Here is a 67,580-nt window from a genome sequence, read left to right as displayed (position 1 = left end):
CACTGAGACACTCTAGGCTTTGTTAGGAATCCTGTCAGTTGGGAATTAGCCCTCGGAGTGCTCGCTACAGGAAAGGCAAATCCATTCCCTCTCTAGCTTGTAGATTAATTAAAAGCTGGCCATTCCCTGGTTTTCTTTGACCAAATTCAGTAAAGCTGATTAGGTCGTGGGGAAGCAGTGGCATCATTAGAAGAGCCCTATTTTGAAGAGGAAAGGTGTCAAGTGCACTCCCTGGTGGCAAAGGTCTAAATGACCTTGTGGATTTGACCTCTAGCCATCCTCTTAGCCTAGTGGCAATGCTGCCAGTAACTGGCCTTGCCTTCACCCCAGGCTGCTGGGCATTTACTAAGTTTTTACAGTCAAGATAGCACAGTATTTCATGGAGGAAACACATATAGCAGATATTTGAAAAACAAAACTGCACTGACTTAAAAGAGATTGAAGAATTCTGAATGGAAAACTTCTTCCAGGATGTCAAAGAAACTGATAATAACCTTAGACCTTCTTGCCAGGTAGTGCATGCGACCAGCTTGAGTTTAAAATGGTACTATGGGGCACCTGGGTGGCTCAGTTGGTTAAGCGACTGCCTTCGGCTCAGGTCATGATCCTGGAGTCCTGGGATCGAGTCCCGCATCGGGCTCCCTGCTCGGCAGGGGGTCTGCTTCTCCCTCTGCCCCCTTCCCTCTCGTCCTCTCTGTCTCTCATTCTCTCTGTCTCAAATAAAATCTTTAAAAAAAAAATAAAATAAAATGGTACTATGAACTTAAAATCTACATTTTAGTTAGATCAGAAAAATAGAATTTTTCACATATGTGATCCTAATAAGTGTGATCACATACACACAGAGACCAAGAGCTGTTTCTCAGGACCTTTATTTTTAAAGCAACCCTGAGGATTCTCTTACCAACCGGAGGAATTTGGGGTGTAAACGATATCTTATGACTTATCCACTAAGATACGTATTCATGAGGGGCCCCTGGGTGGTCGTGGCTCAGTCAGTTGAGCAACCGACTCTTGGTTTCGGCTCAGGTCATGATCTCAGGGTCGTGAGATCGAGCCCCACGTGGGGCTCCGTGCTCAATGCGGAGTCGGCTTGGGATTCTCTCCTTCTGCCCCTTCCCCCCCCAATAAATAAATAAAATCTTTAAAAAAAAGATACTTATTAATGATGGGAAAGATGAGATGGCAAGAGCTAAACGCCTGGTAAATCAAGGCCAACTGCAGAATGACTTTCATTTTCTAGGTTTGTAACTTTCCCTGTTGGCATTATAGGCGGGAATTATTAACATGTGTGGGGAAGGCAGGTTGCTAGGGTACATTCTTAGGTGTCAGAGAGATAGATTGCATCAGTGTATGCATCAGAGGAAAGGATGATGGCATGTTACGTATTCGTGTGGGTGCCTGTGCAAGAGTGTGTGCACGTGTGTGTGTGTGTTCTTCCGTTGTCTGTCCTTCTAACTGGTAGACGCAGTCTTACATATAGTTTTGGCACTTCCTATTCTGCCATTTGGTCTCCTGGTCCATCGTAAGTTCTCCATTTGTCAAATAAATGGTTGTAGCAACGCATCATCTCAGGGATGAACAAAAAGAACATAATCCTTCAGTTACAGGCAAACCAGATGCCCTCACTCGAAAAGAAAGCAGATCTTTGGCCTTGATTTTGCCAGAAGTAAGATCGTGGACATGTGTGCCTGCCCAGCAAATGCTACCGCTTCAGGCCACGGATGTGGTCCGGAACTGTGGAAGTCAGTTCTTATTTTTGCAAGGAGAGGCATTCTAACTGCGTAAAGATAACCTCTTATGTAGGGATATGTAGGGATTTCGTGTTTTCAAGCTGATCTGCTGCGCTCGCTGAAAGGGGGGAGCTTTAGCGGGCAGGGGAGGCAGACTGCTGGGCTGGGAGCCAGCCCCTACCTGGCACATGTCCAGCAGCCAGTTCTCTTCTCCCTTGTCTATGAAGCCATGGATGATGAACCGGGTCTTCTTGTCTGTTTGAAAATTTGACGCCTCAATCGTCGATGGGTCAGAGGGAAGGAGAGTCTGTGACAAAAGCAGAATTTTGCATTATTTTGCAGCCCAGTCACTCGGGCCAGCTTCTTCTTCCCCATCTCACCTGTCTCAATGCCATGACCTTTCCAAGCTTAGCACAAAAGCCACCCCCTACAGGAAGCCCGCCCTGACTCTCCTTTTCCTGCCTGCCCCTGCCCCCAACCCACCCACACCCAGTCAGGAATTACTACCTCCAGTGGGGCAGGATTACAGCTCACAGTCTTACCTTTCATAGGGTTCTTGGTAGATGGCAAGCTCTTGGCCCCAAACCAGAATCCCATAACCAGTTAGAGGTTCTGGCAAATGTGAACAATTCATTCATTCGAGCCAACATTTTACAGACAACCTACTCTGTCCAGGTCTGGCTAGGCCTGGGGAGCGGCTGGAGGGATAAGGTGCGACAGAGCACGGTGGGGGAGGAGGGTACAGGGAGACAAGGAACTTCTAGTCTGATGGGTGAGCACAACCCCTCCCCCAGTCACAATGACGCTAAAATGACAGAGGTCTCACTTGAAAGTTGTTTGGGTTCTTGTTGGTGTAGAGCAGGAAGCGGGTGCCGATTTTCTCGGGGCTCCAGGGGAGAATTTTCAGGGGCCTGATTGCAGTCCCCGCCCAGGGCTTCGAGTCAGAAAAGCACCCGATTTGTTCATAGCAAGCTTCCTTTGCTGTAGGGAAAGGATGAATCTGCTCACGGCTCAGCGCCCAGGCTCTGGGAGGTCACAGCTGCTCCGGTCCTCACTCTCCTGTCTGGGGACACTCTGAAGACAATGGAGACACCCTGCCTCTCCCCAGTGCCACCTTCTGATCTGGGACCAGTGCCACTGAATTCCACAGAGACCCCAGCTGTGCGGCCACTTGGAGCCACCATCAGAACTTAGAAGCTCGCATCCCCAGCTCTCCAGATCTATTTATTTGACTAATGGGATAATGCACACTGATAAGTCAGTATGTTAGCCCAGGTGGGTGTTTAATGCTTTACCTAGAAAAGTCTAGCCTAGAGCACCTGGACATGAAGACCGGCCAGTGCAGTGATGCTCTGACGTGGGTCCCGTTCGAAGTGCCTGCTCTCTCAGGCAGCAGGTCAGCCTCCCCGCCCCCCCACTGCCCCGCCCCGCTCTGGGACCTCAGGGTTGTCTGGAGCCGCTGAAAGCCTGCCCTGCCATGGTTGGGCTTCCTCTGGCCAGTGCTGAGATGCTGCATTTATGCCCTTCCCTGGGGGCAGGTGATGTTTCCTACCTTCGACGGCTCCCAGCAGAAAAATCGCGATTGTCCAGATGCTCACCATCTACAATAAATTCGGACATTCTCAGCCTCACCAAACGTTACCAGAGCAATGAGCACAGACTCTCGGGAATTCCAGGCTCTATGCTTCGACCCCTGCTGGGAGGATGGCAAAGGGCACTTACCCTGTGGGATGTTCCAGGCCTTCCCCGCCTCTCAGGCAAGGGCCCAAGCCTTCTTTTTATCCTGGAGCCTTATCATTTGGATCCTGCTTCAAGGGAACAGCAGCTGATGAAGGCACATGCTGTGTGCACTTAATATTGTAATCTGCACAAACACACAAAACAAGGCTAATTATAGCAGTCAAATCTTCCCACAAGTCTGGGAAGATGAAAGAATGCTTCATTCAAAGGGGGTGAAAGGTCCCTACCTTTGTACCTATGTACCTGTGCATGTAATTAGGAGCCATGGGGGCCCCACTTTCTCGTTTTCTATTTTATCACCGAGTAGTTCACACACCCCAGTAAGGACACAGCAGCAAACTCTAATAATGGAGGGTAGTATTTTTCACCTGGAATAGATGGAAATGTCCCCCAAATAGCTGAAAGTTCTGATCAAGAAAATCTCCTCTCTCAGTCTGTCTGTCTGTCTGTCTGTCTGTCTCTCTAATGCTCTCTGTCTCTCTAGCAGTCTAATACCTGAGCACATGAGCTTTGGAGGAGACTCAGCAAACCCCACAATAGCCTAAAACATAATCCTCCATTAACTCCCTGTTCCAGCGATCAATTGTCAGGTAATGAATCAGCACAAAACATAATGGTTTAAAACAAGAGCAGTTATTCTATTATCCTACTAAAATTTTGAAGAGCTAAGCTAAGGAGCCTCTAAAAGCCCATATCATCAGGCCACGTCATGTCTGTGGAATTTCCCCAGACTTTCTGAAGGTTGCACACCTGTCCTATGAGATCAGGCCCCTGCGAGGCCCTCATGAAGGACCCACTGATCCATGCATCTGTGAGTAGCCTGGCCAGTTCACACCACAGGCAGATAAGCCTTCACATGGCAAACACCACCAGTGCCCTATTGCACTCCCCCAAATTAGATACACCTGAACGTCAAAGTTCACACACTTCCTGAATAACCAAAATTCTGGAAGACAGTCTTCCTATTGAAATGCAAAAGACTTCCCCTGGGGTCATAAAGAATCACAGCCAATAGTCACTGAGGCTTCCTGGGTGCAGTCACTGGGCACGTATTACCTAATTTACGTCTTCAACAACCCCCTGAAGTGAGTACCATTATTTGCCCCCCTTTATGGGTGTGGAAACTGAGGCACAGAGAGACAAGTAATTTGCTTCATGCTGATAAAGTCACCCAGGAAATGAGTGACAAGATGGGATTTGCATTCAGACCAAACAGAGTGAAGTAAGGACTTGCCAACATTCAGCTAATCTGAGCAAGTTGTCTATCAGAGTTGTTGAGGGTCAACCACAGAGGAGAGGGGAGAAACTGACAGAGAACAGTTGAAACAGAAAATAAATTTCCCCTGCAGTGGCAGACTTGAGTCGTATGGGTGACCTAAGTGATGAGATATTGAAACTTTGGAAATCTGTTCATATGGTCTAGGAAGATGCTGGAGCAATTTATAGACTGTGGTGAAGTCAAAGGCATTTATGCTTTTTTTTGACATTGCGGTGAAGAGATTCATGATAATCTAATGGTGGATGAGTAGGTAAAGTGGTTGGTAGGTGATGTCAGATGACCTTGTCTGCCTCTTGGACCTCTTCTCTTTACCCTCCACATTGGCCTCATTGGCCACCATCAAACATGCCAAATCCTTTACCGCTTCAGGGCCTTTGCACTTACTGTCCCCATATCCTAAAACTCTCCTTCCTAGACTTTCACCGGGCTGGCTCCTTCTTGTCATTCAACAGTTAGTTTACATGTCACCTCTTTTTAGTGAGGCCACTGCTAAGCACCCCTGAAACCCATTCACTGCCAGCCCCCTACCTGGCCCCAGACCCCAGTTCCCTAACACCTTATGTGTTTCCTTCAGATCACTTGTCACGGGTTATAATTATCTATCTTGTTTATCTGTTTATTTTTTTTGCAATCACACTTTTCTCCCCTTGGAATGCAATTCCCTAAGGACAGAGGGACAGAGACCTCATCTGTTTGGGTCGCTGCTATACCTCCAGGCTCTAGAACCATGCCTGGCACTAAAGTGGTTCTGAATTAATGAAAGGATGAATGTACCCATTTTACCCTTATTTTGAGAGTGCATTTCAGGGCTGGGGAAGGGAGATAGGACACTGTTTAAAGGAGGGGAAAGAAAGAGATGTTGGCCTTCTGATGAATAGGCAGAATGGAAGCATCTGATTAGATTTAGGGACAACAGTCATCACATGATCTGCCATGATTTTCCTGGGGGGTCAGGCCCGCAAGCCTGCTCCCCCTCAGCTCACCTCACTGCCAGTTCATCTATGGGCTCCATGCTTACCCCAAGGGAAAGGCCCTGCCTCAGGTGTTACGATGGTGGAAACTGCCTCAGGGTGATCAGAGCTGATGGAGAAATCCTCCAAGCAGGACAGGAGGGTTTAATCTGCAGCAGCCATGGGGTTCTGGTGGTGACAGTGCGTGTGGGCTCCTGACCCTGGAAGATAGGGACACGGGCATTCAGAGAGTAGTTTTCTTTCTTAAAAAAACTGTATTTCACTCATGTTTGTAAATGGGTAATGAATGCATGCTCCTATACATCTGTTATGGTACAAAGTTAAAATGGTTCCTTTACCAGCTCTTTGTGTGTCCTTCCAGAGATATGTATATATATACTATATTTTACTTAAAAATATAAATGGTTGGGGGGCCTGGGGGTGCTCAGTCAGTTAAGTATCCAACTCTCAGTTTCAGCTCAGTCACGATCTCAGGGTCTTGAGATCATGCGCCGCAGTGGGTTCTGCGCTCAGCATGGAGTCTGTTTCGGATTCTCTCCCTCTCCCTGTGCCCCAGCACACACCACCCCCCTCCACCCCCACCCATGCGCAAGTGCTCTCTCTCCCTCTCTCAAATAAATAACTAAATCTTTAAAAATAAAAATAAATAAATAAAAATATGAATGGTTAGTATATATTACGCACTATTTTGCAACCTGATTCTGAAAAATTAACTATGGTCCTGAAAATAATTCCTTATCAGTGCCTTTAGATCTGCCCCAGTGTTTTTTCCAGCTGCACAGTATTCTGATATTTGGATATTTGTCAATCTTCTTCTGATGAACATTTGATTATTTTCAATCTTTTACTATTAAAAACAATGCTTTAGTGAATATTCTTACACATTTGTCAGCTGGAAGGACGTTGTATCTGTGGGATAAATTCCTACAAGTAGAACCCTTTAACAAGGGTTAAAAGATATGTACATTTAACATGTTGATAGAGGTTGCTGCCCCAGGTTTCATTATCCGAAATCCCTGTGTATGTTGGCTACTCTCTCCACCCGACTGTTGAAATAATAGTGAAGTGGAGACCATGAGCTATTTCAACAGTCAACTTTTAGAAGTATGCTAGTGATAGTTCTTTTGGTTGTAAGCAACAGAAATCAATTCTGACTAGCTAAATTTTCTTTAAAGGAGATATTCATTGGAAGAACATTGCAGCATCTCCTGGAATCCATGAAGTTGTTAAACAATGAGATGTAGGGAAACCTCCCAAATGGGACCACCCTAGAGACCTCAGCAGGTTGTCCTTAGATCCCCTCTGCCTTGGACCTGATACTGCTGCAGGCTATGTGCATCTCAGCCCAGAATTTTTATTTACCAGACAATTGGCTTGGTTAGGTCAGAAGCTGTCTGTCCCTTGATTAATTAGCAATGGGATATGGATCCTGTTGGGTGTGCCTGCCTGAAGGGACTCATCCCTGTGCATCCAGACATGGAGGTGAAATAGTGAGATGGGCAAACACTGTAAGTAATAAAATAAAGTAACAATCTGCAGTAATAAAATAACAATCCTAATAATAAAATAACAATCTTAAATCAGCTGACTCTCATTTTGTACAAAAGCGCAGTTGGTGGCTGGGTGACAGTCGATGGGAGATTTCTTTAAAAGTATTGTTTGTGCTTGTCACGCCTTACAGTCATAATCCTTATGAATTATCAAGAGTGAATGATTACTGTGGAGCCTGGATTTCCTGATCAGAAAACCTGATCAGGACCATTGTGTTGTTTTAAGATAAGAAGACGCAGCCCTGTGTTCATCGGCATCGGTTGTTCAAAACGAAGCGAACGGTACTGGACCACTCTGCTTTCTGCAAAAGTCAAAAGTGAGTGAACCAAAAAGGACTTCTGACACCAGCAGTGAGGTCAAGGCAGTATGAGACTTTCAGAGACAAGGTCAACCTGACCCATTGCTTAGAAAACCCTTCTGACTCCTGACCCGCCCCCAGACTTCTGTGGGGCAGACAAAGAAGTTGGGGATGGTGAGATGGATGGTGAAAATGACCCCAGGTCTTCACCCCCTCCCTGTCCCACATCCATGCCCTTCGCAGGTAATCTTGCAGCTCTGCCCATGAACAACTGGAGTCTATTTCCCCATACTTGTCACTGGGCCAGATGTGTGACTGGATTTGTCATTCAACGTGATGGCAGCAACATCTTGGATCCGCTCAAAGACATTCAACCCAGAGACCCAGCCAAGCTTAGCAGCACTGATGACTCAACCCACTCTGATCAAAGGCACGTGAGCAAATCCAGCCAAGAACAGAAGAAGCACCCAGCTAACCTGGAGATTTGCGAGCACCAATACATGCCTACTGTTTAAAGCCATCAAGTTTGGTGATGGTGTGTTAGGCAGCAGTAGCTAAGCAGTTCAGGAACCCAGCTCAGCCAGACCAGGGATTCGGAGAGAACAGTTCTCGTGGAGCTCACTGGTGCCGTTCTTGGGCACACGGAATCACCTGAGGGTGTATTCTTTTAAGACAGCAAGGAAACTGCCCCATCTGTCAATAGACCCTGTGCTCTAAGGCACTGGCTCCCAGTAAATGTCCTGGGGGATTAAACTGGACTAATCCCCTCGCAAGATGGAGCTAAGACTTTAAAGTCTTTTAGACTAATTAATTCATTCTGCAGCAGATAGAAAGATTTCTTTAAACACCAGTGACAACAGAAACATACTAAGGGAACTTCTATCTCAGTCAGCTTCAGGGAATTAGGCATATGAATATGCACACAAATGTATGGATCTCTTTGGAAACTATGACTTCATTTCTACTAGACAGCATTCCTGTCTCCATTGTGTGTGGCTCCTGGAGGCTCACAAAGTAGAGATTGAAGTTGCGAGCTGTCACCTGCCACATCCACTTGTCCAGATAGAGCCAAATAGCTGCTTTCCTCCAGCCAGTCAGCTCAGTCCTTGTTTTCTCCTTCAAGGTCAAGTTCAGAATATACAGACACCTGTCATCTTGTAAGAGAACAATCTTCTGAATTTGGGGGGAAGAGTGGGATTGGTATAAACTTGGTTTTCAGAGCCTTTTAAGTCCAAAGAGGTTGTTGTCCTGAGAAAGCTGTTTTCTAAGTCTTTCCCATAGGCTGGACACACACACATTCAACGGAGCCACGTTTCTAAATATTCCTTGTACTGGAAGGATTTGTCCCTGTGTGGTGTTGTAATGGAAGTGGGTGTATGACTTTGCCTTACCATCAGTCAACTCTGGACTTTTTCTTTTTTTTCTATCAGAAATGACCTGTCCGTGGGAGGTAAACTCAGCTGTTGAGTGTAGCCCAGACTTCCTGAGTCCTTCCCAAAGCCACTGGTAGAGCCTGTCAGTTCATGTGGACTGGTTAACAAGGAAAAGTCTGAGGCCACACAGACCCTGGTGCCACCTGGGGAGCATTAGGCCCCAAAGTCCAGACCCCCTGTGTTACCTACTTTATGAAGCCTTTCCCTGTCTTACCCCTTCCCTCAACCTCTCTCCCCAAAGTAAAGGCCAACTTCTCAGTCTTCTCAAAGTACCTTATACTTCTGAGACTGCTTCATAACCCTTTCCCTGTCCAGTTCCCTCACCACACTATAAGTTCCTGGGAGAGTGAGGAATGTATTATTTATTTCACATCCTTAGTGCCAAGAGCAATGTCTGGAATATGGTCATGGAGATTCCATGAATGTTTGTTAAATTAAGTAATATACTTAATTTCAGTTCTAATGAGGAAGGGACCAAATTTGCATCACTTCCGGAGAAAACTGGAGAGGAACAAGGTGGGACCCTGTGGTGGCCTCAGAGATGTGCCACTCAGATCCCTTTAAGAGAATCTGCTGTTGGAGCAGAGGTGACAGACAGCCCAGACGCCACCCATTGGACCCACCATGGCACTCATGCAGAGACCACACTTCCACCAGCTGCCCCCAGCCAGTAACTGAGCATGGCAAAAGGACCAGAGGCCATCCACTCCTGCCTGAAGTAGGATTGCTGCAAAGGGCCACCTTCACCTGGGGACTCTCCATGAACTTGGCCAAGACTTTCTCAGAACTTTGCTGAGGTCTGAGACTATTTCAACCCAATCTTTCCTTCCCTTTCTCCTCTCACGGTGTTAGACCTGCATTGCAGTCTGATGGTTCTCCCTATCTACTCTTGCTTTCTCCTCACAGACATTTCCCTGAATAAATTCTTTGTGTGCCTGATCCCATTGTGGGGTCTGCTTCTCAGAAGACACAGGCATAGAAACAGACAAGGACAAGCAGTTGAGAGAAAAGTTCAGGCTGGAACTAGAGACAGTGTTCAGCCACCCCTGGTTAAAGTCTCATGTGTACTTTAGTCAACCTTACATGTAACCTACACTAGACCTGAATATGATTTATTACTTAGAGGGTGTGTATGTGGGGTGTGTGTGTGTGTGTGTGTGTGCATGTGTGCTGAAGTGAACTGTTTGTTGGGTGTAAATTTATGTAATTCATACCACAGAGTGGATTCCCCTCTTCTCTGCTAATTTTTGTGGCTGTTATCTCTGTGTCTCAGGCTAAAAAGAATCATTTTGAGTCTTTTGAGGAGGGACCATGAATCAGTTTGGATTTAAATGATATCTAAATAGTAGAGGCAGGAAATAATTATCTTAACAGTTGGAGTCAGAGTTCCTTTTAGGGCAGGACTGCCTTTATTTAGGAAAACATTCCATGGAGATCCACTTTGGCTGGAGGAGATGAGACACCAAAGATGTGGTCTCTAATACTAGAAAACGAAGGCATCGCTAAGTCTCTCTGCACAAGGCAGGATCAGGAGTTTGGGAGTGGGGTAAAAATCAAAGAGGGGATTAGAGAATTTGAGAGGCCATTTTTAGGCAGCATGGCGGATGTGGAGCCTGCAGAAAAGTGACCCAGGAGGGGTTTCCAGGGGCAGGTTGCTTGTGTTGCTTCAAAAGTAACACCCCTACAGCTCCCCAAACCTTCCAGAACTTACCACCACATAAGTGGCTTATATAAATTAGGGAGAGGAGAATCAAGGTGAGAGCAGAGACAATGTGACAGCCCTAGGAGATGAGCCACAGTGAGGGTCCTGGAGGAGCAGTAGGTCAAACCTGCAGTTGCCATGAGGTCAGAAACTCTGGAAATTCTCAGAGCTCTTGAGGTAGCACTGCTGTGTCCAATGGTGCGAGTTGGGTCTGCCCAAGGGTTAGGAGATAGATTTTTATTTGGGTGACTTCACCTGTTCTGGAAGTACCAGGTAATTTATCACCATGCAACACCCTCCCCTAGTCTGTCTCCATTTAGGCAAGCATTCACCCTATTATCTGCACTGAATGTTCGTATAAACCCTTATCATGGTACCATATGGGTGTTTTGGAAGTTCAAGGCAGTAGATGCTTAAGTAGTAGGCAAAAACACTTAATTTTTTACTTGCTAGCATGTGAGGGGTCCACTTTTGATATTTCTCCCACCTTTCCCATACATGATTATAACGTGTGTGTGTGTGTGCTCATGTGTGTGGGCACACACATGCATATGTGCACAAAAGTCCTAGGGGGATTTGGGAGAAGAAGAAATACCTTTGCAGAGTCTTGAACCTCAGCAGCTGTTACACAACACAGTGATGAATCCTAGCATCCTGGGGCAGGAATGGCAAGACTGGCCAAAGGCCACTGAGTCATGCAGCAGACCAAGAGGGTCACATGAAAAATTTTCCATCACGATGCCCTTGGGAAAACCTGGATCCACTAGGAAATAGCCCATGACCTGGGGAAAGTTGTATAATAACCTCTTTGTGCTTCAGCTGCTTCCCCTGAAAATGGGGATAATAAGAGCACCTACTTTAGAGTGTGTTGTCAGAATGAAATGAGTAATATGCATAAAGCACTTAGAATCGTGCCTGGTGCACTGTAAGTATAATGCATATGTTAGGAAAAACAAAAACAAAATAGAGGGGCAGTCAATTGCCTTCTGAAGGACCCTGTCAGAGTAGCAGGCTGAACAGCAGAGTTGCTGAAACCAGCTCTTAACATCCAACCTTGAAAAAAAAGAGAAATAAAGTCCAGCAAGAAACAGGTTAAAAACCACATGCTCAAAGTGAATCACTTATACATGGACTGGCTCATCCTTTTAAATGGATCTAGAACTCCTGCCTAAAGGGAAGAGAAAATCTGAGTTGGGTCTCTAGAAATAAGAATATTTCCTAAAAATTTACTGAGATCAGAAATAGGTAAATGATCTGAGTAAACAATTCATTTAAAACAATTAGAGCAACTTACAAACGGCTCCATTATGATGAAAATTGTATCCTTCCTAACAAAGGGGTTTTTCACAGATGCATTTTTAAAGATTAAATTCTTTTGAGACCCTTGGTTCCACCTTGTTACTTGAGTAAATTTGCAATCTTTTTATTCATTTGTTTCACTATTCGCTATTCATCATTATTAGTGTGTTATAGAAAAGTTCCAAGAGGAATTCATAATAATTATAATTAAAAACATTTATTAAGCACTCAACATGTATTAAGCATTGTGCTAATCTCTTTACAGGGAAATTCGGGGTTTCAAAAAATGTCATGTATACACTGAAGACACCAAAGTTGACACGTGTAACCCAGACCTCTACCCTCAGCTCTGTGCTCGTGTATTTAACTTCTCACTTGACATGGCAGTTGGATGTCTGATGAGCACCTCAAATTTGACACGCCTAAACCGGACCTCCCTCCTCAAATCTGTTCCTCCCAATCCAGTCCCCATCTCAGTCATTGGTATCTCCATCCTTCTAGTTGTTCCAGCCAAAGCCCCAGAAGTCCTCCCTTTCATTCAAATATTCATTCCTCCTCCACACACAGGGTCCATAGGTATTGCAGATGCTTCATACCTTGTCTAGGAGGGTACCCTGACTGGGGTAAGCCAATGGGCACATTCCATTTCTCAGGCCACAGGCCAATCAGAGTGAGTCTCATGGGTTTTGTTTGGGAAGATGGGGAGGGAAATACACCTTTTGTCTCTTACTGAATGTGAAAGAGAAGGTCTGGATAGTCTTAATTGTGGTAGATAGCCCTTCTTTAATTGGGAGAGGAGCCAGCCTTGGTATAAAACCATTAAACACCATAGACAAGAAAGTATGGAAGCAGGAAAAGAGTGGCTCTTGAAGAGGTCATCAAGTTGTTGAATCAACAAAACCTGAAGCTTCCCCACTTCTGGACCTTCTAATCATGTGAACCAGTACATCCCTTGTTGTTTAAGCCAGTTTGAATTAGAGCTTTCGGTTTATGTGGAAGCATCCTGATTAATACAGATTAATGGTGCTCAGAACATCTTCATGCACTGATCAACTTGCATATACTTTGGTGAAACGCGGAATGAAAAACATTTTCGCATCTCTGTGGCTTTGCCTGTGCTGTTCCCTCTTTCTGGAGTGCCCTTCCTGCCATGTCCTCTTGGCAAATCTCCACCCACCTTTCAAGACCTAGCACAGATGGCTCTTTCTCTTTTAGGATATTAGTGATGGGACATGACCTAATTTTAAAGACCTGACTCTAGTGAAGTCATGCATTCTTTCCATTAGTGAGATGGTCGTTGAAAAGATATTTATTTGGTCTCCTGCTACATGCCAGGCATTTGCCAGCCAGATACAACTCGTAAACCCCTTAAGGAGAGATATCCAGACAAGTAAACAAGCAATTCCGACCTACAGAAAGAAGTTCTGAGATGGAGGAAGTTCTGGGTGCAGCAGTAATGCAGTGGAGGCGCCTTTCATCCAGTCTTAGGGGCTGTGGAAATGGAGGTGAAGAACAGCTTCCTGCAAGAAATGATGTCTACACACAGATTTAAGAACCAGGAGGAGTTCAACAGGCAGGAAGACAAGAGAAAGAACATCCTAGGGAGTGGAAGAGTTTGTGCAAAGTTCTAGCAATATCTGAGGTCAGGGCCCTTTTGGGGGCAGTGCTAGCATGTAGATTTTTAGACGGAATGTGGTGAGAGATGATGCTAGAGTCCTCAGTTCAAAATTAGGTAAGAGGGCCTTGAAAGGTTCACTGAAGGATGTGGATTCTTTCCTGGGGACCGTGGGGAGGATCTTGGATTTGGGCTTTAGAAAGATTAAAAAGGCTGCAGAGAGGAGAGAGGCTCGAGGGGACCCTACTGGGAGCAGGGAGACAGGTCAGGAAGCATTGGATCTGCTCTGTCCTTGTCTCCTTATGTGTCCTCTTTCCTGAGATGTCTGATTAGGAGGAGACACAGACCGTAAAGAGTATGGGAAAGTGGCAAAGGTTCGCACTTGCCATGTGTGCACCCCAGGAGCAGGTCATCTTGGATCTGGAAGTCTGCCTTAACTGATCTGGAGGACATCAGTAAGATTAGCAATGGGCATAATGTCAGTGCCAAGGAAACAATTTTCTCAACCTCAAATGCCACGTAATATGTAGCAAACTTCATCAGTCATTTGTGGTTCTTCAGACCAACTCCAAATTTTGGATTTTAACCACGTTATCCAAAAGAGCCATGGAGAAAAAGGACTTGATAACCAAGGAATGGATTGCTTCACTACTAGATTTTATTAGCAGTAAGATATGCAGTGGTCACATGTCAGTGACTCCTAACATGGAGTAAGAGTGAGCAGAATATCTTCCCTTACAGTTTCTTGATTACAGAAGTTGAACCTGCAGAGAGAAAACAACAGAAAGTCAGCTTTTCCTCGTGCACTGCTGGTGCTTTGAGCATAAAAACAGCCTCTCTTCTCCCCAGTCTGAGTGAGAACCACTCCCTGTGCCCGAGACCAGACGTTGGTCAAGGGAACACAAACCTCTTCTGTATAAAGGACTGCATTCTCCTTTCCATTGTTCTTTCATAGCTTTGCAATAGCTGATTGAGGAAGTGTCACTGGACGCCTCTAAGGACAGGGAGCGTTCATTTGTCATATCCTAAAGCACCTACTAAGCACTTGGCGCATTGTCAATCAATGCAACTGAGGAAGAGTAGGGTCAGCAGCATGATAAAAAACCAGCCCGAGGGAAATTTCTGAGGTCCTGGTGGTTCATTCATTAGGCACTCTTACTTAATTCAATAATGGAATTGAAATGACTAGCATTACTCATTAAGACTGAACAAAACTTAGTTTGCTTGGGAGCTAATTTTCTTTAATAACATATATAAGCATATGCAAAGTGCCTGGCACATAAAAGGTGCTCAGAAGGTGCTCTTTTCTTTTCATCTTCATTTCCCTCCCTGTGGTCTGATGGCTGGCAGATGCGCAAATAGAACATTAAACGTTAAACACTACTACTGATAAAGGACACAAGAAATGAAGGGCACACATGATCTATATATGAATGAAGGTGAATTAATTTGTTTTGTAGTAGTTAAGAACTTGCTGGAGTCCAGTTTCTTACCTATGAATTATAGCACCAAGCTTTCATTTAATTATCTCTAATGGAGACAAGAATAGTACCTCCATCCCACCACCACCGTCAAGAGAGTAAACATACCCATCACCCCAAATTACTCTCCTGTTCCTTCGTAATCTCTCCTTCTTGACCTTTCCCATCTCCCCTCCCTCCAGGCAACCAGTGACCTGCGGTCAGACAGACGACACAAGGCCCAGCTGCTGAATGAAATCACTCTTTTCACCTTAGGGTCACGAAGCCAGATTCTCAATTAACACTTTACTTTCATCAAATGACCCATACTCATCTACAGATCTCTCAAAGTTATTCCCTGAAAGTTCTGCTCTTTTTTAAAGAAACAGAAGGTACTAGGAAGCCATCGTGACCATGGCTTAGGAGAACCACTGTCAGAGAGTTGAACCTGAAGTAGACTTGCAGTGGGAATAGCATGGGTGATTCAGTATTGCAAATCTCTTTGGATTTTTATTACTTACACTTTTCCATCGTTTCTTTCCACCATGATCTCGGATGCTCCCACTCTGGGTCGAGTTGGGTTGATCACATGGTTGTACCAAATAAATTTGACCCTCTGCAAATCTCCAACATCCACATTAGAGTCAAATTCATTGGAATGGGTGCTGCCTGGACGGAGAGTGCCCCTTGGGAGTTGAGAAGTTAATGAAAATATACGTGAACATACAAAAATATATACATATATGTTTCTAAAACGAGCTTACGATGCACCTCTAGTAAGATGATTGACAGTACATTTGCCATTCTAATGTATTAAATAATTAATGTATTAAATAAATGCAGACATGTGTGCCAACTCAGTGGCAGGTCATTTGCCAACAAGAACTCATATGACTTTAAAGTCATCCTTACTTTAATAAAACTTGAAATATGTTTTAGTCATAAGCCTCCCACAACTTAATAAATGATGACATCATCATATCATCTTTTCCCTGTTGTTTTCTGGGCAAAATGATTATTTACTGATTAGAAATCAGATGCCATGCATCAAAACAAACATCAGTGGTTTTCTCAGGAAATAGCAGAGAAAAAATTCAGGAACAGAATTCTGAAATGTACTAAGGTGCAAGATAAAACGATCTCTTCCTTGGAATGACATGTGATGGTATTGTACTCCCATATAGTTATGAATAAACGCTTATGTCATAACATGCATTATATATGCAAAGGATTCCAACATTTAAGAAGTGTAGGGTAGTATTTTGCTCACCTGAAAATTTCATACTGTTTAGAATTTCCTTTATTTCCAAACAAAGAAACTAGCACGTGTCCTGTAACCTTCTTCCCAGACAGTGTGACAGCTACCTTATACCTCCAACCTGCACAGGGGGAAGAGATTTGCAAACTGTCAACTTGTAGAGAAGACTTGCTAAAAACAGGCTAAATTGGATGCCACTGCTGCTGAATTTTGAGTAATTTATATATAGGATTGTTGTTCTTCTAATCAAATAGTCTACTTTATCTAAATGTTCAGAAGATAGGCGTGGGGCCAGGGGACGAGCAGAGAATCTTTCCAAAGTCAATAGATGTCAAGTCATATATATAAGTCATATATTTTGCTTTCAATTTCTTTAACCCAACAATTTATTTTTGAATATTATAAGAACTTTATCTTAAAAGAAAGTAGGAAAGGGGCACCAGGGTGGCCTAGTTGGTTAAGCCTTCAACTCTTGGTTTTGGCCCAGGTCATGATCTCATGGTCGTGAGATCAAGCCCTGTGTCTGGCTCTGTGCTCAGTGTGGAGTCTGCTTAGGGATTCTCTCCCTCTGCCTCTGCCCCTCCTGGGCTTGTGCACTCTCTCTCTCTAAAATGAAATAAATAAATAAAATCTAAAAAAAAAAAGAAAAGAAAAGGGTAGAGTATGACATTTTCATCAATTTACTATTTTCTTTTTTAAAAGATTTTATTTATTTAATTTAGAGAGAGAAAGAGCATAAGTGGGGGAAGGGACAGAGGGACAAGCAGACTCCCTGCTGAGCAGGGAGCCTGAGGTAGGGCTTGATCCCAGGACCCCGAGATCATGACCGAAGTCAAATGCTTAACTGACTCAGCCACCCAAGCGTATACCCTCAATTTACTATTTTCATAGGTCATCACATTTTAGAGTCCTGTTGTCTTTTTGTCTAAACTGTCTACATTTATTTAAAAAAATTCTGGGGCGCCTGGGTGGCTCAGTTGTTTAAGCAACTGCCTTCGGCTCAGGTCATGATCCTGGAGTCCCAGGATCGAGTCCCGCATCGGGCTCCCTGCTTGGCAGGGAGCCTGCTTCTCCCTCTGACCCTCCCCCCTCTCATGTGCTCTTTGTCTCTCTCATTCTCTCTGTCTCAAATAAATAAATAAAAAAAAAATCTTCAAAAAAAAAATTCTATAATTCAGCTTTACTTTGCCTTTGGAATGTATTAAGTTATGGTAACCACTTTGTGGTACTAATCAATAGTTAACTAGCAGTTTATGCCATTTAGAGCTAGCCTGGGCCAAACTGAGGAGGGAATAAAACCTGGCTTTAGTTTTTACAATGCGACCAACCCCACTGACCCCACTATCACTCCAGTCTAAATAGTTTTCTTCCTCTGACCCAGGATGGAACATGCCTCATCATCCCTGCACCCTCTAATTCTTATCACCCATGGAGTCTACCGCCCTAAACAGCTCTTAAATCTGTCAACTCCCTACCATTCCCACAACCTCTGCCATCTCTCTCCTGGATTACTTTTCTGCTTGTACAAAACCTCAGAATTTTGCTTTAGTGAAACTTCTGACTGAATTGGAAGACTCTAGAGCAGAAGAAACCTCCTGAATTCCGGAGAGATTAATTTTTCTATCATTGTCAGTTCAGACCCCCAAATTCTGCTCTGTTACTCCAATTAGCCAGAGTTACATTGAGCACGATGGCTTTTGAAAAATTTTCCATGTTGGGAAGGAGTATTTACAACTTTTGTACAGAAGAGCAATTTCACACATTTTCACTGAACATGATAAAATACATAGCATTATGAATTTAAGGCAAATATAATAGAGACTTACGGGCAAAATTGCTGACATCACCAGTGTTTAGATAAAATATCTGGTTCACTGCATTTGTTTTTCCAGGAAATCTGTCAGCGTAATGACCCATCTGTGGGCAGCCTTCGCTTGGGCAGGGGAAGCACTTGTTCTAGGGGAAATTAACAAATGATGAATGAGGACACTCTTAATAGCACGTCATCTTTTTCCACCTGTTGCAGCAGTTCAAATATTCTAAAGCCAATTCTGTCATGATGGCAAAAGACGACTTTCATAATGTTTCAGGAAAGGTGAAAAATGCCTTTCATTAGTTACGATGATAAATTTGACTGTGAAAAAACACAATATGAACAAAAATATAAAAATCACACAAAAAGAGAATTTAAATATATATTTACACATATATTTTCATCTTGTCTATTTTGCCTCTTAAGTTACTCAAGACATCCATTTGCCTACAGGTGGTTAGAATTTTTTTTTTTTTTTTTTAGAAAGATTGCAAAAGAAAGAGCAAGGGGTGATAATCAGCTCTGATATGCAAAATAGGACCCATTAAGAGTCAGGTTTTTCTCAAATTTTTTAGCTCCCGCTTTAGCATATTAAGGTCTGAAGGAGTCAGATCTCAGAATTCTCCCAATGTGAACAGATAATGCCCCAAGTGGTCCTTAAGTCTTAGCTGTGTGGTTGGTGTGGAGAATATATATATATATATATATATATATATATATATATATATATATATCACTTAGGAAAATGTCCTCCTTCTGGGGAGGAATTATGGGAAGAAGAGAGGAAGAGGGAGAAACAGAGTGGGGCAATCCTGCTCCATATTAGAGGCAAGGGGCAGACTTTTGGATCAATGAACCAGAGGGGGACTGGGCCAAGTCTCAGGGTCTGCATCCAGCAAAAGCTAAGGAGAGACTGAGCCAGTCAGAGAGAAATGGCCAGAGCTATATGGGGAAGTTGGCCAAGCCAGAAGAGTAGATGTGCCTAGACATTATCTGCAGACACCAGCAGCACATCCATCAATAACGCAGACCCTCAAGTCCTCCCCTCTGCCCTACGCACACACTGACCACCACCTCATGATCACTGTGTCCAATACCAGCTTGGAGAGAAGAGGATGAAGGGGTCCAAAGGCTGAGAAATATGCAAAACTGAGAACTTTTTCTTATCAAAGTGTCTGAGCATCACCTAAAAGGACTGTTTATATTACTGAATCAGACTAAATTTTAACTGAATGAAACCTAAAGCTTCTTCGCTTATTTTCCCCATTACCTAGAGATTGGGGATTTGGAAGCACAATAAAAATAAAGTTAAACCAAAGAAAAGGGATGGTGATCTTGTTTGTACACAAGCTGTACTGTGAATAAACTATGCATCCCCCCTGCCCACACATATAGCCAACAGTTGTTGAATGCTACTTATTACATTTAGATTCTGAGCTAAGGAACTAAAACATATCATCTCATTAAATCCTCCTGCCAAACCAATGGAGTCTACCGTTATTATTTACATCTAGAAATGAAAAAACTGCCTTAGAATGAGGTTAAATATTTTGTCCAAATCATTCAACCATTTAATGGTGAAATCAGGTTTCAGATTCTCTTTAGCACTAAGTTATACCTCTTGATAATTATGACTTCACCTGGTATGTTACTTAAAATTTTATTTATTAAATGACATAGGTTGTATATTTTTATTTGAAAAAAATTATAGTGAAAGGAAGAGCAATAGAAATTAATAGGCAATAGATATATCATTTTCAAGATCACCTTTAAGGATCCTAACCCAGATACCTAGTGAATACCAAACAAGATGAAAACTCAAAACCAAGCAAGCAAACAGACAAAAACTTGGCAATTATGAGATTGCACAGAAATATCCACATGCACATGATGATATAGTTTTATAGGTTCAGTATTTAAGACAAGTTTTCCATATTTATCAGCATCCTGTAGCCATAGCTTAGATTTCATAGACTTTTTTTTTTTAGTTATCATTATTTCTAAAACAAGTTTGAACATTCGCGATACATACTGAAGTGATAGAGAACAAGGTAGACATGGGACATCTTAGTATACAAGCCCATTTCTCTAAAGTTCTCCAATGCCTCATCACTATTACGATAAATACGTATGTCAACTATGCTTCAATTAAAAAATAAAAATATGTATAATTAAAAGTATAAATAATGTGGCAATCATGTAGTGACTTTTGCTGAATGCATGTCATGTATAGTGAACTACACCCATCATGAGAAGTGATGGTCACAAAATTCTTTAGGTACAAAGTGGAGTCTACTTACTGCAGTGAAAGCATTGTAAGAGGCACAAGGGAATCCAGCAAAGCCATCAGGGTTGAGGATGCTATCAGCGTAATATTTGTAGCTTCTTAAGTGATTACAGGCCACAAAGTCACGAGTCCCTTTGAAATCAGACAGTACACATCAGCAACAGGTTTTATTTTTCCAAGTTAATGTCATAATTAGAACATGGTTGTTGAATAGATTTTTCTAATTAGTGTGAACTCGTGGTGGTCACAGAACAAAATCATCTCTGAAGTGTATTTATGATTTGTGATGCAGTTACAAGTGAAATACCATTTAAGATTTTAATAGTAATGCCATTGCTAAATTAAATGGAAAAATAACTTTAGAAGGAAGAGATTGGTCCATATGGATATAAGTACAACTTAGTAATCCATTCCCCAAATTAGATCCTTGGAAAGTTGACTACAAATACATTTTCTTTCTACAGTCTCCTCAGGCCTACTTTCCCCAGTGAAAAGTCTATATTTTGGGTTAAAAGTCCTTTGTTGTAGAAAATGTGAGACCTGTACCCAAATATTCAGCAAGTTTAGCAAAAAATGAAACACAAATTTTCCCCTAAGAAAATCTCTTCATGTACATAATGGTTTTACCTTCCCAGATCCCATCTATGTCAACAATCTGAGAGAGAATGTTCTTCTGACATCCCGGCATTTGTTTTCCTCCATTTGGAAAGAAATCTAGGTGGCCTACAGTTTGACTCAATCCAAACCCTGAGGAATATTAAAATATGAGAAAGTTGATGTTGATGTATAGACTCAAAACACTCTAAAACACTCTAATATATGGACTCAAAAAATACTCGCAGAAGAGGAATTGAAGAACTCACCCAAGTTGGGAATTATAGGGGCAGTGTCTGTGTGAATTACATCCACAAACTGGGCATCACTGGGGTCCAATCGGACTAATTCGGGCGTGCCCTCAAAGCAAGGTTCAGCTGGATCCAACCCTAAAGTAAATAGAATGTCATGTTAATATCATTGTACATTCACATTGACCTTTTTCATTAATTACCTACCCAAGTGCAAGCATTGGCGGGAACCATGACTTATGCCTAGAAAGAGATAAGCTAGTTTTTCCAGACCTTATCATTTTTTTACATTTTCTGTGTCTAATTTTCTATTTGCATTGTAGTGAATTTTCCTCAAACCATGGAATTTGGCTCTACGTATGGATGTGTAGCCCCTGGGACAATCCTGGCCACTAACAGCAGTTATAAGGAAAGAGACAGATTCTGGGAGACTCCTAAAAGCTGGTCGGGATAAAAGAGTCCCCATTCTACGGTAAAATCCTGTGAGGGCAAGGACTTTGGTTTTCACAGTCACCAGGACCAAAGCTTTGCAGAGTGCCTGGCTGAGCAGGCCCTTGTAAACATTCACGGATTATGAGAAAGAATGTTCTCTCCAGCAAATTAATGCTAGACATCCAGATGCCCCCACCAACCCAAATGTGACCAGTTTATCCAAAGTATCAAAAAGAGAATCAGAAGGTCAGAGACAGAGTAGGATGATGGAAGAGGAATGTGGTTGCTCCCTAAAATAGTCACCTCTCAGATCCAGGGTAGCAAAGTCTTTCGTGTAAAGTTGCAATGTTGTTTTAAGGCCTGAGTGTACAGCATGTGACCCCATTGGCCAAATGCATCCAGTCTTAAGATTTGTGAAATGCTATTTTTTTAATCTAACCAAAGCATGCAGAATTGGTTAGCCTGGCCTGACCACCTGTCCCCTGCAACTCTTGGCTTGTGGTCAGTGAGGATTGGGCTAATTATCAATTGCTACTGAAGCAGAATATAATTAATTATGCATTTTTGAGTTCCTTGGGTTTAATTCTATTTATTATTTATTCTGTTATTTATGCTATTTATTCTATTCATGAAACTTGTCCTTTGTGAATGCCTGGCAACGGGAAAATAGACCTCCTGATGTTCTTAATTAAAATTTTAGTCACATGCAATATTTATATATATGTTAACATATATATATGTTAAACAGAGCTCTGTAGGCCAAAGATCAATATCAGCAAAAAATTCGTAAAACCTCAGAACATACTGATTTCTGATCATGTGGCCCAATTCAGAAAATGCCAAATTTCCATCCTTTTAGACCCCATTTAGGCTACACTGAGTCCAAATTTTCTGTGTTTACTGTTTTGACCAACCTGTGATTCGTCCAACAGTCCCATTGGTCCTCCTTCCTGCCTCCCCAGCTGCATGTGAGCCCAGGCTGTGGCCAATGATGTGGACATCAGAAAGTGAGTACTCAAATGCTGACTGTTGGAAAGAAAAGTTCTTCAGAATGTTTTCTAACATTGTGAACTTCAAGATGGCCATAGAAGGAGATCCTCGCAAAACGTGAGTTTTAAGAAGATATGCTGTCCCTTCAAAGCAACTGATTTTCATGACTTTTTTTTTCAGTTATCATAGAAAATGGCAATGGTCTAATGTTTAAGCTGGTGGAAGCTGGGCCCTCTTTTGTTGTTTTACTATGTAGAGGAACCCTTGCTGTGTATGAAGAATTGTTACCCAGAGGTGGTGAAGCAAATGTATGGGTTAGCAGATAATAATGAAAGAAATTATGTAGGGGCGCCTGGGTGGCTCAGTCGTTAAGCGTCTGCCTTCGGCTCAGGTCATGATCCCAGGGTCCTGGGATCGAGCCCCGCATCGGGCTCCCTGCTCCGCGGGAAGCCTGCTTCTCCCTCTCCCACTCCCCCTGCTTGTGTTCCCTTTCTCACTGTGTCTCTCTCTCTGTCAAATAAAGAAATAAAATCTTAAAAAAAAAAAAAGAAAGCAATTATGTAAGCACATTCCTGTTTAACATTTTTTTAAGGTTTTAGTTACCAAAGCAGGTTAGCTTGGTGTCATTGTGCTTCTGTTAAAAAAATTAAAAACAAAAACAAAAACAGGGTAGTTTTCGTCCTGAGGCTGACATTATCACACCAACTTGTTGTAATAGATGGCAAAATTAAAGGAATACTGATGGAATTCAGTAGAAACAACCTACCTGGTTGCTTGAGTAACATCACTTAAAAAAACTAGTGTTTTGACTTAAAGAGCATATTGATGAAGCCCAAATCTAGATTGATTGATTGATTGATTGATTTTGCATTTTTCTTTTCAACCACAGGGAAAGCCAAATCTCAGTAGAGGAATGTCTTTAGCAATTATCATACCTACAGCAATTATTTTAAAAGAGAATCTAGAGAGCAATGGACATGGACTTTTATACAACCTAGAGGTAGTTACCTGAAGAACCTCAACAAAATATGCCACTTCTGCCCCGACAATCCGGATGTTCTGTGACGCTTGTGTGTAACCGGTTCGGGAGCCCCCTTTCCAATCCACACAGATGCAGTTCACACTTTCCACTGTAAACAGGTTCTGATGGAACAGACACAATAAATAGGTAAAGAATTCGGGATATTTATTAATTGATCATTAGCACATTTGAGAACGAGGATAAATTTCCTCCATGACCTATAAAATATCAAGCTTATTTTTAACCCTACAACAATGAACAAAACTTCTAGTCTGTTATGGATATGAAATTCCTTTTAAAGTTTAACTCTGGCTCCAAATTGAGGGTTTGGCCATAATGGGAACTGGATTCTTGAGATACCTACTGAAACAGATGCATAGACGTTTGTTGCAGGGAGAGATGTATAAAATGGGATACAGTGGATTGTCTCATTAAAGCATCATTAAAATCAATGTCCTACATTGTCCCATACCAGAGTGCACCCCAGGACCTTGTTTGTTTTGTTCACTGCTGTATCCACAGTGCCTCAAAGTGTTCTTGGCACATAGTAGGTGTTCAATAAATATTTATTGGATAAATGAATAAATGAAAGGCTATGTTAGGACTTCCTTAAATAAATATACTGGAGGTAAACGGGTAAGCTTTTCCATGATGGAAAGACTAATCAATGTTTTTGGAAGAACATATTTTATTGTACATTACTGATGAGTTACTTCACATAAAAGCATAACCTACCAGATATGTACTGGAAGCTTTGTTTGATGCAGGTCAGTGATAGATTCATGAATGTTAGATCTGGCAGGAATTTTGTTTGTTTGGGTGTGTGTATGTTTATGCATATCCTCACCTTTTTTCCAAGAAAACTTTTAGAAGAATGAAGCAATCTTAGAAATCATCTCCAAGTCTTTTACTTTACAGATAGAAATCTCCAAAAAGGGAAAGTGATTTGCTAATGTCATGGTTAGCTAAGGATAGAGTCAGTACTAGAGTCTAGGACCTTTAACCTAGGTTAATCCATTTGTTTCTCTGTCATAAAGCAACCATGTTGTCAAAGCCAAATCATGCAAGAAAAACAAATCTGGTTTGGGGATTTCAGAAATAAATTGTGTATACATATCTAAAAATTTACATTCCCTTTGACCTAAGAACCACTTTGTCTTTTTCCTTCCTTGTTCTATAAAAATCTATTCCTACCCTCCCCTTAATAATCATCAGCTTAGAATATTTTAGAAGATAAGTTAGGGTTTTGCTAATTATTTTTAAACTTGTGAAGTTAAGCCTATTTATTTTGGCTGTCTTCAGAATCAGTGGATAGTCTCTAGAGTCGATTCAATCCAGCCTTTGGCTTGAGTCATAGACAGGTCTGAAATTAAAAGTGTTTAGGAGGACCTTTGTGTCTTGTTTTTTTGACCTCTGAAGGAATGACTGCATCTGTGTGCTATGCGGGCCACTAACGCTTGGTGAATAGATGAATCAAGGATAATGTTCTCAAGCACTAGCAGTTGCTAGGAAAATATGTTCTATTTTCTGTCTTTTAATTCTTCATTACCATGGGGCACATAGCCAAAGGCAAATTAAAGAAAATTAGATCACTATGGTTGAAACAAGAGAAGTCGAAAATGAAAACCTACACAGTTTCCCTAGATATTGTTACCATAGGAGATCAAAGAGTAGCAAGTGAAAATCAGAGGAAAACAATTTGGGCAAAGTAAGTTATCTTAGTTCTTCACATAGAACTTAAGACCTATTGAAAAAATTAAATGTTATTGAAAACACAACTAATACTGCATCAGTATGGCAACATCTGTTATTAAAATTTTGAAATATCTCTGCATTAGTTATTAAATAACCACTACCTAGAGCCGCCAAATGCTTGCCAATCTTGCTGCCCTGACTGTCCCAGGTCCCCTGCACACCCTACCACCTCTTGGACCTCCCTGTGAAACCCCAGGAGAGTCAGGTGATCCTCCGGTGTCATGGTGGCTGGCATTTGTCCTGATTGGTTGCAGCCTGTGCCTTCCCCATCGTTAATCATCACTCTGGAAACAACCTTCCCTTAATTGATTACCATGTCTCACCTTGCATATATTGGCCAACCAGTTTTCTTCTCCCTTGTCTATGAATCCATGAATAATAAAGCGGGTTTTTCTATCTGTTCTGAAATTGGAGCTTGTGATAGTTGACGGATCTGCAATAAGTTCCTATTTTGGGAAGAAAAGTGTTTAATGTCAAGTTTCTCATATGTCCAATAGAACCATTTGTACATGGAGGGAGATGGCAGGTAGGAGAACACCATCAAGACTTGAGATCCTTGTGAATAAGGATTCTCCTATTACAGGCAAGCTATTTGTGATCATCAAGTTTCAGACATCATAACATTTCTGCAGTTGCTCTACTCAGGATAAATTTCTGCTATAATATTGATGTAGGGGGTCTTGTCTCCAAACAATGGAAGGTTTTGTGTGTGTGTGTGTGTGTGTATGTAAATTGTATACACACACATACACACATATATAATGTTGGGAGATTATATATAATATTGGGAGAGTTTATATATATGTATACATATATTATATATAACTATATTCAGAATGTTTATTAAATGGCAACATAGAGGTAGGATAAAAATGATATTAAGTTCCAATCAAGACAGTGGGTAGCTGAATGGATTAAAAAAACAAGACCAATCTATATGCTGTCTACTGGATCATTTTAGATCATTTCAGATCTAAAGACACATGTAGAGTAAAAATGAAGGGATGGAAAAAGATACTTTATTTTATTTATTTATTTTTTAAAGATTTTTTATTTATTTTTTGACAGAGAGAGAGACAGCAAGAGAGGGAACACAAGCAGAGGGTGTGGGAGAGGGAAAAACAGGCTTCCCATGGAGCAGGGATCCCGATGCAGGGCTTGATCCCAGGACCCTAGGATCATGACCCGAGCCAAAGGCAGATGCTTAACAAATAAGCCACCCAGGTGCCCCTGGAAGAAGATATTTTAAGTAAATAGAAACAAAAAGAAAGCTGGAGTAGCAATACTCATATCAGACAAAATAGACTCTAAAACAAAGGCTATAATAAGAAACAAAGAAGGACTTTACATAAAGATAAAGGATCTATCCAATAACAAGATATAACACTTGTAAATATTTATGCACTCAACATAGAAACACCTAGTTATATAAAACAAATATTAATAGATGCAGGGCGCCTGGGTGGCTCAGTTGGTTAAGCGACTGCCTTTGGCTCAGGTCATGATCCTGGAGTCCCTGGATCAAGTCCCGCATCGGGCTCCCTGCTCGGCAGGGAGTCTGCTTCTCCCTCTGACCCTCCCCTCTCTCATGTGCTCTCTCTCTCTCTCATTCTCTCTGTCTCAAATAAATAAATAAAATCTTAAAAAAAAATATTAATAGATGCAAAGGGAGAAATTGACAATAATACAATAATAGCAGGGAGCTTTAACACCCTGTTTACATCAATGGATAGATCTCCCAATAGAAAATCAATAAGGAAAGAGTGGTTTTAAATGACACATTAGAACAGATGGACTAACATATATTTACAGAATATTCTATCCCCAAACAGCAGAATACACATTCTTTTCAAGTGCACATGGACATTCTCCAGAATAAGTCAAATGTTAGGCCACAAAACAAGCCTTGATAGAGTTAAGAAGATTGAAATCATATCAAACACATTTTCTGACCACTCTGGTATGAAACTAAAAATCAACTACAAGAAGAAAAGTGGAAAAAACACAAACATGTGGACAGTAAACTATATGCTATTAAACAACCAATGGGTCAAGGAAGAAATCAAAGATGTAGTTAAATCAATATCTTGAGATAAATAAAAATGTAAATGCAATGTTAAAAAAACTATGGGACACAGCAAAAGCAGTTCTAAGAGGGAAGTTTACAGTGATACAGGCCCACATCAAGAAATAAGAAAAAGCTCAAATAAACAATCTAACCTCATACTTAAAGGAACTAGAAAAAGAAGAATAAATAAAGCCCAAAGTTAGTAGAAGGAAGGAAATAATAAAGATCAGAGTGGAAATAGATGCAATAGAGACTTAAAAAAACAATAGAAAATATCAATAAAACTAAGAACTATTTCTCTGAAAGGTAAATAAAATTGATAAACCTTTGGCCAGACTCATTAAGAAAAAAACAGGGAGGGCCAATAAGTAAAATGAGAAATGAAAAAGAAGTTACAGCTGATACCACAGAATACAAAGGATCATAGGAGACTACTACTAACTGTGATATGCCAACAAGTTGGACAACCTAGAAAGAATGAACAAATTCCTAGAAATATATGATCTTTCAAGACTAAATCAGAAAGAAATACAAAATCTGAACAGATCGATTATTAGTAAGGAGATTGAATCAGTAATTATACTCCCAGCAAACAAAAGTCCAGGACCAGAGAGATTCACAGGTGAATTCTACCAAACATTTAAAGAAAACTTAACACCTATCTTTCTCAAACTATTCCAAAAACCTGAAGAGGAAAGAATGCTTCTGAACTCATTCTATGAGGTTAGTATTATTCTAATACTAAAACTAGACAAGCACTACAAAAAATATTACAGACCAATATTCCTGATAAACATAGATGTAAAAATCTTCAACAAATACCAGCAAACTGAATTCAACAATACATTAAAAGGATCATGTATCATGGTCAGGTGGGATTTATTCCAGGGATCCAAGGATGGCTCAATATCCACATATCAATCAGTGTGATATACCCCATCAACAGAACGAAGAATAAAAATCATATGATCATCTCAATGGATGCAGAAAAAGCATTTGACAAAATTCAACATCCACTTATGATAAAACCTCAATAAATTGGCATAGAGGAGATGTACCTCAACATAATAAAAGATGTATATGACAAACCCACAGTTCAAAGCATACTCAACAGTGAAAACTGAAGGCTTTTATTTTTCTAAGATCTGGAACAAAACAAGGATGCCCACTCTTTCTACTTTTATTCAACATAGTATTGGAAATCCTAGCCACAGCAGTTAGGCAAGAAAAACGAAATAAAAGTCATCCAAATTGGAAAAGAGGAAACAAAACTGTTGCTATTTGCAGCTGACAGGATACTATATATTGAAAACCCTAAAGCCTCCACTAAAAAACTGTTAGAACTAAAAAATGAATTCAGTAAGTTGCAGGATACAAAATCAATACACAGAAATCTGTTGCATTTCTATACAGTAATAATGAACTAGCAGAAAGAGACATTAAGAAAATAATCTCATTTGTAATTGCATCAAAAAGAATAAAATACCTAGGAATAAATTTAACCAAGGAAGTGAAAGACCTATCTTCTGAAAACTATGACACTGATGAAAGAAATTGAAGGCAACACAAATAAATGAAAAGATTACCTTGCTCATTGATTAGAAGAATTAATATTATTAAAATGTTCATGCTACCCAAAGCAATTCAATGCTACACAAATTCAATGCAATCCCTATAAAAACATCAATGATACTTTTCATAGAACTAGAACAATAATCCTAAAATTTGTATGGAACCACCAAAGATCCTGAGTAGCCAAAACAATATTGAAGATTGAAGAAAAAAAAGAACAAAGCTGTAAGTAGCATGCTCTCAATTTTGAACTATACTACAAAGCTATAGTAATCAAAACAATATGGCACTGGCACAACTACAGAAACATTGATCAATGGAACAGAATAGAAAGCCCAGAAATAAACCCACACTTATATGGTTAACTAATCTACAATAAAGGAGGCAAGAATATACAGTGGGGCAAAGACAGGCTTTTCAATAAATGGTGTTGGACAGCCACAAGTAAAAGAATGAAACTGGAACACTCTCTTACACCATATACAAAAATAAAACAGTAAAGACAAAACGTAAGGCCTGAAACTACAGAACTTCTAGAAGAAAACATAGGCTGTAAATTCTTTGACATTGGTCTTAACAATATTTTTTGCTTAGCAATGTTTTTCAGACAAGAACAACAAAAGCAAAAATAAACAAATGGGACTACATAAAACTAAAAAGCCTTTGTACAGCAACGGAAACCATTGACAAAAATGAAAGGCAATCTACCGAATGGCAGAAGATATTTGCCAATGATATATTTAATAAAAGGTTAACATCCAAAATACATAAAGAACACATAAAACTCAATATCAAAAAAACAGTCAGATAAAATAATGGGAGGAGGATCTTGTTAGACGTTTTCCCAAAATGATATACAAATGCCAGAAGGCACATGAAAAGATGCTCAACATCACTCATCATCAGGAAATGCAAATCAAAACCATAGTGAGATATCACCTCACACCTGTCAGAATGGCTATTATCAAAAATAAGAATTAACAAGTGTTGGTGAGCATATGGAGAAAGGGGAACCCTCATGCACTGTTGGTGGGAATGTAAATTGGTGCAGTCACCAATAAAAAATGGAATGGATATTCCTCAAAAAATTAAAAATAGAACTACCATATGATCCACCAATTCCACTTCTAGGTTTTTATCTGAAAAAAATGAAAACGCTAATTTATCTGAAAAAAATGAAAACGCTAATAGAAATTTGCACCCCTATGTTCATTGCAGTATTATTTAAAATAGCCAAGATATGGAAGCAACCTAAATGTCCATTGATAGATGAATGAATAAAGAAGATGTGTAAAATACATACATATATATATATATATATTACTCAGCCGTAAAAAAGAATGAAAGCTTGCCATTCATGACAACATGGGTGTACTTAGAGAGTATTATGCTAAGTGAAATAAGTCAGATAGGACAAATACCATATGATTTTACTTATATGTGAATCTAAAAAACAAAACAAATGAATAAACAAAACAAAACGAGACTTATAGATACAGAGAGCAAACTGAAATGGTAGCCAGAGAGGATGGAGGTGGGGGTATGGATGAAATAAGTGAAGGGGATTAAGAGGTACAATCTTCCAGTTATAAGATAAATAAGACAGGAAGATGTAATGTACAGCATAGGGAATATAGCCAATAATATTGTAACAACTTTGTATGGTGACATGGTAACTAGACTTATTGTGGTGACCATTTCATAATGGTTTTATATATTCAATCACTATGTTGTACACCTGAAACTAATACGATATTTTATGTCATTCTTCAATAGAAAATAAAGTGAATCTAAATTAAAACAAAAAGAGAATAATATCAAGTTAATGGACCTTCTATAAACAAGTTACATAAAATAATACTTAACCTCACTGCCCCAAAAGTCTACAAAGATGAAAATTCCACTAATTTGCTCTCTTCAGAAAACTTAAAAATTTAGTATTCTTATTACATAAAACGGATAGGACTTAGTTCTGAAAACAATGAGTTCTCTTACTTGATAGTTATCCGGGTTCTCATTAGTGTATAGGAGGAAGCGGGTATTGACATCTTCTGGAACCCAGGGCAGTATTTTCAGGGGTCTTTGCACAATTCCTGCCCATGGGGAGTCATCACTAAAGCAGCCAAGTCTTGGGAAGCAGATTTCTTTTCCTGTAATCACCCAGAAGCATTTCAAGGATGTTAGTTTAATCAGAATGCTCTTTTTTTAATAGTCTCTCTGCCAAAATATGAGTTAAATTACATTTTATGGGATATTTACTTCCTCTGCATCCCCAGACATCTTCCTATAGATGCACTCACAAAACAGCTTCAGCGTCCCAGCTAAAGACAGGCTCCTGCTCCTCATATCTAAAAGTACGACCATCTGACTCCCCTCGTGTCTCTGTCCAGTCCCATGCTGGGACCCAGTTTGGCTTCTCAATGCGGATGGCTTCCTTGGGCCACTGGTACCCAAGAAAAGAGCAGCCTTTTGTCCCCAGGCCTCAATAGAGAGGCGTGAGGTTTTCAATTCTTTGCAGCCATCTTCTGGTGTTGGGCTTTGGGTAGAGAGCTTAAGTTTCATGCAAATGCCAAAACTTTACATCTCTACCTCGCTGAGTATTTGGGTCCCTGACCTATGTTTGAGGAGCATTCTGGATTCCCGTGATGAAGAAGCTGCTCATGAATAATCAAACAGAAAATCCATGGTTTGACACAACCCTATGCTTGAATGTTAACCTATGAAAGAACAACACAAAGCAAGGGATGTCCAGGAGGATAAAGTCTAGATTAATAGTAGGAGTGGGAGTAGCAGCTGTTGTGGGGGTGGCATTCTCAAAAGTTATTATGTGCCAGGGGCCACACAAGACGATTTACATGACTTGTCTTATGTAAGTCTCACAATTATCCTGTATTAAGGGTGGTATTATACGCCCATTTCACAGATGAAGATAGTGAAGCACAGAGAGGTTAAGAATTTTGCTCAGGGTAATACACCTGTGGCTGGTGGAAACAAGGTTCAACTTCCACACTTGATTCCAAGCCAGGGTTGCTAGATTAGCAAACGAAAATAAAAGTCAAATGTGAGTTTCAGATACACAATGAATACTTTTTGGTATAATTTTGTCATGTATTCATTGATTATCTGAAATATTTGTTTATCTGAAGTTCAAATTAAACTGAGTAGCTTATTTTTTTTTTTAAAGATTTTATTTATTTATTTATTTGACAGAGAGAGACAGCACGAGAGAGGGAACACAAGCAGGGGGAGTGGGAGAGGGCGAAGCAGGCTTCCCGCGGAGCAGGGAGCCCGATGCGGGGCTCGATCCCAGGACCCTGAGATCATGACCTGAGCCGAAGGCAGATGCTTAACCGACTGAGCCACCCAGGGGCCCTGAGTATCTTAGATTTTATCTAGCAACCTTACTCCAAGTGCCTGTGCTCTCCATCATGCATCTTTTTTGCTCTACTCCTTATGCCATAGTGGCTTGAATTCAGCCATCATGAACTTTCTGAACAGGAAATCTCTTTCAGCACTTCATAAATATCTTTTCTTACCTACTACTGCTCCCAGAAGCAGCGATAGTGCCCAGATTAGCAGCATCTAAACAAAGTAAAAAATATTGTTGAGTCTGACTAAATATGTTTTTAAAAAATTGTCATAACTCAAGCTCAGTTAAACCTTTCTCTGGGGGAAAACTGATAAATTCTAGTAAATTAGGCTTGGAAAACATGTTACTGACTCACCGCGGCAGTTCCGTCAGGTTCCACACACAATCAGATAGTGCCCTTCCAGGTCCTTTTATAAGTAAACCTTATCTCTTTGAGAAGTTCCATGGAAAAGTGGCATGAAAAGAGAGGACGTTCCAAGTGTGCATTTCTAATTTTAATCATAAATAAACTCAGATTGATAGAGTAGGTCAAGTTTCCCACAGTACTTGTGGGAAGATGAGAAAAGGGTTCATACAGGGGCACCTGCGTGGCTCAGTCGTTAAGTGTCTGCCTTCGGCTGGGGTCATGATCCCGGGGTCCTGGGATCGAGCCCCGCATCGGGCTCCCTGCTCAGCGGGAGGCCTGCTTCTCCCTCTCCCACTTCCTCTGCTTGTGTTCCCTCTCTCGCTGTCTCTCTCTGTCAAATAAGTAAATAAAATCTTTAAAGAAAAGAGGATTCATACAGACTATTCTCTTCTGATGAGACTACATCATGCTCAGAATCACCATAATTTCATTGTAGTGAAGGATTCTAGTCTGCCCCGCTTTTTTTTAGTTTACAATTCTCTGTGCTGCTGTGTGGATATGTGTGAAACTAAATTGTTTTCACGGATTTGGTAACAGCAGTCTTGAAAACAAATACTAGGGCGCCTGGGTGGCTCAGTTGGTTAGGCGACTGCCTTCTGCTCAGGTCATGATCCTGGAGTCCCGGGATCGAGTCCCGCATCGGGCTCCCTGCTCAGCAGGGGGTCTGCTTCTCCCTCTGCCCTCTTCCCTCTCGTGCTCTCTGTCTCTCATTCTCTCTCTCTCAAATAAATAAATAAAATCTTTAAAAAAAAAAAAAAAGAAAACAAATACTAAAACCTTACCAGCTTGAGCAGTTTTCGTATAACCTTGCCTTACCCTCAAAGGCATAAAATTAGAAACCATTCTTCAAAAGGGTTCATTCTTTTTAGGAAAGTTGTTGATATTTTATTTTGATAGTCTATGGAACTAGTGTATTTCTCAACAATAACAGGGAGAAAAGAATAAATGAACTGACAAAAGGAGTTGGGGGTACTTCTAAGAGCAAAGAGGTAGAATTGGTGACCTCACCCTCAAATAAAATTAGGAATAAGAGAGAAAAATAAAATTCAACTTGGAAAAAAAAATCGTCCGGGAAAAATAATCTGAAAGAGAGGCATTTGATAGAAAAGAACTGAAATGTTTTCAGTTGGGGATAGATTGCTTAAAATACATTTTAAAGACACTGTAATGGGATACCATAATTTTAGGAGATTGGAGCCATTCAGCCTGATACCATCACAGATATAAGTTGAATCCTATGAAATTGCCATGTTTGCAGGTCAAAAATGGTCAAAGAAGAATTCAGTTCCCTGACAAAGTTTATAGGTACAGAAAAAAAGCAATGAAATTATTTGTGTATGAGGGAAGTTCAAAAAAGTTGGGCAAGGAGATGTTAAAATCAGGACAGAAGACACCAGGAAGGGATTCCATGGGTGGGAGTCAAACCAAACCCCCACCGAATCCTTCTTGTCTCAGCATTTGATCCCTTCCTTAGGGACTCTTCTCCAGCCCTGATTAAGTTGGCTTCCTTCTCCCCTCTGAGAACACCTCTCTTTCGAACTTCTTTCATTTGACACTCATCACAATCAGTTGTTGGCCACAAACTTTGAGAAGGGTGAAATCCTCTGGGAAGAGAATTGTTGCCCCTCCTCAGTGTGGAGCCCATCTCGTACAAAGCAGGTCCTTAACACATGTCTATGTGATGAATGAAAAACTGAGGAAATGAATACGAAAAGCAATTTAGTTTGCATAATTGCTCCAGAACAATTGTCTACACAGAAAATTATAATTTTCTGAACCTGTTTTTACTAAAAACAAGCAAGCAAATAAACTGGAAAAAAAAAAAAAGAGGGCGCCAAACTCTGGGTTTTACTATGAAGTAAACTATATTCTTGGTGAATTACCAAATAATTCACACCAAATTTCCAGGTTGGCATTTTAGATAGTATAAAATTTAATCCATAATTTGGGTCACCTTTATTCAATACAGGTTATGGAGTTAGGACAAACAATCACCAAATTCTGAAAGTGAGACTAGATAGAGTTCATGGGGGAATTATTTTACGAACTGAAATAGGTTGAAATTTTTTAGGGTGTTTGGGGAAGATTCAATTTCCCAAACCGTGAAGGCATTGTATATAATCACCAGTCTATCATACCAGCTCTTCATTTAAATTCAATCTGGCTAAACTCTTGAGCTGGTTTGTAAAATTTTATGAACCATATTGCTTCCTTGAGATCACTAACACATGATCTAGGAACTTCTAGAGTATGTGGCAGAGATTGCTGGCCTCTTCCTACAGGGAATAGCACTAGACTCTATTACCCAATCTTTGCAGGAAGATGGGCCTCCTAAGCAACTTCTGGGCAATGAGACACGAATGCACAGATATGCACTAGTTCCAGTCCTGTTCACAAAACCCACACATGATCCTCCATGTACCTTACCTTCCATGGCTTGAAGTAGACAAATACAGTGACTTTGAAGGACATGCATAGAAGCTGGCGAGCCACAGGATGGGAGGAATTTGGTTCCCCCGTTTAGAGGAAAGCCACCCACGAACCACAAACATCCATTTTGAAATTACATGAGCAAGAAATAAGTTCCTATTGTTTTAAGCCACTGATATTTCAGGGTTATAACAACTAGCATTAACTTAACCAAGGGAGATTATTTTGTTGTACAATGATTTCTCCTACTTTTAAGAACAGTTCAGTACGAAGCATTGAATCCTTGACTGTACCTTTTACCATGAGATTTGATTGGTATACATGCATAATATTAATACTTTGACAGATTTTTTTCTAATTTTTGGTTTTAAAAATCCCCTTTCTGCAGCAAGGTCCACCGTAGCCAAACTGTGGAAGGAGCCGAGATGCCCTTCAACAGACGAGTGGATAAAGAAGATGTGGTCCATATATACAATGGAATATTACTCAGCCATCAGAAGGGATGAACACCCACCATTTGCATCGACATGGATGGAACTGGAGGAGATTATGCTAAGTGAAATAAGTCAAGCAGAGAAAGTCAATTATCATATGGTTTCACTTATATGTGGAACAAGGAATAGCATGGAGGACATTAGGAGAAAGAAGGGAAAAATGGGGGGGGGGGTCAGAGGGGGATACGAACCATGAGAGACTATGGACTCCAGGAAACAAACTGAGGGTTTTAGAGGGGAGGGGAGTGGGGGATGGGCTAGTCCAGTGATGGGTATTAAGGAGGGCATGTACTGCAATGAGCACTGGGTGTTATACACAAACACTGAATCATGGAACACTACATCAAAAACTAATGAAGTACTGTATGGTGACTAACATGACATAATAAAAAAAATAAGAAAATAAAATAAAATCAGGGTTCCCCAGGACAACTAGATCAAAGCCCAGTAAAGCTTCTAGCACATAAAAAAAAAAAATCCCCTTTCCAGCTAGTTCTTGAATTATAAAAAGTAATTGCTAAATTCTTCACTCTGTTTTTGTAGAATTTTAGTTCTAATGGGCATTTTCCAATTTAGTCCTTGATGGTGACTGTTGTTTTACAAGCAATCTGAAGCCACATAATACCCCAAGGTTTAATGAAAATTCACTCAATATTGCCTGGGCTCCCAGACACAACTGAAGTGTAGTTGGAGCAGTTCAGTGTGCTGAATACATAGGAAATTCTCAAGTGCTGCAGATGGGTGGGTTGGAGGTATCACCCAAACTCTGCTTTCCATCAGCTTTTGTTACCCTCATGTCTCAGGATTGTGGGCTAGGAGGTGGGCCCTGTAAAGGATGATAGAGATTTGGCATTCCTCCCTCAGGTATCCCATGGCATTGAAAGTGGACTCTCATAGAAAAATAATCTCATGTCTCCTGAATTCAGCAGAGCATTACCTAACATTGATTCACCTTTGACTTTAAAACCTTGGACATTTAAAAATAAAAATATCAAACTTGGAAGGTTCTAATCCAGTAGTAATGTTTGCAGAGGAGTTAAATATTGACATATGCTTAGGCTCTGAGTCTGAAAACCTTGTGATATCCAACTCAGCTGAGGGAAGGAAAAGCCCTGAGACATCTGTGTGGCCAGATAGCCAGCATGTTAGCTGAACGGGGTCTCATTTACTTAACCTTCAGACAACCTGTCCTATCCTTCCTTATCCAGTTCAGCCTACTGCCAGAGCCGTCAATGGAAAGGAGAACATGCTCACCTGAGGACGCCAAACTGCTCTGAGCAGAAGAAGAATGTCTCACGCCATCCAGAACAACCGTCTTGCCAAGTGCGAGGAGGCTTAGTTCACGCAGAACCAAGGGAGTGAAATTATAGTCAATCCTCCTCCAATATGCATGAAGGTGGTTTACTTTGTGGCATAGAATAGCAAGCATACCTACAATTTTATAACATTAATTATTTAGTTTTACATACTTTTAAAGTTTTTTCCTTTAATCTCCCATAGAACCTGTGGAAGCTTTAGCTATTTTTCTTATGAAAGTAGTGACACTCTAGAGAGTTTAAGCAAAGGGTCACACGATTGGTAATTAGCAGACCAAAGTGAGCAGACCTAAATAAGCAGACCCACATTCTTTCTATTTCTACTAGCTCCAGATTACTTGTTTGTGTGAATCCACAGAAGGCCGAATTCTCCCAGGCTGTGTTAGTCTAGAGTTGATCCAAAAAATGGTCAGGAATGGATACAGCAGGAGGTGTTAATATGTGTGTGTATATAAACACGTGTAAGACTGGGTATCTGCTTTCCAAAACAAAGTCACTCACATATATTTTGGATAATGTATTTTATTTGTACTTTGCTTCCACACTACTAATGCAGTAAACGGCAACTTTATCAAAGAGAAATACAACTTTTGTAACATTGAATATGATAATCAATTCTTTCATGGGTCATCACAGCAGTCTTTTAATTGTTTTCTTTGCCCTCAGACTGTCCCATCTTTTGTCTCTCTTCTACACACTGCTTGATAGTCATGTTTCAGATGCAGACTGGCCAAGCTATTGTCCTTCTTAAAACCCCACTCCCCTTCCCCTACTTTGTGCTTTCTAGATCAGCACTGCCCAGTAGGAATATATTGTAAGCCACATTTTAAAAAGTGAAAAAAAAAAGGGGGGGGTGCCTGGGTCGCTCAGATTGTTGAGGGAGCAGAAGGCTCGCTGAGGACAAAGCAGAAGCTGGTACCCTACACCTTGTCCCCCCATTGTGGTATGTGTGACATTGCTCAGGCTCTCCGGGCTGCCCTAAAGGAAAAACAAATGGTTAACTGATAGAGATCACAGTCTTGCAGGACAGGAGTCTCCCTCAGTTTACTTACAAAAGCCTTAGCAATAGCTTCCGGAAGGAAATGTAAGTAAGACTGAATTTCTTCTAAACCTAAAGCCCACTGACAAGGACGTGTGATAGGAGGAATGTAACATCCCTCCAGGAAGCTCCCAACTGTCTTCATGTTAGTGCCTCATTAGAGGGGAAAACAGCCTTGGCTTGACAATAACCAGGCCTCCTGTATCCTGAGAGTCTTTAGCATATGACAGTCCTTCTGAACACCCACTTTGTTCTCACCTCCCCAACTCCTGAGTATATAATCAGCCACCCCTCACAACTCTAGAGCAGCAGCTCTTTCTGCCCCTGGGTCCTGTCCCTGTGCTTTAATAAAATCACCTTTTTGCACCAGGGACATCTCAAGAATTCTTTCTTGATTGTCCGCTCCGGACCTCACTTATATTCTAAAACTTCATCAAGATGGTTAGGCATCTGCCTTCGGCTCAGGTCATGATCTCCAGGTCCGGGATCAAGCCCCATGTTGGACTCCCAGCTCAGTGGGGAGTCTGCTTCTTCCTCTCCCTCTGCCTCTCCCACTTCTTGTGCTCTCTCTCTCTCTCAAATGAATAAATAAAATCTTAAAAAAATGGATGAAATATATTTTAATAATTTGTTTAAAATACTTAAAATGTTATCATTTCAACATGTGGCATGTGGCTAGTACCTGTCATATTGGATAACACAATTCTAGATCATATTTACTCCTAACATCATAAATAAGCCTTTAAAGATCTGGTTAGCTTCTCTGAGATTTATAACCTTATTGCATACACATTTGGCTCATTTTCCGGCTACTCTAAACTCCTTTCACGATATAAACTCTCAAGAACTTTGAATGGGATCTAATTATACGGCACTTAGAATAGAATAGCATGATTTTCCAGATGTCATCGAACAGGAAAAGAGCAAATAGAAATGCAAAATTCAGCAGACCCAGAGATCATAGCTTGGATACTGGGACCTGTGATGAAAGGGGGAAAAAGAGAGCAAGCAAACAAAAAACCCCCAAAGCAAAAAAAAAAAACAAAACAAAAAACTTTTTGTTCTATACCTAACATATTTTGGAGATGAAACTAACTATTGGAAATGATTTGAGGATCCTCATAGAGAGGCAGGCAAAACCAGAGACAAATACACATGTGTATTTCATAACCAATCTTGTAAGACAAGTAGCAAGGTCCATTTCAAAAATTGTAAGCTGAGGGACTTCTAACTTCTAGCCATAATGGAGCAACTGGAATCAGATCTGCCCTTTTATCATAAATAATTGAAAGACTAGACAAACATATAAAGCAATGATTTTCATAGATTGGGCAATAAATAGTAAAAGATCGCAATAAGTGAAGAAAAGGGAAATAAATGAGGTGACACCTCTAGTCACTCCAGATATATTTTCCAGAGGCATTTCCTGGACCCCAGCACAAGGAGGGAGATTCCAAGCAGAGTGAGGAAGACTCACTGAGCTGAGGAAATAGAGATCAGTGTTCAGGGAGGCTAAAGCAGTTAGAATTTAGAGAGCAGAGTACTGGAGAGGAGGAAGCTGTGAAGAGGAAGAGTTTCAGAAATGGGCATGGGGTCCACCTGAGTCTTAGGATGAATGCTAAGCTGTGAATGTAAAGAGTCCAATTCCATAAGGCTGATCAAATAACCATTACTGGGGAACAACCAACCATTGAGAGAATTTATCATCTGAACAACTCCTGGAGTTCCCACACAATTGGGAGACACTCAGCCCAATGGAGTAAGAGATTTCATTGAACAATCCAGGCATTCAGCAGATAGCCCCCAAAAGCCATGCCTTAGGAGAAGGGCTAACCTAGCCCAAGAATAAAAGCTAATCCTAACCTAGTTTAACAAAACTAAGAACAAACTTGAAAAAGATCAAGCTGATCTGCAAGTAAGTTAACTGCCTGCCCCCTTAACTAAAAATAAATAAATAAATAAATAAATAAATATAAACTCCTACAATTCTCTTTAATAGAAGACAACAATGAACTCAATAATGTAAAAATTGCAAATGCCTGACATCTAATCTCAAATTATTAACATGCAAAGAAGCAGAAAAATATGACTCATCAGTTAATTAAAAGAGCTCCAGAACTGATAGAGATGACAAAATTAGCAGATAAGAACTTTAAAATAGCTAGTATAGTTAATATATTTAAGATTCAAAGGAAAGAACGGACACAATGAGTTAAAGCATGAATTTAATATCCAATTATACACTGCCAAAGAAAAGATCAGTAAACTGAAGACATAGCAATAGAAACTATCCCAACTGAAGTAGAGAGAGAGGAAGAGCCTCAGTGATCTTCAGTAAAATAATAAGCAGTAGAATGTACAAATAACTGGATTCCTGGAGCAGGTGTTAAGTAAAATATTTGAAGAAATAATGGCTGAAAATTTCCAATATTGGTTTTAAAAAATGAGCCCACATATCTAAGAAGCTATAATCCCAAACAGTACAAATCAGTGAAAAACGCACAAAGGCACATTGTAGTAAAATTGCTGAAACCCAATGATAAAAAAAAAATCTTAAAGGCAGAGGGGGGGAAAAAGACACATCATATATAGAGAAAATAAAGATAAGAATGACTACAGACTTATCTCTGAAACAAGCGAGCCCTGCAGTGAAATGGCTTATTTAAAGTGCTGAGAGGGGTGCCTGACTGGCTCAGTCAATAGAGCATGCAACTCTTGGATCTTGGGGTCATGCATTCGAGCCCCACATCAGTTGTAGAGATTACTTAAAAAAAAATAAAAAGCAACAACAACAACAACAAAATTAAGTGCTGAGAGCCAGACCTAAATGCAAAAGCTAGAATTAAAACTCTTTGATAGAAAACATAAGAAAAAAATCATTACTACCATGGGGTAGGTAAAGATGTCTTAGCCAGGAAGTATCTATTAAAAAAATAGATAAACAGTATGGAGGTTCCTCAAAAAGTTGAAAATAGAGCTACCATACGATCCAGCAACTGCCCTACTGGGTATTTACCACAAAGAAAAAAATGTAGGAATCCGAAAGGGTACATGCACCCTGATGTTTATAGCAGCAATGTCCACAATAGCCAAACTGTGGAAAGAGCCAAGATGTCCATTGACAGATGAATGGATAAAGAAGATGTGGTATATATATATATATATATATAGATAGATAGATATAGATATAGATATAGATATATAGATATACACAATGGAATATTATGCAGCCATCAAAAGGAATGAGATCTTGCCATTTGCAAAGACGTGGATAGAACTGGAGGCTATTATGCTGAGCGAAATAAGCCAATCAGAGAAAGACATGTATCATATGACCTCACTGATATGAGGAATTCTTAATCTCAGGAAACAAACTGAGGGTTGCTGGAGTGGTGGGGGTGGGAGGGATGGGGTGGCTGGATGATAGACATTGGGGAGGGTATGTGCTATGGTGAGCGCTGTGAATCGTGTAAGACTGTGGAATCACAGACCTGTACCTCTGAAACAAATAATACATTATATGTTAAAAAAAAAAAAAAGAAGAAGAAGATAGCAGGAGGGGAAGAATGAAGGGGGGGAATTGGAGGGGGAGACAAACCATGAGAGACTGTGGACTCTGAAGAACAAACTGAGGGTTCTAGAGCGGAGGGGGATGGGGGGATGGGTTAGCCTGGTGATGGGTATTAAGGAGGGCACGTTCTGCATGGAGCACTGCGTGTTATGCACAAACAATGAATCATGGAACTCTACATCAAAAACTAATGATGTAATGTATGGTGTTTAACATAACATAATAAAAAAAAAGAAAATAATAGATAAACTGGACCTCATGAAAATGAAAAACCTGCTCTTCAAAAGACATCTATATGAGGAAAACTACAAAGCTCTGATGGACAAAAGCGAAAAAGAACTAACTAAATAAATAGGGATATAGTCCATGCTCATGGATAGGGCGACTCAGTATTGTTGGTTCTTCCTAATGTGATCTATTAATTCAACTCAATCTCAGTCAAAATTCCAGAAACTTGTGGATATTGACAAACCAATTCTAAAGTATATACAGAGAGGCAAAAGACCCAGAATAGCCAACACAATATTGAGGGAGAAGAACAAAGATGCAGTACTGACACTACTCTACTTCAAGACTTACTACAAAGCTACAATAATCAAGATAGTGTTATCTTGGCAAAAGAATATACAAATAGATCAGTGGAACAGAATAGAGAGCCCAGAAATAGACCCACGAAAATATAGTCAACTGATCTTTGATAAAGGAAAAAGGAAATACAATGGAGCAAAGACAGTCTTTTCAGCAAATGGTACTGAAACAACTAATTGAACTATACTCAAAATGGGTGCATTTTCTTGTATGTAAATTATACTTCAATAACATCAAAAAAATTTACATGCCTGGCCCATAGTAAGTGCTCAGAAACTGTTTGTTGAATTTAATCTTATGAAACGTGGCTGTGAACCAGATGATTCTGTCAATTAACATACTCTCCATATTTTGATTCTGGTAATTCATTCATGCATCTTTCAGTAGTTAGGCAGTTACTGTCTGAATACCTGCTATACAGGTGCATGCTTCCTAGTTACTGTCATAGGTCCTGGGGATGAATAGGTCTGGGTCCCATAGAACTGGTGATGAATAGGACCCATAGGTCTGGGTCTCAGAACCGTCTCGTATCAGCAATTTAAATAGTGAGACTTGCCCAGATTCAAGATATATTTAGAAGATAGAACTGATAGGATTTGGATGGGAGTATGGGAAATGGAAATGAATTAAGAATGACTCCAAAATTTTGACTTGAGCAGCTAGAGTTGGATTAACTAAGCTGGAGTTGGATTAACTAAGGTGGTGAAGACTGCATGTGAGCCAAGTGGGGCTGGGAGTGGAGGTGCTACCTTTGACAGCTTGAGAACCACACCCTCCCCTGCTATCAACCCTGCGGTATTCTGTCCTTCCTTACCCCAGTGGATCTTTTTCAGTCTGTGTTACAACTTAACAAAATAACCACTATGTGGAAACTCAATGATAAACTAGGCAAAAAAATGTGTAAAGCACTCTTCCTTGTGCCACGCATGCCAGGAACCAATTCTTGCTCTGCACACAAGGGAGGCTGTCCAACTGTAACGTGAAACATGTCTCCAGCATGCTCAGAATAATAATTTCACATAGTTTGCTGCTGATACTACGTAACATCCAACAATGTCTTCTGATAAGGGGATTTGGCTGATAGCTCATTCTTTGTTTTCTCTCCAAAAATTACATGTATCATTACTATTGTGGCTGTTTGTTGGTTTTACAGCCTCCTCTGTAATCGTGTGATTAGAAACAGCTTTTGCTACCAAAAAATGCAATTTTAAATAATGCCTGAATAGCCTGGAGTTGGTGTCTGCCTTTCGTGGCAAAGTTAATTGATTTCATCCTGGAAAGCATTACTTTTTACTTGTTCTGGGGAGAAAAAGAGTTTATTTATTTGAACATGCCAATGTATTATTTGAAAATACGAAAACAGCAACAATATCAATTCTGCTTTGGGCAAAATATTCACGCTAATCCCCGCTGCAGACTGGAGGTCAGGGTGTACAGGACAAATGAATGCTGATCTAGTACAATCCAAGTTTTGATCATCATTGTAAACCCCAATGGCACCATCACATTGTCACATATTTGTTCCAAGAGCTCAAGATTCATGTATGAGATTCTCACCGGAGTCTTGTCTGCTATTTAGCTTTATGAGTTTATTCTGAACTATGGTACTTGCATCTCATCACTGCCTTTTCACTTCAATGAACCACTTTTGAGCTGTTGATCCTTTTTTTGGTGTGTGTGTGTGTGTGTGAAAATGAGAATATAATTGAACAGAATAGGAATGAAATAAAAAGAGAATTTAACACAAATGATGTGAAAACACATTAACCTAGAAGAACTATTCTCTGGCAAGGAAATGGTGCTGAGGCAAAACACAGGGGCCATCTGTACCACATTTGGCCACAGTTATTAGTAAGGGAAAGGAGGGGCACCTGGGTGGCTCGTTGGTTAAACGTCTGACTCTTGATTTCTGCTCAGGTCATGATCTCAGGGTCATGGGATTGAGCTCTGCATCAAGCTCTGCAGTCAGTGTGGAATCTGCTTGAGATTCTCTCTCTCTCCTTCTGCCCCTTCCCTGCCCACGCTCACTCGCACTCAATCTCTCAAATAAATAAAATATTTTTATTTGACAGAAAGAGAGCGAGCACAAGCAGGGGGAGCGGCAGGCAGAGGGAGGAGAAGCAGACTCCTTGACGAGCAGGGAGCTGGATGTGGGGCTTGATCCCAGGACCCCGAGATCATGATCTGAGCTGAAGGCAGCTGCTTAACTGACTGAGCCACCCAGGCACCACTTAAATAAATAAATAAAATCTTTTAAAGAAAAAGGAAAAAGGAATTTCTGCAGAATTCTAACAGATTTTACACCTCAGATTTGTCAAAGGTAGGTGAACAAATCGTTTTATTACATTCTGTACTGAAACTGACAAGGCACCTAGATCGATTACAAAAATGGTCCCGATGTCCTATACTTAATTCCGTCCAAGACTTTTGAAACATGACTTTTTAGTTCCTTCCATCAAGAGGTAGAGTCTGTCCACCTTTGAATTTAGGCTGGTCTTGTGAATTGCTTTGGCCAATAGAAGTGGTAAAAACGACAGTTTTTTAGCCCTGAGTTTAGGCCTGAAGAGGCCTTGCTTTCATTCATTTCCTTGAACCCATCAGAGTCTCAGATCAATAAGGCCAGGCTAGCTTGCAGAGGGATGAGAGATAGTGTGGAAGACAGCCAAAGTAGATGAGGCCATCCTAAACCAGCCAGCACTCTGCTGACCTGCCGACTGATGGCAGACACATGTGAGAGACCAAGCAAGGGCTGCCAAACCTGGTCCAGACCACCAGAGCTGTCCAGTCGACCCATGAAGCAATCATAAATGCCTTTTAAGTCACTGAATTTGGGGATAGTTTTTATGCACTACTAGCTGACTGATTCACCATCTGTGTTCTATCTGATGGACCACACTTTGAGAAACATTGAATTAGAGAAGGATCATATCTATATTTTCAACTTTAGCTCCCCAATATCTACACTAGGGCCTGGTACATGGTTAACACTTTGTACGTCCTTACTGAATTAACGAATTAATCAACTTCCTGCCATTAACTCCAAGAACATTGTGTATTCGTGCATTCGTGAACATTATCAGCATCTACCCTAGACTTTTTTGGAAATTGAGAGAGACGCATACGACTTACATCCATTTCTCTGACAACGTAAACTGCTTTAGAGATCATAGTTACAAGAGATATTAAGCCAAGGATAGCAATAGATTTTAATTTGTGTGTCTGCTATAATCAGCTGGTAGTGACTATCTGGAGCCCTGCGGGGAGGAAGATTCTGGAGTCACATTTAAGGTCAATGGAAAGAGAATTGAAATGAATGAACAATGTGGGTTCTGGGTTGGGTGCATAGAGAGGCAGCAATCTGCTTTGTGGTTGCCCATCCCGCCTTAAGCTGGTTATTTACTGCAGCACTAAAGGCTAAAGGGTTTGTCTTAGTTTACTGTTGTTGCCACAAATTCAGTTTCTTAACACAATACAAATTTACTATCTTACACTTCTGAAATTCCAAAGATCAAGATGTTGGCAGGGCTGTGTTCCTTCTGGAGATTCTAGGGAAGAATCTATTTCCTCAACTTCTCTAGCTTCTAGGGCACCCACATTCCTTGGTGTGCGGCCTCCTTCCATCTTCAAAGTTAGCCACGTGGAGCCAAGTCCCTCTCATGACATCATCTCTCTGGTTCTTCCTCTTCTATCTTCCTTTTCCACTTTTAAGGACTCTGGTGATTACATTGGGCCAACCTGTATAATCCAGAATTATCTCCCTATTTTAAAGTCATCTGATTAGCAATGTTAATTCCATCTGCAACCTTGATTCTCCTTTGCCATTTAACATAACATATTCACAGGTCCTGAGGATTAGGATGGGGGCATCTTTGGTGACTGGGGGATGCATTATTCTTATAGGCTTCATATACTGAAGGTGGAATCTCGGTCCTCTCTGACTAGGAGTTGAGGAGTTTCTCTTTGATGCTATTGGGACTTTACTGGTGATGATTACTTTTTGAGGGTATTATGATTGATTTCTCCAAAGAGTTAGGGAAAAATCCGGCCCACACATGGTTTTCTGTAGATTATCCAGTAAGGTACTTGGGAAAATAACAGAGGCATAAACCAGAGGCTTCAAGTCCTGAGGAACATTACAAAAGTTTGGATTTCGGGCGCCTGGGTGGCTCAGTCGGTTAGGCGACTGCCTTCGGCTCAGGTCATGATCCCGGAGTCCCGGGATCGAGTCCCGCATCGGGCTCCCTGCTCGGCGGGGAGCCTGCTTCTCCCTCTGACCCTCCCCCCTCTCATGTGCTCTCTCTCTCTCTCATTCTCTCTCTCTCAAATAAATAAATAAAATCTTTAAAAAAAAAAACAAAAAAACCCCAAAAGTTTGGATTTCTGGGAGGTACCTTAAACCTACCGAATTAGACTTTTCAGGGATGGTATTAAAGAATCTGTATTTTTAAGAACTTCTCCTGGTAACTGTGATACACACACAAGTTTGGGAAACACTGGTGTAATGTCCTGGGTTGGTGGAGTTGACTACCTTACGGAGGGATGCCCAGATTATGCTAAACTGTATTTTCTTTCTTTTTTTTTTTTTTAATTATTTATTTATTTATTTGAGTGAGAGAGAATGAGAGATAGCACGAGAGGTAAGAGGGTCAGAGGGAGAAGCAGACTCCCTGCCGAGCAGGGAGCCCGATGCGGGACTCGATCCCGGGACTCGAGGATCATGACCTGAGCCGAAGGCAGTCGCCCAACCAACTGAGCCACCCAGGTGCCCTAAACTGTATTTTCTTAGCTGTCCCCACCACCTGCTGGCACAGACATCCAGATTTTCTCAGCAAAACTTCTGGGTGTTTCACAATCTATTCTGAAAAGAAAGGCTTAGAAACTCATCAAAACTAACTTTAATATAAAGACATTCACTTTTGGATCATTCTAGTAGTTTAGACCCCTAATCCTGCTACGTTTTCCAAACTGATGATACATACACTGATCATTTTCCCACTCTTAACAGACATGATTTTGTGTATTACATGACACTATAGGTATCTCTCATAATTATACAGAACTTAATCATCTGAGAAAGTATTTTGGAAATCATGAACAACATGACTGGCATCTCTGGTATTTTGATAATTGGCCTGACCCTCTTTACAGGTCATAGCACAAATATATCAGCATGGCTAATGAAAATAAATAAATCTTTGGTAGCTCACCTTTTCTAGGAATTGCAATACCTTGAAGTAATCTCTATTTGGGAGTGATTGTAATAATGCTAGAAAACACAATCTCTCTTTTTTTTAAAAGATTTTATTTATGTGACGTGAGAGAGGGAACACAAGCAGGGGGAGTGGGAGAGGGAGAGGGAGAAGCGGGCTTCCCGCCGAGCAGGGAGCCCGACGTGGGGCTCGATCCCAGGACCCTGGGATCATGACCTGAGCTGAAGGCAGACATTTAATGACTGAGCCACCCAGGTGCCCTGAAAACACAATCTCTTGAAAGACGATTACCCAGTCAAGACACATAGTTTTTCAGCAACACTGCCGCTTTATAGCAAGAGCACATGGGTTTATGGTTTCTCTAACACACAAGGGGGCCTCTCTGCCCTCCTCCCACCCAGCCTGGGCTGGCTGCACCCCTGCTCCACCAAGCCCATTTATAACCCCTCTACCCCTAACCCAGACCCTGGGGAAGATCTCTGCAGGCCTCCAGTCGCAAATCCCTTCTAGATAATGATGGCAATAGGAAGATGAGATTTTTGTCCTTCCTTGATTTACTGGCTCTGGTTTTGACCAAATCAGTTGGGGGAAATAGCAGGTTTGTGCTATAACCAGAAAATTGGGGGCGCAGTTCTGCCCTTCCTGATCTTATCCCTTCCTGTTGCCCAGACCTCTCCCAAACTCCTTCCCACAGCTCCACCCTAGAAAGAGCAGGCTAGATACCCATTTCTCTGCTTATGACTGCTATTTACTTAACTGCATGTGGTTTTTCTCATTCCCTCTCATGTTCATGAGGTGAGACCCCCATTGCTCGGTAATCTTGAGTGGCTCATACTCACTCAGTTTGGATGGATCCTCTGTGGCGTTTGCTCAAATTCTGTGTTCTTAGTTTTCTTCACTCTTGTGGTCCACAGCAAGGGTTGGTAAATGTTTTTTCTATAAAGGGCCAGCTGAGGTGGTAAATACCTTCGGCTTTGTGGGTCAGATAGTGTCCATTGCTACTACTCAACTTGGCTGTTAAAACATGACAACCACCATAGACAATATGGAAACAAATGAATGCGTTTGTGTTCCAATAAAGCTGTATGGGCACTAAAATTTTAATTTCATATAATTTTCATGTGTCACAAAAATATCACTTTTCTTTAGATTTTTTTTTTTTACTGTAAAAACCATTCCCAGTTTACAGGCTGAAGGTGGCAGGACAGATTTGGCCTGTGGGCCACAATTCGCAGGTCTAAACACAAACCTGGGTCTAAACGCAAAACAGTCTACACTTCTGTGGTGAAGTATATGGGCTCAGAAATCAGATTTCATAGGTGTGGATCCCAACACTACTGTGTGCTGATGTGATCTTAGACTTGGTGCCTATGTCTTTGTATCTTAGCTTCTTCATCTGTAAAATAGGAATGTTCTAGAAACTACCTCATTGGGTTTCTGTGAAGAATAAATGAGACAAGACAGGTAAACATGTAGAATGGGGTCTGGCACATAGTAGGCCCTTAATAGATATTATTATTATTATTATTGTTGTTGTTGTTGTTATCCTGATGAACTTTTCCTGTTTTATTTGTATTTCTATAATGCCTTGCAGAATTTACTATTTTATTTCTTCTCATTAACCCAATACCTTTTCTTCCTCTAAGCCAGATCTCACCTCTGATTAATACCACATACTTAACACATAATTTGATATCTTAATTGTGAATGACACATATCATCAAGTCTGAGATTGATTAAATATATACATATTTTAAAACTTGATTATAAGAAATAATTGACAAATAATTAATAGTACATAAGGAAAATCACAGTTAACACAACACCAGATAATTAAATCAATTACTTTTCTTCATTTATATGATGACTATAACTTTGTCTAGAGAGTCCTAAACACATAGATGAAAACATTTCAGGTGAGGCAGTCATTTGGATAATTGAAGTTAAATTAAATATAGTTTAAAGTTAAATTAAATTACACTTTCTCTAAAATATCCTTTCCTGGATAAGCAGTTATGTAAAGTATTTCTTAAATGTATGAGAAAATTGTATGAGTCATAAGAATTACTGGAAATAATATCCAATTTTTTATGGGTGATACCATTCCATGTTATGACAAATACGTTTCCCGATTAAATATTGTAGGAAGGGCAAAAATATCCTGCAAAACTATCTGGGCTGAGAATGCTACTAGAATAACCACTTTTAAGTGCTCGCACACCGTTACTTCTCTTATGAAATCAGACTTGATTACACATTAATGACATTTTTTTTTTCTAGTTAGTATCCTGATCAGGAATTAGCAATGGGATAGATTACTGTCGGTTAGATCTGAATCACTGTCGGTTAGATCTGAATATTATAGTCGTGAAGGGTAATCTGTGCCTTATGGTTCACTTTTTAGTTCCCAGAAGCTGTTTTGAATAGTTAGATCATAGGAGAAGGCATAAAAAATTTTAGAAGAATAGATTCCTTTAGATGAATCTAACTCATTAATGGATAATCTGGATTAATTCCATGTTTATAACAAACATGAGTTCTCCAACAGTTTTATCTTTCCTCGCTCGCCCTAGTAGAATACTCACAGAGCACTGGAAGTCTTTGGAATAATATTTGAAGTTCTACTGCATTCAAAAAATAAGAACTAGATAATATCAAATATTTAGCAAGCTTGGCAAAACATAACATGTTCCCAGGAAAATCGGTCTATACACGTGATGGTTTTATGGTCCCAGACTCTGTCTGCAGGGGCAAGAGAGAATTCTTTTTACACATGATATTTGTTTTCCTCCATTTGGAAGAAATCTAGATTCCTGCTCTTCAAATTGTGGTCCATGGAGCAGCAAGAGCATCACCTGGGAGCTAATGAGTTAGGAATGCAAAAGCCACCTGTACCTGCTGAAGGAGAATCTGCAATGTAACAGGATCTGCAGGAGATTTTGTGTGCACGTTCGAGTTTGAGAAATGCTCATCTGGGTGGCCCTAATTTAGTTCGTCCCCATACCTGATACACTTTAAAAGGGAGATGATGAAGTTCATAAACTGCCAACCAAAAACAAATAATAGCTGATCACTTTTGGAAACTGAGGCCAAGTTTCATCCATTTGGAGATGATGGAAACTGTATGGACAAATACAGCATCAGTGGCATCTTCATACTCTCTCGGTCTCATACTCCGATCCAACCCTTAAACAAATATTTACACATCATGTTAACACCAAGGTGTTAAGTGCACAGACGCATTGCCTTTTGAGAAAATGAAAGTGCACATGAGCACCACCTTTTCAGTGGGTCTAAATATGGGACGAGAGAAACCCCATCTCCCCTACCTTTTACTGAGGTGAAATTTCCCAGGTTGCCATTTGTGGTCAGAAGAAATCCTCAGAATATGGTTCAACGTCTTGACACTTGTTTTGTTTCCTCCGTAAAATGGAAACGATGGTAACTTCATCGCAGAGTTATTGTGGTGAGTATACAAACTAATGCACAGTTTCTGGCACAGAGTAAGCTCAACAAATGGCAATTGTTGCAAATACTTCAGATGCCTGGCTCTGAGGACCAGCTGCTTCCTGGGGAATTGCTAAGATCCTGCCAAATGGTGGGAGATTCTGGCACCTTAAAAACAGCTCAACTGTGATGAAGAATTTCTCACCAGCAAATAAGCCTGCTGGAAATTCCAAATACCAAATATCTCTTCTAGGACTTTTGAATACAACAAGATTTCCTTAAGTATTGATGAAAGTCACACAGAGAGGAAGTTACAGGGAGATGGTTGGTGTTTCCTGAGATGCCCCTCATCTATTTGGGGATGTGGAACCAGCTAGCACCCATGTGATTTGAATCTACAAAGTTGACATTGTGCATCATCAAGGCAATAAGACCATCCCAGGCCTTGAGATGCAGCCCACCTGAGGTTTAACTGATTATCCAGCAAATATGACCTGGAGAGTCTGACCTCCTTCCATGACTACGGTTGAAAAATGGACACTACCTGGGGGCAGGTCTGCCTCAATGAGTGATTGCAATTGAACCTGGCTGTCCTTAGTTATACAATTTTGAACTACCCAAGGTTAACTCCACTTACTTTGCGGCATGAAACTGGGAGATTGGGAAAGGTCAACTGAATGAACATGGATGTGAATGAGGTCTCTCAGGTAAATCACTTATCTCTGTTTCATAGAGGTCTATTTCTGGAGTTTTATCTTGTTCTTTTGTTTGAAACATACTCATCTGAGTTTTTTGTTGTTGTTGTTTTTTAAATTTCCTTGACTCTCTGTGTTGGTTTCTGTGCATTAGACAAAACAGTTACCTCTCCCAGTCTTGACCAGAGTGGAGATGAGCTTTCTTGTTCAGCTGGGCCTTAGCACTTGGTTGTTCCTCAAACCTTCATGCTAATCCAAATTACTTCTTTGTTCTAAGTGGCTCACAATTGTTGAGGGTATGTGAAGATCTGTCTCCATGTGGGTTTTTTCTCATTCCCCCAATGTGTAGGAGTTGTTCAGCTAGTTTCTGGATATCTTTCAGAGGGAATTGCTCCATATGCAGCTGTAGATTTGGTGTGTCCATGAGGGGAGGTGAGTGAGTTCAAGGTTTCCTATGTCACCTTCTTGAACCAGAACCTCCTGAATGAGGTCACAGAATCACCTGATGACTGACTTTTGAGTCTCAGGTAAAATGTACATGGAACATGATCTGTCAACTCCAAGTCTGTATCAATAAAAAAAGAAAATCATGCTTACCCCTAACCTCTCAACATGGAATTTCTAATCATGCGGTTTGGGACCCCAAGCGCATGGAAACTGCTCTCCCAGGCTAATGTGTAACTATCTGAAGTTCTCTCTTAAATGTGTTGCCTGTCCTACTACAGGTTGCAGGATAGACAAGCTGCAATTTGCCTTATGGCTCCATCTTCCCTCTTTACAGCCTCCCCAGGGAAGTAGGAGCCCAAGAGTCTCCAGTGATGTGAATCTCAGGAGAGGAGTGCCCACTCTGGGGGAGTAAACTGCTTCAGAATGTTCCAGAATGAGTCAGCAATAAAATGTGTATATAATGGAACCCTGGCATCTTGATTTGCCAAGACAACATGACAATAACATCTAAAGAGAAACAGTGGGATTTGGGCCCACTTAGGGAAGATATGAAAGCATTCCAAATTTTCATTAGCCATGACTTTTTTATAGTTATGTAAGAAAATAAGAGTACATTGAACCCTTCAGGTAATTAATTGTCATGAGTCATGATCTTGCCCCTCTATGAAAAGGAGCTAAATTTAATGATGAGTCATTTTAGGAACTTGCAACTAGAAAAAAATGCATTAAAAATTAATAATGAAGGTAATTACTTAACCCCATGAGAGGTAAGCCTAAGATGCTTTTCATGTCTAAGTAAGTTTAGCTGTTCATTCACCCCATGAGGTTATCTATAGCACAACCAATTTGATATTTTGGATGAATTATATCAATTTCTTAAAATTAAAACTAATAGTGGATGAAATTCAGGTTAAAGACCAGAGTAATTGCTTGATTAAATTGTTTCACATAAATTTTCTTTTTAAAAACAGAATCGACTAGCAAATGAAGTCAAACTGGCTTCTGAATGAAAATTTTTTTTAAGATTTTATTTATTTGACAGAGAGAGAGCACAAGCAGGGGGAGCAGTAGGCAGAGGGAGAGGGAGAAGCGGGCTCCCTGCTGAGAAAGGAGGCTGATGTGGGGCTTGATCCCAGGACCCTGGGATCATGACCTGAGCCGAAGGCAGACACTTAACTGACTGAGCCACCCAGGCGCCCCTGACTGAAGTTTAAAATACTTGTCATTCACAGTACTCTTCTGTTTAGTTAAGGGGAGAGCATCTATATCCATTATCCCACTGATGCAATTGTTTTAGAACACATTCTGGAGAACAGAGCATGTGGGCTCCTTCGAATCTGGACATTGACCTGACCAACACCAGCAAAAAGTTCATATCAGCTTCCGCGGCCACTCTGTGGGACCTGAGTTTATTTCCTTCCTATGCTTTCTCTGTGGTCCATGCAGATGTGTTCAACTTCACCTGAAAAATGAAGGAGCTCTAGGAAAGAGGGAAATCATTCAGGACCCAAGTGTCTCCTCTTTTAATACATATTCTGGCATAAAATAATGTTTTCTCTATTTTATACATTCTCACGCCCATTGTTAATCTAAAGGCAAAAAAACTAATTGGGATAGAAGAAAATGTGTTAGAATCCAATATATGTACTCTCTCATTATATTTTAAATTTGAATCCAAACTAGAAGTTTAATCTAGTGACTTGAATCTTGAGAATTTTATTGTAATATAGGCATAGATATTTTATTTTTTAATATACACAGTGCAGTATCATAGGAGGTTATTAAATGTCTAAGCAGTAACTCTTGTAGTGCTGTATGCAGATTCTTCCACTAGAGGGCCCCTCAACTAAATATATTGAAGGGAGGTGAAAAAGGATTTTTCTTCATGATGAAAAGTCCATTACAAAAAATCAAAAGGCTTTTGAATCTCTACCATTACTGTATATTAATGGACAGTTATGTTACATGAAACCATACAGATATTCAATTAAAACTTTATAAGCTGGAAGTCTATAGTCAGAGGAGAATGTCGTAAGCCCAATAAAAAACAGAATCTTACAATGTTAGTGCTGGATGGCAAATTTTAAAAACCTAACAAAATAATTATTTTAGAAATACTCTAACTTCATTACAATTTTTTTTAAGGAAACAATCTTAGAAATAATCTCTAACATTCTTCATTTTACTGAAATTGGAGAAATCAAGGGCCAGAGTGCTGTCTGGATGAGATGCCAGCCTCCTGGCCTCAGTCCCAGGCTTTTCCCCATTCTTCTCCAGTAAATGATATTCTCTATTCAATCTACCTGTATCTATATCTGCCTCGAATAAATAACTGTCCTTCTGATTCTCAAGTCCTGGAAAAAGTCCCCACATCCCATGACTTTTGGGCTGAGCATCAGGTAATACTATGGTTTTCGTCACTTCTCTCCCATCAAATGCCTCTTATTCCTTGAAATCTCTTCTTTTTTAAAAAATTTTAAAAAATTTATTCATTTGATACAGAGAGATACAGAGAGAGAGAACATGAGCAGGGAGAGAGGCAGAGGGAGAGGAAGCAGACTTTCCGCTGCTCCAGGAGCCCGATGCGGGGCTCGATCCCAGGACCCTGGGATCATGACCTGAGCCGAAGGCAGATGCTCAGTGACTGAGCCACCCAGGCGCCCCTACTGTTTTTTTAAACTATACTTCTGCATGTTATATTTGTAGTGGTTGTTCTAGGGACATATATATCCCAGTGTATATACATATACATACATACACTATATGCTTATATATATACTATATCTGGATGCTATATATATCCTTTACACTAGAGTCATCCTATTACATCTATGTAACATTTCATATCTCACAAGACTATTAAAATCAAGTCACAAAGTTTTAAAAAATGAAGAGTAAAAGGGTCATCTTTTTTATTTGCCCACGTATTTACCGTTTCCAGTGTGCTTCATTCCCAGTTCCTTTTGGGATCCTTTTCCCACAGCCTGATGAACTTTCTTTGGCATATCTTGTAGTACAGGGAGTGGGCACACATTCTCTTTGTTTGTTTTTGATCTGAAAATGACTTTATTCCACTTTGTTCTTGAAGGATATTTTGCTGGAGATAGATATTGGTTTGATGGCTTTTTTCTTTTACCACTTTAAAGACATTTTATTTTTTTTCTGGCTCTTATGGTTTCTGCCAAGAAGTGAGTAGCCATTTAAATCATATGTAATATATTGTCTTTCTCTGGCTGTTTTCAAGAATTCTCTTTATCTTTGGTTTTTAGCAGTTTGAGTATATGGTGCCCAGGTGTGGGTTTTTTTTTTTTTGTATTTATCCTTCCTGGATTTTGCTGAGCATGTTGATTCTGTAAATTTATGTCTTTTACCAAATTTGGGAATTTTGCAGTCATTATGTCTTAAAATATTTGTTCTGTGTCATCTCTCTCACCTCTTCCTTTAAAACTCCAATTATAGTAAGTACGTTAGACTTCTGTTATTGTTCCACAGGTCCCTGGAGCTTTGTTCTTTATTATTTTTTTCAATATTTTTCTCTGTTCTTAAGATTGGATAATTTCTGTTGATCTATCTTTGCATTCTTCTGTTATCATTAATCTTCTGTTAAGCTCATCTGTGGGAATTTTTAATCTCACGTATTTTATGTTTTCATGCTGGAATTTCCAATTGATTCCTTTTTATAGTTTTTATTTCCATGTTGTGATTTCCTCTATGTTCATTCATTATTAATTGCTTTTTTCTATGAAATGGGGATTTTAGTGGCATTTGCCTCATAGGGCTATTTTAAAAACCAACTTTGTTATAAGACTTATTATTTAAAATACTGCATCCATTTAAAGTGTACAGTTTGATGAGTTCTGATAATTATATAAGCTGATGAAACTGCCACCATAATTAAGGTATACCCCAAAAGTTTCCTCTTGCCCCTTTGCAGGCCATTCTTCCCCCAACCCTGGCTCCAGGCAACCCTTATACTGTCTTATTTATCTAAAATTCTAGAAAATATAAATTAATCTTTTTGCACAAAAAGAAAATTGCATGTTAAGGGTGCCTGGGTGGCTCAGTTGGTTAAGCATCTGCCTTCGGCTCAGGCCATGATCCCAGGGTCCTGGGATTGAGTCCCACATCAGGCTCCCTGCTCAATGGGGAGCCTGCTTCTCCCTCTGCCTGCCGCTCCCCCTGCTTGTGCTCTCTCTCTCTGTGTCAAAAAAAAAAAAAAGATCTCATGTTAAATGTTTTTACTACAATGAAATAAACAATTTTAAAGAAGTCTGTAGCAGGCATTTCATTTCCCTCAGTGACAATTCACATCCAAACATCCAAAGAAATGTGTCAACAATTAACTTCAATATCTATGGCAACAATGCTCTTTTCTAAGCAAAAATGTATCTTATCCCTGCCATTTCTCAGGTACCAGTCATACTTTCAGACTTTTTTTCCTACTCAAGGCTGGTGGCCATGACCATTAATTCAGAGGGAGGAGTCATACTGGTTTTCAGTTTCTTTTAGTTTAGACTCTAGACTAAGAACTTAAGCTTCCCAGGAGTCTTTCATTTTATACGTAGCTGAGCTTTTCCCTGATGGCTTGAGCTGGGGGTATCCTGGACGTGAGTGCACTCTTGAACAAGACAATGCGTGGATTTTAAGATTCTAAAACTGTTTTATGATACAGGTCTCAAAGGAAAAATATTTGGCATACCCCAAATTTTACCTATTGTGTAATTTCAAAGCATATGATTTTATCACTTTACAAAAACTTTTGTATGACATCTCTTTTAACACAGGATTTGTATTTATCTGTCATTACAGCCAAAAGCAGCATCTACAAAAAGACCAAAAAAAAAACAAAAGAAAAAAAAGTTGAATCTAGCTTTAAAAGAATGGAAAAATAACTGAAATAATTCAACTTAAAAATCGTTGTAATACACACATGACATAAAATTTACCATCTTAACCATTCTTAAATATACGGTTCAGTGACATGAAGCAACATTAAGTGACATTCACATGGTTGTGCAGCCATCACTCCCATCCACCCACAGAACTTTTTTCATGTCACTAACCTGAAACTCTGTGTCCGTTTAATAATAACTCCACACTTTCTCCTCCCATAGTCTCTGGCAACAACCACTCTACTTTCCATCTCTAGGAGTTTGACTACTCTAGGTACCTCGTGTAAATGGAATCGTACAATATTTGTCCTCTGGTAACTGGCTTATTTTACTTAGTATAACGTCCTCAAGTTTTATCTATGTTGCAGCATGTGCTAGAATTTCCTCCACTTTTAAGGTTGAGTAATAGTCTATTCTGTGTATATGCCACGTTTTGCTTATCCATTCATCCATCAGTGGGCACTTGGGTTCTACCTTTTAACTATCGTGAATAGTGATCCTATGAACGTGGGTTGAAAAATCTCCACGTAAGCCTCTTCTTTCAATTTCTTTGGGTATATAGAAGTGGAATTGCTGGATCATATGGTAATTCTACTTAATAATTTAAGTTTTAAAAATATAAATACTATTGTATGATTGTAATACTATTGTATGATTCCCATTATAGGAAGGTCAAGAACAGGGAAAACTATGTTATGGTGATAAAGTCAGAGAGGGATTACCTCTATGTGGGGGAAGGCTGAGTGTAAGGGCCAGGAGGGAGCTCTCTGGGGTGATGGAAACATTTTACATCTTGATCTGAGTAAAGGTTACACGGTATACATAAAAATGCATCAAACCAAACATTCAGGATATGTACATTTTACTATACGTAAATTCTACCTAAAAATCCTCAAAGATGTCTAACAGTGTGTAAGTAAATATGACTCAGAAAACTCAGAGCCATGATATATTTAAATTTGATTTAAATATAGATACATAGGTAGGAAATCAATTTTATATGTTTAGAAAACCATTTGTAATTAAACAGGGCACATTTTCCAAACTCACCAGGCAGTTCTAGGAAATTCTACATGTCATGCTAGAGTATAAATGCCATTTAATAGGTAAATGTTTCCTTTTGCCTAGAGTTCCACAGAGAAAGAGTAAGAAAAGAGAGAAGGGTAGAAGGATATGTTTCCAATTTTAAACATTATATTTTATTTTATTTATTTATTTATTTTAAGAATTTATTTATTTATTTGCCAGAGAGGGAGAGAGAGAGAGGGAGAGTACAAGCAGGGGGAGTGGCAGGCAGATCGAGAAGCGGGCTGGGACTCGATCCTAGGACCCTGAGATCATGACCTGAGCCGAAGGCAGACGCTTAACCATCTGAGTGACCCAGGCACCCCCAATTTTAACCATTTTAAAAGCTTATATGAATAACACCTGAGGGAAGTTCATAAACATACATATAAAATTTATCTTGAAATCTGGGTAATCAATGTTTAAATAAGTCACTCTTTTAATGTGTGTGTGTGTGTGTGTGTTTTTAATTCCGCAATTCTGAGTATATATGTGCTTATGGTTGAACAAGCTTTGTTACCATAGAGCCTGTTAGGGGAGTCTGCCAAACAAACACTAAAAATTACCTGCCCACGTATTTTTTCTGTGAACAGCTTGTCTAACCCATAGCAAATTCAGAAACAGAAAATAAAGACACTTCTGCACCCAGCAAGATAATTCAGTTATTCTAGAAAAAGGGGTGTTAGAATAAGCATGGCTAGCCAATGGGCCTCTCAACAATAACGCAGAGGATAAAGTGAGCTAACTGAAGGAGTTGTGGTTAAAGCCTAAGGGAAGCGTAAGTTACAGGGTTACCCGATGAAATCAGGAGAGAGAAAGCTGAGAATCAATTTGGAAAATTCAATCTAGAGGAAGAAAGAGTCAGGAAAGATCTCTGGAGGAGAATCTGAGATTCTGCGTTAGGTATCTAACAGCTCCTAAGCTCCCTGCAGATAGGCGTGGGGACTCGCTGTGCATTACAAAGTCGGTGCCACTGAGTCCGGATTACATGTCACTAGAAAAGATGATTCAGTGCCCCGATGAGGCATGAGGTATGTGAACAAGAAAGCAAGATGAATAGAAGGGCAGAGAATGTAATGAGTGATCAAGAGGCTTGGTGAGTGACTGCTGGTACTGACAAGGTGGAGGAAAGGACTAGTTCTGGTAACATCTGATTTTATGGATAGAGGCAATCAGTTACCTGGTACAGTGGGACTAGTCCCACCAGCTGCCTGTAAAATCGTACACTGGGATTTTAATGAGCTCTTGTTATCTCAAAACTGGGTTAGAACATCAGAGAACAGAAACTTCTAAGAATCAATGTCCTAATTCTTCAAGGCATTGGGTCATGCGAGCCTCCAGCCAACCTCTCAGCCACAGCCAGAGATGAAGTCTGGGCTTGTCGTGAAGGTGAGTCTGCACAGCATCTCTCGACTGCCGTTTAGAAAACACAGCATCGAATCCCCACAGCAGCCTTTCCTACTTATAATTGTGTTCCAAGCATATTTACTAATCAGAACATTTAAATGATATATTCACCTATTTCCCTGTAAAACAGAGAGAGAGAGAGAGAGACTCACTTTAGGCCTTAAATCACTTTTTGAAAAATTCGTACTGAATTGTCACAGAATACTTACAGGATGTGTATATGGTATAAAGAGTCATGATCAAGTGTCTGTTCATCCTTTGCTCAAAAACTCCCTTTAGTGTCACATCTCCCTCACAGGAAAACCAAAGTGTTCACCATGATCCTCCCCTCTGACCTTGTCTCCTACTCCCCGCTGGCTGGGCTCCAGACCCCCCTCCCCGCCGACTTCCTGCTGACTGCTCCCTCTCAGACCTCTGTCCCTCCTCTGCCTGCCCCTGCCCTTCCCACACGGCCCCAGGGCTGGGCTTCACCCAAATGCCACCTCCACAGGGAGCCTGTCCCTGGCCAGCCTGCACACAATTTCAACACCTACCCCAGTCGACACTTCTTCTGTGCTTCATTTTAAAAATCCCTTAGCTTTTATCACTATATAACATATATTATTTATTAATTGTATTCGTTGCCTATCTCTAAGCACCAGAAGTCAGCTCCAAAGGACAAAATGTCTATTTTGTTCGCTGCCATCTCTGTGATGCCAAAGAAATATCTGTTGAATGTGTGTATGAGTAAACACCCTTGTATCTACCATGCAGTTGAAGGCATAGGACAAATCCCCTGCATGACCCTCCTCTATTCCCCTCTTCCCTCCCCCATCAGAGGTGGCCACACATCTAAACTTATCCTTCCGCTGCTTTGCTTTAAGCTTTGTGTGTTTGAAATACAGTATGTGTTTGTCTCCCAAAGTTATACTGTTTAGTGTTGCATAGTTTTGACTTTCTATAAGGGCAATCATACTGTATGCATTCTCCAGTGATGTGGTTTTGTTCATCCAACGTCATGTTTCAAAAATTCGTCCATGTTTTGTGTCCCTTTTATTCAGTTTTCACCATCATATGATACTGTTTTTTTTTTTTTTTTTTTAAGATTTCATCCATCTATTTTTGCAAGAGAAAGAAAGGGAGGGAGAGAGAGAAAGAGTGAGAGAGCATAAGTGGAGGGTGGGGAGGGAAGGGGCAAAGGGAGAAGCAGACTCCCTGCTGAGCAGGGATCCAGACCTGGGACTCAGTCCCAGGACCGTGGGATCATGACCTGAGGCGAAGGCAGATGCTTAAGGACTGAGCCACCCAGGTGCCCTGTATGATATTCTATTACATGATTTCACCACAATTAATCTATCCATCTTGCTCTTTATTGATATCTGGATTGTATCTAGTTTTGGTATTATGAAAATTGTTGCTGTGAACATATGCAATCCTGTGCAATTATGTTAGTTTTTTTTAGATTACCCATCTAGGAGTGGACTTGATAGCTTGTAAGGTCTTTTGTTCTTTATTTTTTTTAATGTTTTATTTATTTATTTGAGAGAGAGAGAAGCAGACTCCCTGCTGAGCAGGGGGCCCGATGTGGGACTTAAACCCAGGACCCTGGGATCATAACCTGAGCCGAAGGCAGATGCTTAACCAACTGAGCCACCCAGGCGCCCCAAGTCCTTTGTTCTTAGTCTTTATTGGATAGTGTCAATTACTTCCAAAGAGATTGTTCCAATGTACATTTCCTTCAGCAACTGTGTAACTGTTCTCGTTGCTCCACATCCTCCTATAATTCGAGGTTATCAGCTTTTACATTTTCGCCAATCTGTTGGCAATAAAACAGCCTAGTGGTTTCAATGAGCATTTTCTCGATTATCAATGATATTGAGCTTCTTCTTTTTTTTTTTTTTTTTTGGTATCTGAGTTCCTTCCTCTGAAAAGTGTCTCTTCACTGTTTTTTTATTGGGTTATTTTTCTCTTTTTTATTTGCAAGCTTCCCTTACATACTCTGGATATAAATAACTGGTCAGTTATACATGTTGCAATATACTCTCCCAGGCGTGAGATTGTGGGCTTTTTATTTTCTTTATGTTTTCTTTTCATGAACAGGAAATTCTTTCTATTTTAGTGTAATTGAATATATATATTTTTACCTTTATGACATACTTATTTTTATATTTTTTCAAAGAAATCCTTTTAAATTCAGAAGTTATAAAGATATTTAACACTGTCTTCTAATTGCTTTATGGTTCTTCCTTTTACATTTAAGTGTTTAATCCACCTAGAATTGATTTTTTTTTAAAGTATAGTATGATGCTAACTTCGCGTGTATCACCAATGTCCTGTTCATTGAAAGATCCAATCTGTTCCCACTGGTCTGCGTCTGCAGTTTTCATATTTGAATGGGTCTGTGTCTTTTGTTCCATTGGTTTCTTTGTCTATCCTTTCATTCAGTATTTGTTCTCTCTCTTTTTTAAAAAAAGATTTTATTTATTTCAGACTCCCTGCTGTGCAGGGAGCCCCATGTGGGGCTTGATCCCAGGACCCTGGGATCATGACCTGAGCCCAAGGCAGACGCCTCACCGACTGAGCCACCCAGGCACCCCCCTCAATATTTGTTCTATTAATTTTATTTTTATTTTATTGTGGCAAGAATACTTTACATGAGATCTAAGTGTACAATACAGATGCTTATCTACAGTCACAAAGTTGTACAGCAGATCTCTAGAACTCATTCATTTTGCATAACTGAAATTTTATACCTTTTGATTAATGACATCCAATTAATAACTTTAGAAAGTAAGAATAGAAAGGTACTTCCTTAATGCACCAGTGATATGTCTCAGGAGCCAATGCTTAATGATGAAGGGCTACAAATATTCTCATTTATACTAGATAAGACAAGTATGTTCATTATTTATTATAATTTATATTGTTCTGAAAGTGCTAAATAATGCAAAAATCTAATAACAAGCAGTATACCAGCTGGGAAGGAGAGAGACAATATTCCCTTATTTCTAGATGTTATTGCTATATTTATGAAAAATCATTGAAAACAGTAAGACAATTCTGTAAGGTGGTCAGTCAGAATTTACATGCAAAAACAACAGATTCTTTTTAATGGAAACAATATCATGAAAGAAGAGATTCCACTCACAAAATCAATAAGACACAACATATCTAGGAATCCTAATATATCTAAGAACAAATACCAGCTGAGGGTGGGGGGCTTTTTACATTATCACTTAATCCTCAAAGCAAAATAGGAGTAGGCGTTGTTATAACCATCTTGGGATGGAAAAAACTGAGCTTCAGGAAGGTTCAGTAGCTTCCCAAGGTCATTCACAGAACACAGCAGAATCAGGATATTAACCATTAGGCAAGGTTCTACCTTTACAAAGAGAACCTAGGACTCTACTAAGGGTTCATAAAACACCCAACTCAGTGGAGATAAGTTTTGAAGAGGATGGCAGCATGTCATGAAGGACATCCATTCTCATCAGATCACATTTGAGTTAAAATCACATTCAATAAAATCCTGACAGAATTTTTTTTTTTCTGCAACAAACTTATTGATATATAATTTAATTTTCATAGCAGGATTTTTCTGTTAATTCGCTAAGTGATTCTAAGTTCTGGAGTTTAAACACAGAAATTCTAAAAAGAAGGGGAGAGGTGAACTTGCCCTAGCTGAGACTAAAATATACTATAAAGCTCCAGTCATTAAAATAATGAAGCACTGGGATAGAAATAGAACAGTGTTCTCTATCTGAGGCAATTTTGCCCCTCAAATGTCTGGGGACATTTTTGATTGTTACAACTGAGGGACGATGTGTTATTGTCATCTGTAGAGGGCAGGGATGCTGCTAAACAGCCCACAATGCACAGGACACCCTCTTTCTCCCACCTCCAACAATAATCTGGCCCCAAATAAAGAATAATCTGGCCCCAAAATGTCAAAGTGCCAAGTCTGAGAAACTAAAATAAACAAACAAATAGAACAGAGTAGAGAATGTAGAATTAGATCTAGGTATCTACTGAAATATAATCAAATATAAAGGTGTCATTAAATCAATAGAAAATGATGAATTTTAGATAATTAGTGAGTGATTTGAGAAAAAAGGGGAAAGCTAATTCTAACCTCATTTCTTGTACCAAATCTGAGAATGCATAAAAATTAAAAATGTCCCCACAGTATATAAAACAGGCAAAATACAAAACACAACTTGGGGGAAAAAATCTGCACTGCCTGTGTCAGACAAAAACATTAATACCCTTGATATGCAAAGAGTTTTTACAAATCAATAAGGAAAAGAGAAACCATACAGAGAACATAGGCAAAGCACACAAACAGGATATTCAGGAGTTAAAAACATATATAAAATATAACGATGAAAATTATCTATAAAATGCAAAACATATAAAATGCAATAATAAAATATGGTAATGAAAAATGCAAATTCAAATGAGATATCATTTTGACAAGAAAAAATACGAGAGCCCTCCATGACTGAAGACAGAGTCTTCAGTCCCACCGCCTGGGAAGGAATCCTGCAGTGCCTTCCCTTACTGGCAGTGAGAGTATTACTAGCAATATAAGCTTTCTACTCTCCAATCTCATTGGAAAGCTACAAAGGGCACTCGCCGCAGATGTGGTCACATAATGAATAGTCTAAATTTATGTTGCCCAAATGCTGGTTAAACAGCATTCTTTTATATAGACTGACCTTATTTGACTGTATAAATCTGTACAAATTCAATATTCCTGGTGCAAATCCACTAGAGACAATATCAGGAAATTTTATTAGCTGTAATGATTTATTCAGGCCTCTAGAGTGCCATTCATTTCCCAGTAGAAAAGTAGTTGAGAGTATTTCAGTATTTCATTATTCACTGATTTCCCCTTAAAGTCCATTAAAAGTTCAAGTAAAAAAAAAAAAAAATCTCCTACTGGGCTACAAACATCTTTAATGTTTCAGGCAATAGTTACAAATATTTCTGAAGAAATAATATTTGTACATAACCCTAGTATCTTGCAAGGAGCTATTCTATATTAGAAAAAAATTCCTTCCCATTTGCTGTCCCTAACTTACCTGAAGTTCATGATTTGGTACACCACTCGAATATGACCGTTGTTATTTATCGTGTCTAAGGAAAGTGTGATTCCCCGGTAGCCTGAGGTCAGGTGAAACCCTAAATCCCAGTGCAGATTTACCCTGTGCGGCCTGCATCCCTGGAGACCATTTCTGTGAAACTGAAGCTGCCCAATGGGCCAGCATACAGAGGCCCTCAAATGCCACAGGTGGGCTGCTTGAACTTGCACCAAAACCTGTCCTCTGGCAGAATATCACATCTCAGGCTAGCCCGACTGTGTCATCCTTGCCCAGCTCAGGTCCCTGCTGGTCACAGCTGCTGACAGGGGGCAGGCAGTTTCCCTTTCTGAGTGCAGGGATCCTGCTAAGGCCTGTGGATTGCATGAGGAAAAATGACTCAGAAACAAGCATTTAGGAAAGGAAAGGCGTTACATGAAGTCATTCAGAAGAAGAAGAAATAAAACACCGAACAGAAATTTAAAGGAAAAAAAAAACCCACACAAGATTACAAAGCTCACGTCAGTTAATGGCAAGCCTATTCACAAAACTTGGGACATCTTTAGCCAACAGCTCTGCAAATGTGAAGGGTAAAGTTGTTCTATTAGGGAACTAACTTACGGGAGATGCTCAGAATCTTCCACTGGTTTCTCAACATCCTTGGAATGAATCCCCAGGTCCTTACCGTGCCTTATAAGGCAGGTCTCTTTGCTCCCTGACTTTCCTCTCACTTTCTGCTTCTGCTCTGGCTCTGACCACACTGGACCCTTTGCTGTTCTTCAAACACGTCATGCAGGCCCCTGCCTCAAGCAAATATTTGTTGAATGAATAAATGAGCACAAGTTTAAAAGTCTGACAAACAAGGTGGTGCAGAAAAACCAGCAACTCTTCCCGAGTCTTCCCCTGTGGCCAGCACGGAGGTGGGGTGAGGACATTCCCACAATGTGCTCAGCCAAGCAGTGGAATTCTCCCAAGGCCCTTCGAACGCACAGGGCTGGCTATTTCTCAGCTCTCCGGTCACCTCCACGTTGTTCCAGCAGGAGCATCACATCCTACCTCGTGTAGGCCTGGCAGTGCCTCATAGGGTGACATTGGCAGGCAGCGGGCTTCTGTACAGTGATTATTCTGGGCACAAAATCTTGCCCTGGATGTTCCTTCAGCCCAGCACCTGTCCTGCCTGTCTCCCACCCCCAACCCATGCTATTTTCCTCCTCGGACCTCTTTCCCCCTATCCTCTGACTGTTTAGCTGACCATTAAGGTGTCTAATATCCCAGCACACTCAGGACTCCCTAGGGCTGAGGTGGGGGACAGGCAGATCTCAAACATCAGCTGCAGTTAGGTGAAGCTGGGTACATCCTAGCACCGAAAAATGGTGATCACAAGACTTCCTAAACACCACTAGGTAGTAAAAAGGATCAAAAAGGAAAGAAAGAAAATTCCTCAGATCCAGCAAAGGTAACTTGGTTGTTGTGAGCCATGAAGAAGAAGAAGGAGAAGAAGGAGAAGAAGGAGAAGGAGAAGAAGAAGAAGGAGAAGGAGAAGGAGAAGGAGAAGGAGAAGAGAAGGAGAAGGAGAAGGAGAAGGAGAAGGAGAAGGAGAAGAAAGAAGAAGAACAAAAGAAGAAAAGAAGACCAAAAGAAGAAGAAAAGAAGAAGGAGGATGAGAAGGGGAGGAGGAAGAAGAAGAGGAAAAAGAAATCTAAACTAGGTAATAATTTGCGCCAAACTATTTCTTTTGTTCCCTCCTTAAGATAACTTTGTGATCAATCTTTTTTTTCCCAACCTTGGCTGAACGTTGGAATCACTTGGGGATCCTTAAAGAAAGTGTTGATGTCTAGAACCCACCCCCAGTGATGCTGAGATAGTTGGCCTGGAGGGTGGCCTGGAAATTGGGAGATTCTGGTGTGTACTTTTATATCAGCAGTTAAAATGATAGGTTATAATCATTTAAAATGATTTTGGCATAATGTTTAATTAAAGTGCTTACCTCTATTAACAAATACAATCGGCAGGTATCTTTGGGATCACAGAGAACTACAGGGCCATATTGGGTCACTCTGCTATAGACATCACTTGGGATGTTTTACAGAGAGAATGAAGAATATCCGGGAATCCAGCAATTCTTAATAGTGTTGAGTAGAGGCTGTTAAAGAAGTTTCTTCTTTATTCTTACGAACTGTCTATTTGATGGCAGGAGTAGGGGCACAGGGGGTAGGGGGGATTAGCAAGTGATGGGAAAGAATAAAATCTTGGAGAGCAAGCAGTTTTTCACTTGAGCAGTTGGCTCTCCTCAAAAATTCTAAAATTTGATCGTCAGCATTAAAATTTGTATTTTATCCAAGAAGTGAGGGGTTCAGGCTATTGCAGAAAAGGACTATATTGCTGAGGCACCTCCCTCGAAGCCATGAAACAGATGACATCAGGGGTATTGAAGAGGCTTTTGTCTCCTTCACGGGAACACCCTTCCCCTCTGAACTTAAGCTCAGTTCACATGGTATGCTCGGTGTGTATCCCATGGCCTCCAGACTGTCACAGTCAACATGCGACCACTTTTCCAGCACCGTGCCAGGAGCAGACAGCACTTGGAAGCTGACCAACTGTTATTTGCAAATTCAGCCAGGCACTACCTGGCATCCCGGGCCGCGTTTGTCAGCTGTGCGGTCTCAGCCTCTCTGCTGCAGCTGTCTGTCGTGGTCGCCGCACACCTTTTCCAGCTTATCTGACAGCTCGTGAACCAATCATCTAGCTGGATGGAAGTCCTTCCTCCTTTCAGCCACGCAGGACGAGCGGTCTTCACATGCTTCCCTCGCACACTTCCATAGCGATGATTTTATACAGCTAGCAGCCTGCGCTGCGCACGAGTGATAGCAAATTCCACGGGAGGGCTTGGGACATGCTCCCCCCAAAATGTGGCACCTTGTGCTATACTGAACATGTTAAGCTGAAGGAATCTGGGAACTGGCAGGTGCAGGAAGGACTTTCTGATCTTCCCCAAAAACAGGTAAGAAGGACTTCATGTGA

General features: G+C 40.4%; 2 protein-coding genes across 4 annotated transcripts in view; both read right to left on the bottom strand.

The window, feature by feature from the left end:
• The window catches only part of PNLIPRP1 (pancreatic lipase related protein 1), a 15,501-nt gene extending 12,019 nt beyond the window's left edge, over positions 1–3,482 (bottom strand). The window contains exons 1-4 of the mRNA XM_035029820.1: positions 3,456–3,482; positions 3,286–3,334; positions 2,560–2,714; positions 1,915–2,040 (exon numbers count right to left, since the gene is read on the bottom strand). Of these exons, the coding sequence (XP_034885711.1) occupies positions 1,915–2,040; positions 2,560–2,714; positions 3,286–3,334 (330 nt within the window). The 5' untranslated portion in view covers positions 3,456–3,482. The remainder of the gene's footprint in view (positions 1–1,914; positions 2,041–2,559; positions 2,715–3,285; positions 3,335–3,455) is intronic.
• A 10,839-nt stretch (positions 3,483–14,321) lies between these two features.
• PNLIP (pancreatic lipase) lies at positions 14,322–32,704 on the bottom strand. Of its 3 annotated transcripts, XM_035029799.1 has the most exons (13): positions 32,659–32,704; positions 31,118–31,272; positions 30,046–30,061; positions 25,806–25,915; positions 23,715–23,849; positions 22,631–22,742; positions 21,303–21,422; positions 21,067–21,186; positions 20,453–20,571; positions 18,166–18,295; positions 16,352–16,460; positions 15,603–15,767; positions 14,322–14,385 (listed from the first exon to the last, which is right to left on the bottom strand). In XM_035029799.1, the coding sequence occupies exons 1-13, from the start codon at positions 32,702–32,704 to the stop codon at positions 14,322–14,324; spliced, it is 1,401 nt and encodes a 466-aa protein (XP_034885690.1). The 3 variants fall into 3 exon arrangements, with proteins under 3 accessions (XP_034885690.1, XP_034885683.1, XP_034885698.1); XM_035029792.1 differs by lacking the exon at positions 30,046–30,061 and having other exon boundaries at positions 25,806–25,928; positions 31,103–31,272; XM_035029807.1 differs by lacking the exon at positions 30,046–30,061 and having other exon boundaries at positions 25,806–25,928.
• Positions 32,705–67,580: the final 34,876 nt, after the last annotated feature.

Source organism: Mirounga leonina, unplaced genomic scaffold, assembly GCF_011800145.1.
Source record: "Mirounga leonina isolate KUSES-001 unplaced genomic scaffold, KU_Mleo_1.0 Mir_114, whole genome shotgun sequence".
Taxonomy (NCBI): Eukaryota; Metazoa; Chordata; class Mammalia; order Carnivora; family Phocidae; genus Mirounga; species Mirounga leonina.
This window is presented reverse-complemented; position numbering and strand designations above follow the sequence as displayed.

Excerpts from the sequence above, each read along its gene's own strand:
- PNLIP (XM_035029792.1), bottom strand. The coding sequence starts at position 32,704 with ATGCTGCTAATCTGGGCACTATCGCTGCTTCTGGGAGCAGTAGTAG. Across the intron at positions 31,273-32,658 it reads GCTTCTGGGAGCAGTAGTAG|GAAAAGAAATCTGCTTCCCA; the intron begins GTAAGAAAAGAT and ends GGGTGATTACAG. Across the intron at positions 21,423-22,630 it reads GACTGTTGGACGAATCACAG|GGTTGGATCCAGCTGAACCT; the intron begins GTTGGTCAAAAC and ends TATTTACTTTAG.